Below are 65,424 nucleotides of genomic sequence, written 5' to 3' on the forward strand. Positions count from 1 at the left end.
CCTATAGGTTCTTCGTAGTGATTCTCTGGTTCAAGAAGTTTTTGTTGAGAATAACCTTAGTCATTGGGCTCTAGTTTATGCCCGATAGATATCGTGATAAGAGAGGTCGTTTCATTAGTAGAAAAACACATTTAAGTAATCTTTTAGCGAATCTCTCTTTGAGTGACACTATGGGTGAAAATCCAAACCAAGCCAGGGATGGAAATCAGCCTATGACCCTCAGGGATTACATGAATCCTACTAGAATGTGTCAACCGTCATGCATACAGATACCCCATTGCACGACTCACTTCGAGTTGAAGCCGAGCATTATTCAAATGCTCCCTGTTTTCCGTGGGGTGAGAACGAGAATCCCTACTACCATGTTAGGGATTTCGAAGAAATTTGTGGGACTATGAATTTCCCCAATATGCCTGACGAAATATTGAGACTTAATTTGTTCCCTTTCTCACTGAAAGAGAAAGCAAAATCTTGGTTGTATGCCTTACAACCCCATTCCATTACTACATGGGAAGAATTGAGCAGTTCATTCCTTCTGAAATTCTTCCCGAAACACAAAACTACCTCTTTAAGGCAAAATCTTAACAGTTTTGTGCAGCAAGAAGGAGAGTCTCTCTATAGATATCTTGAGAGATTTAAAGAAATCTTACTACAGTGTCCACACCATGGTTTTGAAAAAATGAGATTAGTCCAGATTCTCTATGACGGACTAGATTACCCAACTACATCCATGGTATAATCATTCTGTAGTGGCGGGTTTATCAGTAAAACCGCCGATGAGTGTATGGCATTTCTAGAAGAGTTGGCTGAGAAATCCCAGCAATGGGAAACTTCTAGAGGACCTCCTACTAGGGCTAATCTTACTCCGAATAAAGGTGGCATCTATAGAATTGATGAGTCGGATCTTAAACTCGCCGCCATGACGAGAAGGATAGAAGCCCTAGAACTTGGTCAGCCTAAAGCATTCAGGGAGGATCCCACTCAAGCCATGAGTGTTGGAAATGAATCCATCTATCTTATCCGTGCTCGCTCTGTGGAGACCCATCTCATACTGGAAATAAGTGTACCTTATTCTTTGTTTCTGACGAAAAAGAGCATGCTAATGCTCTTTATCAAAACTCTAGGCAAGATAACCGTCAGAAATATGACCCTTATTCGAACACTTATAATCCGGGTTGGAGAAATCACCCCAATTTTTCTTGGTCAAAGGGTCAGGGTCAGATTAGTATTTCAATGAACCCTCCTGGATTTAATGCATCTAAGAATCTTTATGCTCAAAACGAGGGTCAATCTAGTACCCAATATCCTTCTCAGAACAAGGAGTCTTCAGAGGAAACCATGAAGCAGCTAGCTAAGGCCCAAATGAAGTTTGCACAACAGACCAACCAGATTATATCTAGTCTACGAACCGAGGTAGGTCAACTTACAGAAGCCCTTAGGCAGAGAGAACAGGGTATATTTCCTAGTCAACCAGAGCCAAACCCGAAGGGTAAACAATCGATGGACCAGGCCAATGCAGTAACCACCCTTAGAAGTGGTAGGGAAATTGACAATAAGGTAGGAGTTCCAGAAGATAATGAACCAAACTCTGAACCACCAACCTTACCAACTAGTACCCCTAGTAAGGAGCCTGTGAAGGCTCCTGAGTTTGAAAACCTACCCATTGTGCCTGAGCCATATGTACCTAGAGCCCCTTATCCTCAGCGTTTGGTAGAACCTAAGAAGAAGTCTCAGTTTGAGGAGATAATGGAAATGTTCAAACAGGTTAGTATTAACATTCACTACAAAAATCAAGGTTATTACCGACGGCATAAAACCGTCGGCAACAAACAAAAACCGTCGGCAAAAGTGACTACTGACGGCTCAGAAAATGTCGGCTATATGAGAGTCGGGGATACTATTGCCGACGAATCTGCCGACGACAACCTACCGTCGGGAGTGGTAGTGCCGACGCTCTCCTGAATTCCCACTCCGTCGACAATATCCGGTTACTTTCCTAGGAATCACATTGTGATGACAATGCATTAGAAATAATTACCGCCGGCAATATTTATCAAAATTACAAAAAAAATATTTTTTGACCCGCTGTTGCCGTAGCTGGTGTTTAGGTGTTTAAACTGCAGCAGTATATTGAACAATAATAACCTTCTGTTTCATCATAACATTGACTTCGAAACAAATTTATAAAACATAAATCTATAGATAAATTTGTCAAATTTTGAACATTTTACAAACGTAAACTATATATTACTACCAACAACAACATCATTTGTATATAAATCTCCGCTCTTCAAAATTTATTTCTTTGTCAGCAATCTCAGTCCCTACAAAAGAAGATATAACACATGTCTTAGTTGTTGGAAGTTTATACTTGAATTCGATTTAAAGTCATTCCAATCAAAAAATTTAGAAGTTAAACCATACAAATGGGTTGAAGATTCATGAAGAAGAAAAAAAGCATGTTGATGTTGAAACCGTGACAAACAAGTGAATCTCCATATGTGATCGCAGATCTATATTACATGTGATCCAACACAAGCCATCAAGGGACAACGCATTAATTTTCATATACCATACTAGCCTAAACTGCAGAGGCTTCATTGGCCAAGGATTACCTTTTAAATCTCTATATCCTAGGGTGTCATATGTCATCAGTACATTTAATGGTGGGATTTAAGGGAGATAACATGCCATTATTATGACTTCCTAGTCATATGACTGAAAATTATATGTAGAAAATCAGTGTACAAGATTGTAGTCTACCTGAATTTTGAAGAATATGAAACCTGACGAGAAACGACACACGCTACAGCAAGCAAAATTAATAGCCTAGGAAACTTTGTAGTTGCTGATCTTAGACACCTCAGAAGCAAGGCTTGAAACCTGAAAAGAAAAATCATAAATAACTTAGAACCACTTACAAGAAAACCAAAGGAAAAGTGGAACCCGAAAAATCATAATGACTTCTCAAATTCAATTAGAAATTGACAAGTTTGGAATTTAGAATAAACAATAGGATGAGGATCAAAACCCATTGAAAAAGTTATAATTGTAGATAAAAGGCAACGATGAACGTTGAACAAAATAATTCCAAAGATATAGCTTGACACCAAGCCACGGTGACCACTTAAATCTTCAGAAATTGGCTCATACACCATGGAAGTATCCATCTCTTATGGCAAAGATTTGTAACAAATAACCGTACAACTTTGCAGACATCACTTTCTGCCAGACTAACATCAGAGCTTCTGTCTATAAATTATGAAGACTAAATGGAAATACACGAGAAGAAATGAATAATGACAAGCTACCAACACAAGAGAAGAAACAACGAAAGCTGAACAACTTTTTGTGTATTTAGGAGAGAAGTGACATAAAATTCAAAAACTCAACTCCATCTCCAACAAGACCCGCTTCTAATTAGACTCTAAAACATGAAGAAATTCAGAAAAAACAACAAAGAACAACCGAAACAAACAAAGGGCACATATCACTAACCTCCAAATAAGATGAAAACATCAAATTCAACCTTCAATTTGCACTATATCTCTTGGTAATGATGGGAACAAAATGTGTAAAACGATATTGTTATTTTGTAATCAAGCCATCTAACAATATATAGTAGAATAAGTACTCATGAATCCATGATATTCAATGAAGTTAGTACCATGTCTGAATAATACATGGTTATGCTAAAACATGATACATATTTCAAACACAGACCAAGCTAGTAAGTAAATGAAAAACAAACAAAGTTGGGAATATTACCTGTAAGATAAGCTATAGATTTTTGCAATTTCTTGATTTCCCCAAAAAACACAAACTCAGAAGCTCCCTCTCTAGCTTAACCAAAGAACAAAAACTGCCGATAAGTAATCCAAACAAAAATAATATGAGTAATTTTCTCAAAAACAACTATAGATTTTTGCAATTTTGAATCGATTGACATATGTGTAGGGAAATAACCTAGTGTATCTCATACACCTAATTGACTAGTGTTGGTAGCGGAATCTCAAACATCATATGTTTAACACTATTTCCAGGATCTATACATGAACATACCAATGAACTAGATTGGAAAGATGATTACCTCTTAATCGCTTTCCCACGAACTAAATTCCGATCAGTATTCGGAAGATAAGAGCTCCAAGTGTAGCTCCTCTACTTGAGACACCGAATAATGACTTGAACTTCCTCCTTTCAGTCAGCTAGGACCTTCTTGAAGGTTGAGATGAAGAACTCCTTCTTCTTGACTAGATACTTGAGAAAACTCCTTTTCTCTCTCTCTCTCTGAGATGTATATTCTGAAACTTTTTCAGACACTCAGTCTCTTGGGAATTTCTCTTCTGAAATTGCCTCTCTCTTTAGGTTGTATAATTAAGGTATATATAGAAATCCCTAGAAGAGGTATTAGACTCAGACTAGGATTCCATAAACCTAATTATTAGGCAACACCCAAAATACCCTCCATTGGGTCACTTAAGTTGGCCGGCCAACATAGCCCTTTATGGGCTTCCTTGGCCGGCCCACTTAGGGCCTAGCCGGCCATCACATGGCCGGCCTCCCTAAAGCCATTCCGGGCCTCCCTTTTGGGCCCGGACATGTTTATCTCTTCGGACTTCTCCGAATCTTTCAGGACTTACCAATAACGGATCCAATCCACTTATTTGCCATTATATATCTAGTCAATTCTCTCCGTTCAAATCATTACTCTGTTGTGTAACCCTTGTAGGATCCGGTCTATGTTAGCCGCGAATTAACTCTTGATTCGACGATTGTAGTTGGCTTCTAGCTAAGCATTACGACCCTTAATTGGACCGGACTAATGATCTTCCGAATAAGGTCATTAAGATCCTAATAGCCAAATTGCACGCATTGCATCCTTGGTCGAAGGACACTCCTTCGGAAGGATACCATTCCTTCAGACTTTAGGCATCATATCCTTCAGTCTCCCACTTGTACTTAGAACAAGTGCAATGCTCGATTCCCATGTTTTATCGTATCTCATCTGATCTGTCATATTCATCAGACTCTCTTGATCCCGAGAACAACTTCCAATCCAAACGATTAACTCTTAATCCGTTTGAGCACGGCCATGCATTTTTCAGTTGTTTCTCATCAAGTGGCCTGGAGATACTTTATCCTGATTTTACTCAGGAAAACATAATCCATTCTTGTACTCCCACTTAATTTCATGTCTATCCTGTCTCCCCCAGTATGCCGCTTTTATAACCACTTTTTACGGATGGCGTTTGACGGTACCAAAGTTCGACATTCCTTCCATAAACTGAGTGAGTACTCATGTTTTGAGGAATCTCTCCAATTTGCTTAAATGAGAGTTATGACATCTTGTAACTTCAACTCTTGAAGTACTCTCATTCGGCGGGTTTCCAGTGTATCAACTATACACCCATGAAGTTGACCTTTGAATACTCCTATTCCCATAGCCCAAGAAACAGCGCTATCTTGTCAATCACTCATGCTAGTCTTCCTAAGTCATTATTGTCCAACTAATGACCTGGACTAGGGATAGTAGGATGATGTGCTTCCATGTTCACTTAGTAGGGTTTCTTTCATTAGATCACGTATCTAATAAACCTACCTGGAACACTCCATCCTTTTGGACTGTCGTCTAAATTCTAAACCACAATTTAGATGACGAAATAAACCCAGTTTATTTCGGATAACAAGAGTCTGTAAAATTTGAGCACCTGCGTGAACTCCTTCACGTTCTCAATTTTACAAGTCTTCTTAGGATTCTCCTCCTGGATCCTAATTCCTTAGACTCGAGCATTTCATGATCGTTCTAAGGTGACAGTTTAGTTTCCTTTTCACTTCGCTTTGTTATTATCTTGCTTTCGAACTCTTCGTAAGCTGTTATGACAATATCAGTTTCCTCTCCCACTGAAATTAGTACTTCCCAAGTTCTAATTTTACTTTCTTATCTAGTAGAGTTAAGTAACGACTCCCAGCATGGAAAACTCTTTCCCATCTGTTAGCCCTTCCTAAAAGATTCCTATCTTTATTTTCGGAAGATTACTTTTATGACTTTCTTCAATCTTCTATCTTGTATGGGCGACGACATCCTTTCGTACTCCAAGTACTTATAGATGTTCGGGTAAACAACAATCATCTCATGATCGTTCTTATGTTTTCTAACATAAGTGTCTCTCCCGTGTTTATCACGGGAGTTGGGTAGAATTTCTCTCCAAGAGATCTTCTTATTCAGACCTGTTCAAAACTCCTTTTGAACGAGTCTTTATCATCATCTGGTTTATCTCCATAGACTTTTGATGCCCATTGTTAATTCACCCTCGTCTTATTGTCCTTTCTTGTATGTCTCCCACATACAGGACCTGAAACAACTCTTGTTTCACTCCCACTTACCTTCTTGTCTCACAAGATTTAACCATTCTTACTCTTATCTCTTTGGATTTCCCATCCAATTTCAGAGTGGTTTCTGCTATAGTTCTTTTGAATCTTCTAAAGATTCCTTGGGGTTTTTGAGCAACCTTCTTAACTCCTTAAGAAGTTTCCAGGCGATCGTCCCTTTGAACCATTCAAGTCGACATCCCTTGTCACGTAAGCTGAGTAACTCTTACTCTCTTTCGTTTTAAGCCGAGTAACTCTTACTCTCTTTTGTTTTGAGGCAAGTAACTCCTTACTTCCTCTTGTTGCTCTTTATCGAATCTCATTCGATTTTTCCTCCCACTTGTCTTCTTAGAAGGACCCTCCTTTTAATGAAGACACCATCGAGTGTTCCGATGATTGGCGAGAAAACCCCGTTCTTCTTCTTGAAGAACTTATGTCTAACACGCTTTAGACATTAGAATAATTGACAATTTTAGAACTCCTTCTAAATAATATCCATATCCAGATGGACTCAATTATTCACTATAGCTTTTTAGGTTTTTAGTGGTTTGGCAGATACGTATTAGACTTTGTGTTTTGGAAGACCGATGACTATCGAACTTATGATCTCATCATATTCTTTAGTCATCCAGACCCACTTCTCGATTTAGGATTTGTTTCCAAAACTTCTCCACAATCAAGTCTTACGTCCATTCTAATCACACTAATCGCAGACTTTCATGTCTAACATTATTTTCTACGATTAACTGAACTCTTGTACTCTTACAAGATTTAGAATGACTAAGTCGGATCATCCGTTAAAATTACTTAAAAGTTAGATAGGCTCTTTTAAGAACATCATAAAATATCTCATATTTTATTCATTCCCATAATCTCATTACAGAGTCATTGTTCTAAAAAGAAAAAGAAATACTAAAACTACTTTAAAGTATTGCCTATCGAGTCTATGATCCTTCTTGAGCTTTTCCAGCAACTCTTGCCTTCTCAGCTTTCGACAGGTTCATCTCCTCTTCAATAAATACTCAGCTCCCTCTTGCTCCTGTCATTCATAATGATAAGAGTCTTTTAGGTATCCCATACCTCGAGGAATGTGTATTTAATTGAATAACTTTTAATAATTTTTACCTTGACCGGAACTCCCAGCTCCGTTCTTTCTGTCTTCCAGGAATTTTGGACAGTTTCTTTTCCAATGGCCCGTGCCATCGCAATAGAAACACTTGGAATCAGAATGGGTACTTTTGTTCATGGCAACTTCTTTGCCTTTCACTTTACCCGTTTTCTTCCTTTTGAATTTCTGCTTCCCGTCCTTCTTAAATCCCCTTTCTTTATGAACCATTAGAACTTCTTTCTTAGGTTCAGCTATTACAATGTTCTCTTCGGCTGTTTGGAGCATAGCGTGTAGTTCTTCTAGAGATTTGTCCCAGCCATTCATATTATAGTGCATTCTAAATTGATTAAACCCACTATGAAGTGAATGCAAAATAATATCAGTGGCAAAATCTCGGCCATTGTCGACTCCCAGTCGATTTAGTTTTTCAAAAAGACTAATCATTTTGAAAACGTGTGGCCCTACAGGCTTTCCCTTTTCAAGACGCATATCCAATATCGTCCTTGAAATCTCATACCTCTCCATTCTTGACTTCTTTTGGAACAAATTCCTAAGTTGTCGAATCATGGTGTAGGCATCCATTTCTATGAACTTATCCTGAAGATTAGGTTCCATGGTTGCCAACATGAGGCATGTTATGGGTTCGGACCTCTTCCGAATGTTCCTTTCTTGCTCCCTTTCTTGTTCAGTCGAATCTTCATTGAGAACAGGAATAGGTGTGTCTAACACGTTTGCCTTATGTTCGGATCTTAGGACAAGTCCTAGATTCCTTTCCCATACCATAAAGTTGTCACCATTCAACTTTTCTTTTTCCAGAAGCCAGCGTATGCTGCTTGAGTCTTTTGTTGTCATAATTAAACTACATGTAAGAAATGCGAAAGTGATTAAACTTGTTATCCTGGCAATTTTCTTAATTTGCCTATATTATTCTACTTTTGTTGTCCCCTTAGAATAATATAATTCCAAGATCCCATTCCTTCGAAATTAAGCGTACTTTGGCACTGCCCTTAATTCGTCGTCCTGGGTGAGTAACTCCTTACTGATCATATCTCATATGACTCTTGGTTAACGATTTAAACATTAAATCGTCCTTTAGCCTCGAAGTCCAAAACCCTTTTGCTGACTCGTTTGAGAATAACCATTTAGACATGTAGACCTCTTCATAGATCTACCCGTATTGTCCCGAGGTAAAAGATGGCACCCTGCTTTGGCATGACCCACCATCGATGAACAAGGGCTCAACAGGTGTCTTAATCTGGGTAGGCTTTACTCAAAATTCTTTTTGGGACTTATTACGTAATTTATCAAGTTGCGTTACTGTGAACTCTTGCATAACCATTCATGATTTATTACGTAAAAGTTTATGTGGGTTTGCGTAATGATTTATTAAATCTTAGTATTACCCCTTAAAAGATCCCATCTTTTAAGTTTATTTCTTGTTCGCCTATGGTTCGATTGGATCCATATCCAAGAACCTCTATTGACTACTCCCACTTGAACCATGATCTCATCATTCAGTTCGTCAATAGATTCTAAGACCCTATACTCTAAGTATTATTTGGGCACAACTCCTTGCGCTTAGAACAAGAAACGATAATCCTATCTAAAGGTATACTATTCTACGCAATCACATACATCCATACATACAAAATATGACAATCATAATAAATAAAGTATGTATCCTAGATTCGTTTCTAGGTTTTGCTATCGTATAGCTATTCGTGGGAATTTGTGACATCTCTATGTCTTATGTTTCTAAAGTTTCGTATTCTCAATACTCAAACTAGAAGCACATTATGTTTCTTCCTTAATTGTTTCCAAAATCAATATAAGGAAAAACTCCGTTCGGGTTCTCTTCTAACCCGGGTCTATGTCGGAAAAATTATGCTCGGAACCGGGAGAAGAGTCTGAAAAACTCCCTTTCAGATCATGGCCCAAAAAGCCCTTGAGTCTCACTCAAAAAGATCTGAGTCATCCCTGGTCAAAGTCCCTTGACTGGTCTCGGGTCAACTCTTGACTCAGCCTGGTCAAGGTCCGGTCCTAGAGACAGCACCTTCCTGCCGTGCTTTGTCTCTCGGGCAGATGCGTCCTAGCCCAGCTAGACGCTTCTGTCCTAGGACAGACCATAGACATCTCGGGTGAGATGTCTAGGATGCGTCCTGGTCGCGTTCTGACCATCCGGTCGCCTGACATCCCTCTCGGGTGCTCAATCCGAGAGCTGTTGGAACTCCCAGACGCGTCCCAGACGTGTCTGGCCTTGGGACAGCACATGTGCCATCTCGGATGTTCGGTTCGAGATGCACCCGTCCGTGCTCCACAGTCGCGTCCCAGACGCTTCTGTGCACAGACGGCGAGGCCATCCTATCTGGGATGCCTTCTGGACGCGTCCAGACGCGTCCTAGACGCTTCTGGATGCTCCGGTCGCATCCCAGTTGCGTCTGGAAGCTTCCAGTCGCATCCGAGATGCTTCTGGTTGCTCCAGACACATCCTGGATGCGTCCGGACACTCGTCCAGTGTCTCGGTCCTAGACCGAGACTCTAAATAGGTTCCCTCGAGCGCGTCCCAGACGCGTCAGGGATATCCGAGACGCTCATGTCTCGGAATCCTATTCCGTCTCGGACTGGGATGTCCAAGACGCGTCTTCCACGCGCTGGGACGTCCGAGACCCGAGAGTCTCGGACTCCTAGTACGTGTTGGACTGGGATATCCCAGACGCGTCCTAGACGCTCTGGGATGTCCGAGACCCGAGAGTCTCGGACTCCTAGTCCGTGTTGGACTAGGATTCCCGGTCCTTCACGGACTGGGATTTCCAGTCCGTGTCCCTATCTGTCTCGGACTGTCTGTCCGAGACGTGCTGGTCCGGCCCGGACACGTCCTGGACGCGTCCTGGCCGGTCCGGCCAGTAGGGTTTCCAAACCTTTTGGAAATCCAAACGTTCCAACTGATTTTTCTTTTCTTTTTCTTTGTTCCAGCTGCTGTTAGGTAATGTTTTTGATCAATTCATCAACCAATCTTCATGGTTTTGATGATTTTTATCAAAATTCCAATACCCTAAAGCTTGTTTATGAAAACACTTTTCATAAAACAATGTTTCTAGTGTTTTTAGGTCATGAATCTCATCCAAAACCCTAATTTGATCTCATCAAACTTATGTTTAAATCTCTATTCAAACATCAAAACACTAATATCTAGTTGTTCAAGTATGAATCTAATTCGTCTAGTCAAAGATAGTTCATGCAAGCGGCTCGTGATGCCACTGTAGGGGAATAACCTAGTGTATCTCATACACCTAATTGACTTGTGTTGGTAGAGGAATCTCAAACATTATATGTTTAACACTATTTCCAGGATCTATACATGAACATACCAATGAACTAGATTGGAAAGATGATTACCTCTTAATCGCTTTCCCACGAACTAAATTCCGATCAGTATTCGGAAGATAAGAGCTCCAAGTGTAGCTCCTCTACTTGAGACACCGAATAATGACTTGAACTCCCTCCTTTCAGTCAGCTAGGACCTTCTTGAAGGTTGAGATGAAGAACTCCTTCTTCTTGACTAGATACTTGAGAAAACTCCTTTTCTCTCTCTCTCTCTGAGATGTATATTCTGAAACTCTTTCAGACACTCAGTCTCTTGGGAATTTCTCTTCTAAAATTGCCTCTCTCTTTAGGTTGTATAATTAGGTATATATAGAAATCCCTAGAAGAGGTATTAGACTCAGACTAGGATTCCATAAACCTAATTATTAGGCAACACCCAAAATACCCTCCATTGGGTCACTTAAGTTGGCCGGCCAACATAGCCCTTTATGGGCTTCCTTGGTCGGCCCACTTAGGGCCTAGCCGGCCATCACATGGCCGGCCTCCCTAAAGCCATTCCGGGCCACCCTTTTGGGCCCGGACATGTTTATCTCTTCGGACTTCTTCGAATCTTTCAGGACTTACCAATAACGGATCCAATCCACTTATTTGCCATTATCCATCTAGTCAATTCTCTCCATTCAAATCATTACTCTGTTGTGTAACCCTTGTAGGATCCGGTCTATGTTAGCCGCGAATCAACTCTTGATTCGACGATCGTAGTTGGCTTCTAGCTAAGCATTACGACCCCTAATTGGACCGGACTAATGATCTTCCGAATAAGGTCATTAAGATCCTAATAGCCAAATTGCACGCATTGCATCCTTGGTCGAAGGACACTCCTTCGGAAGGATACCATTCCTTCAGACTTTAGGCATCATATCCTTCAATATGGGTAGGCTATAGCACGACTAGAGTTTTCTCCCTATCAGGCCATCTCATAAATATATCGCGAATTTCGGATAAAGGAAAGAGAAAAAAAAAGGAGATGGGTATAAAATGTATAAACAACCATACCTTACAGATGAAAGCGTCCAAAAGAGCTCGATCGAGGATGTATAACTTTGTTTTCTTTGCTACCCAAACTCACAAACTAAAAATATAATCTCATCCAAATGGTAATCACAACACCTCCCATAAGTAACATATCTAAGAATAACTGCACTTAGTTATGTTAGATATGAATAGAAGATAAACGATGAAAAAACGAACAATTCGAGTCCTCCGACAAAATAAATACCTACAGCTAAGAAAAAATCCACACAAAAGAAAATGTTCTCATCAAAGATAAAAACTATAGTACCTCAAGAAAGCATAACATTGAACCTAACAACTGCGAGCAACGTGAAGAACCACCAGCCGACGAATCCCTGCAAGAAGAATTCAGAGAAAAATCGGATCATATTGTTCGCTTCTTTACTTTATTGTAATGTTTCCTGTGAACTCTGGTGATATTGAAGATAAAACCTAGAATTTTAGAGTATATAACCTCAGTATATAGAAAAGGAAACCCTAGAAATTGCATTGTTCTACTACCAACAGTTTCAAAACATAGAATTTCAAAATACACAAACTTCATTGAAAATGGTTGATGGAGAAAGAAGAGAGAGGGATCCTCTCTCAAGGGTAACCCTTGCTTGATGAACCACCACCATAAAGTTTGGAAGATGGAAGTCATCTTCTGTGTATGTTCCTCCAGCAATTCCTCCATTAAAGTGTTCAGAAATCTTCGATTTTTCTTCATCTCTATTATTTAACCTGTTAGCAAGTCAAAGAAAAAAATACACAAACTTAACTACTGACCTAATTCGAAGATAATCTGATGATGACGATGATCAAATATAACCTAAATCGAAGATAATCAAACCTAATGTAGATGAAGGAGATAAGTTCACAACCTAACTACACAAAAAAAAGTATAGAAAAAGGAAGATAAGATAATGTAAAACAAGAAGAAATTAGAACACGATTGATTCATCGTCGTCAATCTATTTACCTGATTGATTCATCGTCTTCAACATCAAGAAACTGGACGGTTTGTGATGGAGAGAGATTGAGGAAACAGGCGATGGAAGAAATAAGAAAACAAGAGATGAAAGAAAGTGGAAAGGCGAAATGTAAAAAAAAAGTTATGTCTAGGGCATAAGAGATCTTGCGCCGACGAAGAACAGAAATTCGTCGGCAGAGGTCTCAATTGAAAATAGAAACTGGGAAAATATTTCACACCCCCGACGGAAACTGAAATTCTTTCCGTCGGCACAATAAATTTCGCGGTATTATTTTCGCATTGCCGCGAAAATTTCTTCCCAAAAATTTTGGCGCCCATTTGTCGCCGACGGAAAGTAATAAACCGTCGTCTCAGGTTCAACTGCCTACGGTTTTTAGCTCCGTCGGCCCACCCGTAGGCGAAGCGAAAGACCAGGTTGTTACCGTGCTGGTATCTGCCGACGGTATTTTGGTAAGGCGTCGACATTTGTCTACTTCTCCCGACGGAATCCACTAAAAACCGTCGGCTATAACATTTGTTCTGACGGTTTTGGTTTAAGCCGTCGGCAATAAAGCCCATTTTTGTAGCGATTCCATTATTAGATGTTATTAAACAGATCCCAGCTTACGCTAAGTTCCTTAAAGACATATGTACTAGAAAGCGTAAGATGAACGTGCATAAGAAAGTCTTCTTGACTAATCAAGTGAGCTCTATTATCCAACAAACCCTTCCATCTAAGTACAAAGACCCAGGAAGTCCTATATTACCATGCACCATAGGGGAACATGAGATCGAACGAGCATTATTAGATCTAGGTGCTAGTGTTAACCTTCTTCCTTACTCGGTGTACTTATAGTTAGGTTTAGGAGAAATAAAACCCACTCCTGTAGCTCTCCAGTTGGTGGTTCGGTCTATTAGGCGACCACGTGGAATAGTGGAAGATGTTTTGATAAAAGTTGGTGAATTCATCTTTCCTGTAGATTTCATCATCTTGGATACCGACCCAGTTCGTGATACCTAAAGTCAAATTCCCGTCATTTTAGGACGACCATTCTTAGCTACATTTGATGCTGTCATATACTGTAGGAGTGGACTCTTAAGATTGTCTTTTGGAAACATGACTGTAGAGATGAACATCTATAAAGCTGGACTTTTTCCAGATGATGTTGATGATTTTAGCGAGTTGAATCTGATAGACATGTTCGTTCAGGATTCTTTACCTGAAACTTTATCCGAGGATCCCTTAGAAACACTGTTGGCTCATTTTGGCTTAGACTTTGATGAGGAGGGAAGTATCAATGAGGTAAATGCTTTGCTGGATTCTACCCCATTACTGGATACTGATAAGTGGAAAGCGAAAGTTGAACCCCTCATTTTGTCAAAGCCAATTGACTCGCCAACCTTAGAGACAAATCAACTATCATCTACCAATGAGTCCAGTGGTCCTATCCCAGAGTTGTCTACATCCACAGAAAAACCACCTTCCTTAGAATTGAAACCCTTGCTTGACAACTTAAAGTATTCGTTTCTAGTCCCGTCTAAAACTCTACCTGTCATTATTGCTTCTGAGTTAGAAAAAGAACAGGAGAGTAGACTGCTAGATGTCCTTAGAAACCACAAAGAGGCCTTAGGGTGGTCAATAGCTGATTTAAAGGGTATAAGTCCTTCTGTTTGCATGCACCATATCTACCTAGAGGAAGATGCTAAACCGTCAAGGGAAATGCAACGTAGACTTAACCCTCACATGAAGGAGGTTGTTAGAGCTGAAGTCCTGAAATTATTAGGCACGGGTATCATATACCCTATTTCAGATAGTACTTGGGTCAGTCATGTTCAAACTGTACCCAAAAAATCAGGCATTACTGTAGTCAAGAACGAGTCAAATGAGTTAATACCCACCAGGATGACCACTGGGTGGCGTGTTTGTGTTGACTACAGGAAATTGAACATGGTCACGAGGAAAGACCATTTTCCTCTTCCTTTCACTGATCAGATGTTAGAGAGACTAGCTGGGCATAGCTACTACTGTTTCTTAGATGGCTATTCTGGCTATAATCAGATCCATATAGCCCCTGAAGATCAAGAGAAAACCACTTTTACCTGTCCATTTGGAACTTATGCTTATCGTCGGATGCCTTTTGGGTTGTGTAATGCACCCGCCACTTTTCAACGATGTATGATGAGCATATTTTCAAATATGGTAGAAAGGTTTCTTGAGGTCTTTATGGATGATTTTTCAGTCTTTGGCTCATCATTCGATCAGTGTCTACATCACCTCACACTTGTGGTAGTTCGATGCAAAGAGAAGAACCTAGTTCTCAATTGGGAGAAATGTCACTTTATGGTTCGCTCAGGAATAGTCTTAGGGCATGTCATTTCTGAAAAGGGCATTGAAGTAAATAAAGCAAAAGTTGAGTTGATAAAAGCCTCCCAGTCCCTAAAACAGTCAAAGATATTCGATCGTTCTTAGGACATGCTGGATTTTATCGACGGTTTATTAAAGATTTCAGCAAGATATCTAGACCTCTTTGTAATCTTTTGGCAAAAGAGAACAAATTTGTCTTTGATGGTCCTTGCTTAGAAGCCTTTGAAAAACTTAAACTTATGCTTACTTCCGCCCCTATTGTTCAACCTCCCAACTGGAGTACTCCATTTGAGATCATGTGTGATGCATCTGATTATGCCATTGGAGTCGTGTTAGGTCAACGTGAGAATAAACTTCTTCACGTTATATACTATGCCAGTAAGACGTTGAACGATGCACAGCTAAACTACTCTACCACTGAAAAAGAGTTGTTAGCTATAGTGTATGCCCTAGAGAAGTTCAGATCATATCTCGTTGGGTCTAAGGTCATTATATTCTCTGATCATGCTGCATTAAAATATCTCCTTTCTAAAAAGGATGCAAAACCTAGGCTGATTAGATGGATACTGCTGCTACAGGAATTTGACATAGAAATTCGGGACAAAAAGGGTTCCAAAAATTTAGTAGCAGACCACTTGTCTAGATTTGTAGTCGAGTCTGTCAAAGACAAGTTACCCATGAGAGAGAGCTTTCCTGATGAGCAACTCTTTAGTGTCTCCCGATTACCTTGGTTTGCTGATATAGTAAACTATCTTGCTACTGGTCAAATACCCAAACACTGGACCAAGCAACATCGTGATAAATTTTTATCTGAGGTGAAACGGTTCTTCTAGGACGACCCATACTTATTTAAGTATTGTCCCGACCAGATCATTAGGAGATGTGTTCCTGATGAGGAACAATCGAAAATCATTTCCTTTTGTCATGATCATGCATGTGGAGGGCATTTTAGTAGTAAAAAGACGGCTGTCAAAATTCTACAATGTGGTTTTTACTGGCCGTCTATATTTAAAGATACCCATGCATATTGTTTGGCATGTGAACGATGCCAAAAGTTGGGAAGCATTTCACGTAGGAACATGATGCCCCATAATCCTATTTTGGTAGTTGAAGTCTTCGATGTGTGGGGCATCGATTTCATGGGTCCCTTCCCAAATTCATTTGGAAATCTGTACATCCTAGTGGCAGTTGACTATGTGTCTAAGTGGATAGAGGCGGTTGCTTGCAAAACGAATGATCACAAAGTTGTGATCACTTTCTTGAAGGAAAACATACTTTCACGTTTTGGTACACCGCGGGCAATTATTAGTGACGGGGGCACACACTTTTGTAATAGGCAATTTGAGCTTTTAATGAGTAAATATGGTATTACCCATAAAGTGTCTACCCCATATCATCCACAGACTAGTGGTCAAGTCGAGGTGTCGAATAGGGAGATTAAACGCATTCTGGAGAAACCGGTTAACACCAATAGGAAGGATTGGTCTTTACGACTAACCGATGCACTATGGGCCTACCGTACAGCGTTTAAGACCCCTATTGGAATGTCTCCATATAGACTAGTGTATGGCAGAGCATGCCACTTACCCGTTGAGTTAGAGCATAGAGCATATTGGGCTATCAAGCAATTGAATTTTTCACTTGACAAGGCGGGTAGAGAGAGAAAGTTGCAACTCAGTGAGTTGGAGGAGTTGAGAAATGATGCATATGAGAGTGCTAGGTTATATAAACATAAGATGAAAATGTTGCATGATAAAATTATTTAAGAAAAACATTTTCACCGGGTCAGAAAGTTTTATTATATAACACACGTTTGCATTTATTTCCTGGTAAACTCCGTTCTAGATGGTCGGGGCCTTTCACGGTCAAGTTTGTGTATCCTTATGGTGCAGTCGACATTGAAGACAGAAATGGTAGTGTGTCCAAAGTGAATGGACAACGACTAAAACCATTTTTAGAGATGTTGACCGATACAGAGGACGTTCCTATCGAAGATCGTGTCTATCCAAACTGATTCACTATGATCAGTTTCGTCTGGCTGAAGACGTTAAACTTAACGCTTTCTGGGAGGCAACCCATGCATAGGACTTCTGAATCTGGTAACATCTTTCCCTAATCCTGTTATTTTGCATAGTCTTCAGAATATTGAGGACAATGTTCGGTTTAAGTTTGGGGATGGGGATTGAATTTTTAGTCCTTATTTCAAAAATTCAAGGGTTCAAAATTTTTAATTTTTGGATTGGAAACGTGAGTCTAGTTGTTTTTGCTTGTTAATAGTTATAGAGTCTAGTTGGTTCTACTATGCTTTTGCTAAGGGTTTTTCCACGAATTTCGAGTCTTGAAGTTGTCTGTGCAGTAGCCATGTGAGTGTTAGATAGGTGAAGAGTTGACTTTTCTGAGAGAACTTAATCGATCATTAGTGGAGACTTAACCCATGTGAGATTCTGAGCCTTTCTTTTTGTTTTGAGTGATCTCTTCAAAGTTAATTCCGAGTAGAATGAAGAGCTACTCAATCTCGCAATATTCATTAGAACTCAGTTGATCTCTCGAGTTCAAATTTTACAACCACTAGAGATGTCATCAGGAATGCAAACCTTCTCTTGTAGTCTGAGAAACTTGAAAACAATGTCAACTATAGGAAGATAGGAACTTCATCATTTAGAACCCTGGGAATAAGGCATGAAGCAAAGTGAATAGAATTTTACCCATGGAAAGAATAATGTGAAGAAAGTATGTTATGTATTTTGAGTTTTATCACCAGAGTCAGTAACAAAAAAAAAAAAGAGAGAAAGAAAAATGAAAGAAAAAAGTGTTTGTGTAGTTTTGTTTGTGTAGTTTTATTTGAGTGTTTATCCCTTGAAGTGGTTCTTGAAGATTTGAAGACGTTGAGTTCTCAGGAGTTCTAGTCACATCATCATTAGTGTCTATCGACCTCTAGGAAGCATTATTAGATAGTAGATCAAATGAGAAGAGTTGGTTAGCTTCCCCATTCCATATTAGTGGTTGTTTCCTTCTTTGAGATCAGTCGTCCACAAAAGTATTGTCCTTCTTTTTCATGTGTTGAGTTTTTCTTCATATTCATACTAACACATAGAGTGGACCATTCTTGAGTGACTTTGATTTTTGAGTGTATGTCCGTGAGGCAGCAGTCGAAGCGAAATGTATCGAGACGGTAATCGAGGTCTTGTCTTTTCAGAACCGAAATGATACTTATATTGGCTGGTCACGTGCACTTCGAGTCTTGGTTACTAGTGAAAAGATTTTTAGCGTTTGTATGGTTTGATTTACTTGGATTTCATTTCTATTAACTTTCGGAAATCGACCGGATGAACATTTTTAGTCCATATTATATTTAGACCCTTCTGCATTTTTGTGTTGGGTTTTACACCCTTCTACTAGTGTTTATAGCGGAATTAAGACATCTAATGTCTACACTAGTATTCCCAGGATCACATGCATAAACCTATGATAATCATTAATTAAAACTAGAAAGATAAATACCTTGTTCGCTAGTTTTCCCTCGAACCTTTCCAATTGCTTATGAGAAGACCAAGAGCTTCAAGTGTAGCTCCTCTACTTGGGACACGAGCAATCAATTTGATCTCCCACCTTGTTGTATAGCTAGCACACCAATGGTGGTTGGAAAAGAAGAACTCCTTTCTTCTTGACTAGATAGATAGTTAATGGGAATTAGCTCACTTTCTCCTCTCTACTTGATGTGGTAGAGTAAGAAAGCTTAGAGAGAAATTCCACACCTTATTCTCTGCCCTAAGAGTGTTTATATAGAACCCTAATAAGAATCCACCTCCTTTTAGGTTTCCTAAAACACCCTTTAGAATAAGATTTAGGGAAATAGTCGAAAATAGCAACTATTGGTATTTTCTCAATTCCCTAAGTAGGAGGTGTCCAAACATCACGAAAATTGGCAGATATAATTTTTATTATATCAGCAACTAACCCTCCAAAATTCAGCCCAATCCGAGTCCTAGAAGTACCCGAACCGGTCTAGGCCCAAAAACCCTGTTTTTGGCCTTTTTGTACTATCTTTGCCTAATTCCTTTTTAGGCCTATGAGATATGTTTATGGGACACTCCCATGATTATATCTCACTCCCACTAGTCATATCCTAGATCAATTTGTCACTCTTATGTGTAACCCGTTGCAGGATCCGATCGAAGTTAGCCGCGAATTACTTCGTAATTCGACGATCGTAGTTGGTCTCTAGCTACAACTCTACGATCCCTAAATCAATCGGACTTGATGATCTTCCACATCAATTGTCCTATCCGACAAATTGTTCGCATTGTCACCTTGGTCGAAGGACATCTCCTTCAACTCCTTCAGACTCCCACTTGGACTTAGAACAAGTACAATGCTCGATTCCCATGTCACTTAGTATCCCATCTGATACGTCACGTCATTCAGACTTTCTTGATCTCGAGTACAACTGTCAAAACAAATGATTAACTTTTAATCCATTTGAGCACGGCCATGCATTTTCAGTTGTTGCTCGTCAAGTGGCCCGAGGACACTGTACCCTAACATGGTTAGGAGGACATAATCCATTCTTGCGCTCCCACTCAACTTCATGTCTATCCTGTCCTTCCCAGTATCCGCCTTTATAACCTCCTTTTACGGCGCGGCGTTTAACGGAACCAAAGTCAGACATTCCTTACATAAGATGAGCTGAGCACTCATGTTTTGAGGAATCTCTTCAATCTTGTCTTTGTGAGAAGTTTGACGATTTCATCATTCTTTGGATGAACTTCTCACGTTGAGGGTTATTCCAGTGTATAATCCCTATTATGCACTCACGTAGTCGAATCGAATACACTATTTCTATAGCCCATGAAACTGCGTTATCCCATCGACTCCCGTACTAGTCTTCGTGAGTCATTGTTGTCCATGCAATGACCTGGACTAGGGAATTGATAATGAATCACTCCAAGTTCACTTAGTAGGGTTTCATTCATCAGATCACGTATCTGACAAGCCTACTCGGAGCGTTTTCTTTATCGTGTGGACTGTCTCTTAAAATACCAAACCAAATTTTAAGGACAAAATAAAATTTCTTTTATTTTATTTATCGAATGTAAGTAATTAGGCACATAAACTCTATTATGAATCCAAATTACATTTGTTGCCATTCCCCAATGCGCTTTATACCAATGTCCCTCATGTGTGAATCATGTTTGGGCTGAGGTAACGGTTTGGTTAACGGATCTGCAACGTTATCATCCGTATGAACCTTGCAAATTACCACATCTTTTCTCTCTATGATTTCTCTAATCAAGTGGTACTTCCTTTGGATATGTTTGGATTTTTGGTGCGCTCTTGGTTCCTTGGCTTGGGCTATAGCTCCGTTGTTGTCACAATAGAGAGTCACGCCCTCTTCCATGCCAGGTACGACACCAAGTTCTATCATGAACTTCTTGATCCAGACTCCTTCCTTTGCAGCTTCCGAGGCCGCTAGGTATTCTGCTTCAGTGGTAGAGTCTGCAACTGTGCTCTGCTTGGAACTTTTCCAACATACCGCTCCTCCATTCAGACAGTAGACGAACCCAGCTTGTGATTTGAAGTCGTCTCTATCCGTTTGAAAGCTTGCATCCACATGGCCTACAACTTTTAGTGTATCTTCCCCGCCATATACCAGGAAATGATCCTTAGTCCTTTTCAGGTACTTTAGGATATTCTTGGCGGCGTGCCAGTGCGCTTGGCCTGGATTTGATTGGTAACGGCTACACATACCATGATTGATCCTATTGCTGAAGCATAGGGTACTTTCATCATGTGTGCTAGCTCATCAGGACTCTTAGGACACTGATCTTTGCTAAGCACCATACCATGTGACATGGGAAGGAATCCTCTTTTGGAGTTTGTCATCTCGAACCGTTGAAGAATCTTATCTATATAAGTTTTTTGACTAAGTCCGATCATCCTCCTTGATCTATCTCTATAGATCTTGATTCCCAATATGTATTCTGCTTCCCCTAAGTCCTTCATAGAGAAGCATTTCCGAAGCCAGTCTTTAACTGATTCCAACATCGGAATATTGTTTCCTATGATTAATATGTCATCGACATAAAGGACTAAGAAAACTAGGTCGCTCCCACTAACCTTCTTGTAAACACAAGATTCTTCTGCATTCTTGAGAAATCCAAATTCTTTGATTTTCTCGTCGAATCGAAGATTCCAACTCCGGCTTGCTTGCTTGAGTCCATAAATGGATTTCTTAAGCTTGCAAACTTTTCCAGCATTTTTGGAATTTACAAAACCTTCGGGTTGTGTCATGTACACATCCTCTTCCAAGTGTCCGTTCAGGAAGGCGGTTTTGACATCCATTTGCCAAATCTCATAATCATAATGAGCTGCAATTGCTAGAATGATCCGAATGGATTTAAGCATTGCGACAGGTGAAAAGGTTTCATCATAGTCTATGCCATGAATCTGTTTGTATCCTTTTGCCACGAGTCTAGCTTTGAAAACGCTAACGTTTCCATCCTTGTCAGTTTTTACTTTGAAAACCCATTTGCATCCGATTGGTTTTGCTCCATCGGGCAAATCGATCAAGTTCCATACTTGATTTTCTGACATGGAATCCATTTCCGATCTCATGGCTTTTAGCCATTTTTCGGAGTCGGGGCTCGTCATAGCTTGGTTGTAGGTACTCGGCTCATTATCTTCTAACAGTAGGATATCTGTTTTCTGAGATAATTCCTGGAGCCTTTGAGATCTACGAGGGGCCTGAGCAACTTTTGGAGTGTTCTCAACTAGTTGAGATGTCTCCTGCGAATTTGATTCGACTTGAGCGGGAGGTACTCTCTCGACCTCATTTTCCTCTTCCATACTTTGTGTATAGATAGGAGCCGCTAAACCTCTTGATATTTCTATATCTGTGTTTATTTGTTGCTCATATCGAATTTCATCGATATCTACATTTCTCCCACTTGTCTGTTTGGAAAGGAATTCCTTTTCAAGGAAGACACCATCTCGAGCAACAAACACTTTGTTCTCAGATTCGTGGTAGAAGTAGTAACCCCTTGTCTCTTTTGGATAGCCCACAAAGAGACATTTGTCTGATTTAGGTGCGAGTTTGTCTCCTTGTAAGCGTTTTACATAAACTTCGCATCCCCAGACTTTGAGAAAAGACAGCTTTGGAATCTTTCCAAACCATAACTCATATGGCGTCTTTTCTACAGCTTTTGACGGAGCTCGGTTAAGTGTGAAAGCAGCCTTTTCTAGAGCATACCCCCAGAACGTGTTTGGAAGATTTGCTAAGCTCATCATAGATCGAACCATGTCTAACAAGGTGCGATTTCTCCTTTCAGAAACACCATTCATCTGGAGTGTTCCTGGCGGAGTGAGTTGAGATACTATACCACAACTCCTAAGATGATCGTCAAATTCTTGACTCAAATATTCACCACCTCGATCGGATCGAATGGCTTTTATTTTCTTGCCAAGTTGATTCTCTACTTCGTTCTGAAATTGTTTGAACATGTCAAACGATTCGGACTTATGCCTCATCAAGTATATGTAACCATAACGAGTGAAGTCATCCGTGAACGTGATGAAGTAGCCATAGTTACCTCTCGCCGGAGTACTCATTGGTCCGCATACATCCGTATGTATGAGTTCCAAGGGTTCTTTGGCTCGGTCTCCTTTTCCTTTAAAAGAAGACCTCGTCATTTTACCCATTAAACATGATTCGCATGTGTCATATGATTCTAAATTATACGAACCTAGAAGTCCATGTTCATGGAGCTTCTTCATGCGTGTCATGTTAATGTGACCCAAACGACAACGCCAAAGGTAACTTGGATTTGAATCATCTGACCGTAGCCTATTGGTTTCTATGTTGAAGACTTCGTTCTCAATATTCGTAATATAGAGACCGTTGTATAGCTTAGCACTGGTATAAAACATTTCACCTTTGTATAAAGAACAACGCTGGTTTTTTATTAATAGGTGATATCCCTCTTTGTCTAATTCTGAGACTGAGATAATGTTTCTAGAAATAGAGGGTACATAATAGCAATTATGAAGTTCTAAAACTAGACCAGTTTCCAAAGGTAGACTGAAAGTTCTTACAGCTTTCGCAGCAACCGTTGCTCTATTTGCTACTCGTAGGACAAGCTCCCTTCCAGATAAATACTTGATTCCCTTAAGACCCTGCACATCATAAATGATATGAGCACCACATCCGGTATCGAATACCCAGGATTGAGAATCAAATGTATTTGCTAAGTTAACTTCGATAACATAGATACCTTGGTCGGAATCGTGAGTTCCTTCCTTTTTCCTTTTGTTCTTCTGAATCAGTTGAAGTTCTTTCTTTGATTCAGACATTCCAATGCCTCTCCGGATTGCCTTAGAAGTTCCGTACTTCCTCAACCGTGATTTGTTTCGGGACATGTCCCTTAATCGACGGATGATTGTGTGCGCATCCATTTTCCTAAATCTCTTTTGAAGATTAGGCTCCATGGTTGCCAACATAAGGCAAGTTACTGAAATTGATTTCATCCGGATACTTTTGGCCTGCTTTTGTTCCTCAATCTTTGAGTTCGCAGTTATTCTTGGAATAGGGGTATCCAGTACGCTTTCTTTGTTTGTAGATTTGAGAACACTTCTCAATCTCTTTTCCCAATCAAGGAAGTTATCCATGTTCAATTTGTCCTCATCAAGGATTGAACATAGGTTGAAAAGATTGATTTTTGCCATAGTAAAACTACATGAAACAGAAAAAAAGGACTTTGCTAAGTATTACATTCGATAATTTTTGCAAAAAGTCCTAAGTTTTTTGCCACATTATTCAAGATAAAACGTGTCCCTAGATGAATAATGCGATTCCGAGATCCCATCTCTCAAGGATTAAGCGGACTAGGGCCCTGCCCTTAATTCCCATTGATTTAGGTGAGTGAATACTTTCACTGATCATACCATATGATTCTCGGTTGATGGATTACATGTTTAGTGTAAAATCCATCCTTTTGCCTCGAGTATCCAAGACTCTCTTGCTGATCTCGTTGAGTAGAACCATTTAGACATGTAGGCCTCTTCTATAGGCCTACCCGCAATGTCCCAAGGTAGAGGAGGTACTCTGCGAAGGCCGACCCACCTTCCTCGAACAAGGGCGCAAGGAGTGTCTTAATTTGGATAGGCACTGTACTCAAAATTACTTTTAGGGACTTTTACGCTAGTCTGGCGTTCGTTTTAGTGAACTAATTAGCCTAACTAACATCCACGACATAAAGCGTAAATAAGTAAGTAAATGCGCGCGAGAAAGTAAATCAAGCACATATGGATCCTAGTATGGCCCCTAACCTAGAAGATCTAATCTCCTTTGGTTTGCTTCTTGTTTCGCCTTTTTAGTTCGTCTAGATCTCCGTCTTTGAACCTCCATTGATTTCTCCCACTCGCCTTTGAATTTCTTCCTTGAGTTTCATCAATGGACTCATAAACCCTAAACTCTAATTACAAGACTCAAACGATTCGCAGATCGTGTAAACTTGAAATTAAAATTATTACAAAACGTGCACCCATCCGTGCTCAAAACAAGAATAAGAAATAAATTCTATGGCCATACTAGTTTCCGCATTCACATCACATGCAATCATATAATATATTTCAAGGCTATCAATTATATATGCATGTATATCCGGGAGATACTTTTGTCGACATCCGTATGTCATGTACGCACCTTAAGTCTACATCAAAAGATTAGACTAATGGTGTGTCTTGGTTTGATTTTAAAACTTGATTTTAAAGAGAAATTCCGTTTGGGCCTTGAATGGCTCGGGTTAATTTCGGAAATATTTGGATTGGAATTTTGGGAGAAAATTTGGATAAAACTCCCACTCGAATAGTGGTCCCTTTTCGTGGTCCGAAAAGCCTTGAAAAGACCCGGGACAAGTCCTAGACAAGTCCCGGCCCAAACCCACAAAAGGGCTTGGACAAGGTCCGGATATGGCACGGCCCATAGGGCCGGCATGTCCGAGCCGAGGCCAATAGGCCTGATCTCGTCCTGGCCGGAGCCAGGACGCTAGTCCAAGCACCAGACGCGTCCTAGACGCATCTGGTGCTGGACCGGACCAGCACTAGGTGTCTCGGACTTAGTCCGAGACACCCAGGACCTCAGACGCGTCTCCAAGACGCGTCTGGTAGTAGCTATTGGACGCGTCTGGAAGACGCGTCCTGGTTAAGCTACTGGTCGCGTCTGGAAGACGCGACCTGGAGCAGCTGGACGCGTCCTCAGACGCATCCAACAGTAATCTGGGACGCGTCTACCAGACGCGTCCTCCAGGCTACTGGTCCGGCCAGGAAGCTTCCTGGCCGGACCTATTGAGTTTCTAAAAAACTCAATAGTTTCCTTTTTTTTTTTTGTGTAACAATTTTAAATTGCTTTTTCCAAAATTTGAAACACTTCTAAAATATTTCAAATTCTTTTTAGAACTATTCTAAATTTCCAAATTTTGTTTTTCACAAGTTTCCAAAAACTTAAAAACAACTCTTTTAATCAAACCAATTTGGATCAAAATTTTAGGTTTTGAAATTCTTTTCAAGAACAAATTTTGAAATCTTTTGACAAATACTTGAATCTTATTCAAAATTAATCAAAAATTTTGTGTTTTAAACACTTTTAAACACAATAATCTATCTAGAAAAGCATGGAATTGGTCCAAAACTTAGATAAGATAGGCTAATTGCAAGAGGCTCTGACGCCACTGTTGGGTTTTACACCCTTCTACTAGTGTTTGTAGCGGAATTAAGACATCTAATGTCTACACTAGTATTCCCAGGATCACATGCATAAACCTATGATAATCATTAATTAAAACTAGAAAGATAAATACCTTGTTCGCTAGTTTTCCCTCGAACCTTTCCAATTGCTTATGAGAAGACCAAGAGCTTCAAGTGCAGCTCCTCTACTTGGGACACGAGCAATCAATTTGATCTCCCACCTTGTTGTATAGCTAGCACACCAATGGTGGTTGGAAAAGAAGAACTCCTTTCTTCTTGACTAGATAGATAGTTAATGGGAATTAGCTCACTTTCTCCTCTCTACTTGATGTGGTAGAGTAAGAAAGCTTAGAGAGAAATTCCACACCTTATTCTCTGCCCTAAGAGTGTTTATATAGAACCCTAATAAGAATCCACCTCCTTTTAGGTTTCCTAAAACACCCTTTAGAATAAGATTTAGGGAAATAGTCGAAAATAGCAACTATTGGTATTTTCTCAATTCCCTAAGGAGGAGGTGTCCAAACACCACGAAAATTGGCAGATATAATGTTTATTATATCAGCAACTAACCCTCCAAAATTCAGCCCAATCCGAGTCCTAGAAGTACCCGAACCGGTCTAGGCCCAAAAACCCTGTTTTTGGCCTTTTTGTACTATCTTTGCCTAATTCCTTTTTAGGCCTATGAGATATGTTTATGGGACACTCCCATGATTATATCTCACTCCCACTAGTCATATCCTAGATCAATTTGTCACTCTTATGTGTAACCCGTTGTAGGATCCGATCGAAGTTAGCCGCGAATTACTTCGTAATTCGACGATCGTAGTTGGTCTCTAGCTACAATTCTACGATCCCTAAATCAATCGGACTTGATGATCTTCCACATCAATTGTCCTATCCGACAAATTGTTCGCATTGTCACCTTGGTCGAAGGACATCTCCTTCAACTCCTTCATTTTGATCTTTGAATTTTGTGGGTATATTCCCTGCAAACCCTCACGAGACAAAACTCGTCCTCCTGGGTAACCTAGAGGTTTAACGGCTTGTTGCACAGGCTAAGTGCAATCGTGATTCCCTACGAAAGTGGTGAATTAGTTTAGTTGTATTTTTCTGTTTTGCTCGAGGACTAGCAAAATCTAAGTTTGGATGTTTGATGAGACATGAAAATGTCCCATCTGAATCTCTTAACTCGGGTTAGTTAGTCCATTTCGAGCAGATACTCTCACGAATTACTTGTTTCTTTTGTCCAGGTGTCTTTTACAGAGTTCAGTGTGAAAGACGGATAAGATCGAGAGAAAGACATACTTGAGGGCATTTTGGTCATTTGTAGGTTATGGTGTTCTGGAATTTTTAGTACTCAGTTTAAAAGAAGAGTCCGAGACGAATCCAGTGGCGAAAACGGAAGTCAAATCGGGGTCCGGACGAGCAATTTAGGTGAAGTCAAAGTTTTAGTCAAAATCATTATACCAGGTCAACATAGAGTTCTCTGATACACGTGGCAGGCAGACGCGAAGAAGATCTAGCGGCCCAAATCGCTAGCGGGACATATTCTGTCACGGTGGGACGGTTTACAGGACTTCTAACGTCTTCGATACCGTGTTCCTGAAGCAGTGTAATTCCGTGAGCCCGAGTGCATCAAACGGATTGAGTTATTCTCGCTCACGCGATCTGAGCTGTTGCACCATGTTATACTACTTCGCGAAGCACCGGATTATCCAACCTTTCCATACAATTACGTAACTGCATGATTCTCCCTCCTTCCCTGATTTTCTCTATTGAAGCAGTTTAATTCAAATTAAAGAAGGGATTGAAGGAGGAGTCTGTTGGGTGGATAGAGAGAGATAACCGGATAAGCAGGAAAGGTTTATGTTGGAGAGAGAAGTCAAAACCGAGAGGATGAAGATTTGGTTTCTGTTAAATATTGGACCTGGAGAAGATTTGAAAGGAGAGAGATTTTCCGAGATTTGCTGGGCGACTAAGTCTATATAACAGAAGAGCTCTCGGCTAAAAAGGGGAGGAAGGTTTTTAGAAAACAAAAAAAGGAACAGTAGAGAGAGAAATAGAACCGAGAGCTGATCATTCTAAGTTTTTCTTAATTTTTGATTTTTGTTTCTCGTTTGTAATCTTTGTTTCTTAGTGAGAGAGAGAGAGAGATTACAAAGGAAGAGAGAGAGTTAGAGAGAGAGACACAGAGATATTGTAGAGAGAGAGAGAGACTCGGTTGTGATAAATTATTAGCTTCGTTTTATTTTTTATTTTTCTCTTTCTTTTTGTTTCCTGTTTCTTAGTGAAAGAGAAAGAGATTACATAGAGAGAGATTAAAATAAGAGATAAAGAAGGAGACAAGAGGTTAGAGAAAGAAAGAAAGTTGAAGAAGACGAGAAAACCAATTTCCCACGGAGAATCCATTTCCGGGAAGACGAGAAAATCGTTTTCCCAGAGGGTGCATTTGGCAGAATTCTTGGAAAAACAGAAGGAAATCACTTCCTTAAGGCTCTGTTTGGCTGCAAAATCAGTAAGAAACTCAATTTTTCTACTTTTCTCCCACATTCTATATAGTTAAAAACTTCCATCCTTTATCATGAGAAACTAATTTTCCCATCTAGGGTTTAGATGAAGTCCATAACGAGAATTTTATCAATTCAATTTATATGCAAGTCAATTAATTTTTAGATTAAATCTTCATATCTTTTAAAGTCCTTATTGCTTTTCATGACAACGTCTTCCGGATTCTAGAGCGTTCATGTGATAGAACCCGAGTAAAACAAAGAACTTAGTTGACTAAGGCAAATACATTGTCTTTAGGATTGTCACGTGGACGGATTCGAAAACCCTAGGTTCCCACCTTTTCTGAATATCAACTTATTTGTTTTCTTTTGAGTTTATTTGTTATTTTTATTTGCTTGAATCAAATTACCATTACTCAACTTTTGAAATCATCATAGTTTTAAGATTAGAATTGAGTTTGACTTAGTCTCTGAGGAACGAACCGGTCTTACCGAGAAATTACAACTTGACACCCGTGCACTTGCAGGTGTAGGCCTATTTAGGAAACTTTTTAGGCCCATCAAGTTTTTTGCGCCGCTGCCGGGGACTTAGTTTAAATTTAATCTAATTTTATTTCTATTTTTAGTAAGTTTTTATTTTTGGACACTTTTACTTGCTTTTCCGTTTTTGGACACTTTTAATCGACGGAAAAACAACCTCTCGTAATGCGAAAGTTGAATTTCACCTAGGTCAAGAAGGGGTTTCATGTTGTGATTCGTTCGTACCACTGCGCGAACCCTGTTAAACAAAATCAAGGAAACCTCCCCTGTCTCTAAAATATCTTTTACTTTGTCTTCCACGCCCCTCCAATCATCAATAATGTACGTTGCTTCCACCAAGATTGTGTCTTCCCAACTAATAGTACAGTTCGGAGAAACTGCCATGGCAGAAGGATAGCGGTTTGAACTGGTGCCCCTCCATTCTTTCTTACAAATGGCAAGGAAGAAGAGTCTTTGGATTTGGACTGAGTGGTACTGGGTTGGGAATGATGACCAGGGTTGGTGGGAGCTTTAACTGATGAGGAAGATGAAGTGAGTGGGTTTAAAGTAGTGGGTACCTGGGGTAGGTGCAGGGGTACCGACCTCCTCAAAGAGAGGTCTACCGGGATAAATTAAAGGTCGGGGTTATTACTCAGGCGCAGAAAGATTGACTTCGATTTACGGGGTAAGGGTAGGGTACGGTCTAACTGGTCAGCCACAATAGCCCAATAAACTCCATTATCCCCGGTTGGGAAGCAAAGTGAGCTCCGGGCGTTTTCTTTGCCCCCTGTTCGGTATACTCTGATGAAAGGTCCATTGTTATTCTCCCTCATCTCCCAAAATCAAACGAACCCGTTGTCTCTACACCTTCCTTTTGCCATCTTATCCTCCACTGGCGAGAACTTATGAGCTTTCGACCCTACGAAGCAGGCTAAATCAGAGATACCATCTGCCGGAATGATGCATTCCCATTCAATAGCGTTGCAAATCTCTCGGACCTTAGTGTATCTGTTGTTCAGTTTCTCGAACAAGTAAACCTTTCTCTCCACTTCCACCGAGAACGCTGCTACTCCTTCCATCTTAATTCTTTTTATTTTTCGTGGGACAAAATCAATGGTGGTTCTTTCAGGTAATTAAACTCTCTCTCTCTCTCTCTCTCTCTCTCTCTCTCTCTCTCTCTCTCTCTCCGTCTCTCTATCTCTCTCCGTCTCTCTATCCCTCTCCCTGTGTATTCTCCTTCACTGATTAATCGAATTCTGAATCTCTCATAGTCAAGCGTCTTGTATTTTATTTTCATTTCTTTTTGCAATGAAAATAAAAAGAAATGTAAAATTTAAGAAAAATTTTAAAACTTGTATTTTGATTATAAAGTTAATTGAATTATGAATTTAGAGTCTCATCTTGAAGATTTCTATAATAAATAATCTGAGGTCAGTGATTTACTCTTTTTTTTATCAAACCCATACTTTCTTTCATTAGTGAACATCACAATCTACATCGTAGAATTCTTATTCTTCTCCTCTGAAAATTTCATGAGAGTTACATACATTCAAATGTAAGGTGCCCCATGAAGGAAAAAGAATTAACTAGACACAGACACAAAGATCATATAGATCGAGAATTAAAAGACTATAAAGGTCGACAAAAAGATCCTATAGATCAAGAATTAAAGACCCTAAAGGTGGACAAAAAGAAAATTACAACAACAATATTAAACTAATAAAAGTAAAATCTTGATAGTTCTTTTCTCTTGACTTGTAATTTCATCTTCAATCTTCTTGAATTGTTTATCGTAGAATTCGGCGATATTGAATCTTTTTTTCTCACTGACATCTTTATCCATACTTCTTTTCCTTAAACATATAAAATAACCAACAAATTGATTGAATCCTTCATTGAATTTAATTTTTGTAACTTTAGGAAATGAATATGTGACCCATGTTAGAGAGAGAAGATCAAGAAAAAGAGGAAGAATCCAATAAGAAGAACTGTGTGGAATAAGATTTGATTCCATAGAATCTCTCTCCAAAACCTACACTCCAAGATCTTATTATAGATATAATATAAACAACAAAGAGGAAAATCTGGAGGAGGGATCCCTCCTCCAGAAAACACCAAGATCTGAAAAGTAGCTGAAGAGATAGAGAAAAAAGTGGAAACGATTATTTTCTCTTGAAACGAGAGAGCTTGTAAATATGTGACCTCCTGGGTGGATCAAAGTTGTATTACCGTGATTTACTCTTATATATCAGTGACATGTTTAATATTCATTTTGTTCTCATTTTTTATATTATGTAATGAGGAGTTGTTCATATGTTGATAAATATGAATATCTTTTTTTGTGAATTTTTAGATAACAATAAAGGTCAGTCGCTTCTGAGCATCGATAAAGTTCCAAATACATAAGTTTGTTAAAGGCACCTACTACGGAAAACATCGGGAGAAGCCAAGGTTCAATTGGATTGACCAAGTCAATCTCTTGATTCTGTACTTAGAGCAAGTCCAACGTTTAGGATCTGGGACTCCCACATTCAAATTTAAAAGCCCCTGACAGGAGCCCAAAAAGTGGGCTCCCAATGGAGATGTGAGCCCCACCCTCTCGAGCTCCCAACCCCAAAATTGGTCCTTAGTTGGGAACTCCCAATACCCATATGGGGGTGGATCTCATCCCCTATGTAAAGGGGATCCATCGCAATTCAATTTCCATTTCTCTTTCTCTCTTCAACTATCCCGCTATCTTATCAGGGTGGGAAACGGGTCGGGCTCAGGTACCCGTGGGTATCCCTACTCCGGGCTCGGGCGTTCCGGGTAGCTATACTTGTGAACTACATGACTTAGCGAGCGGGCTCGGGGCCGGGTAAATTTGAAAATTCTGTGCACAAAGCCCACCATGGGCACTAGCCCATTAATTCTCTGGCGGGATTTGGGCGGATCGGGCTCGGGCACAAACACTCCAAAAATTACAAATTCAATAAAATAAAATGGAATCATCACTAAATAAGAACTATCTTTCATATATAATAATTTAAGTTCCAACATTTTCCTTTCACTTACAAAAAAGACTTCAGAAACATATTGGCATTAGAACTTTTCAGCAAATCATCAACAATCTCATATAAAACAAGTTCTTCAAAGAGTCTGAAGTAAGCTCCTTCATCATTCTTCAAAAAAACGATCCTCCCACTCCTATCCTTCACAAACCCATCAACAAACTTTTGTACAAAAAATGGTGTTCACACTAAAAAGTGTAATAAAATATAAACACCATAACAATCCCACCCGCACTGCAAAACGAAAACCGAAAGAAAATGAGATTTAGAAGAAAACAATGAGATCACAGAGAAATAAAACAGAGAGATGTGAAAAAAATAATATAGGTAGTGAGAGACAGAAAATTAGTGATCGAAGAGTGGGTGGAGAAATTGACATACCTGAGACATTATGCATTATCGGGAACAAAATTACCAACTTCTTCTTCAATGTTTAAATCATTTAGAGGATCAAAAGAGAGAAGCAGGCCCTTAAATTCAACCTTCCAAACATCCTTCAAAAAGACAATACTTTCTAACATTTCTGGGGTCAAACTACTACGATGATCCCCTAGAACTCACTTTCCAAGTGAAAAGGCCGATTCCGATGCCGCAGTAGACACTGGAACAGCCAACAAGTCTCTAGAAATGGTAGATAGCACTGGAAACCGTTTTTCGTTCTCTTTCCACCATTCTAAAACATTGAACTTCTTGAACTCTTCAACAACAGGGTCTGGCTCGGATTGATAGCGAGATAACTCGCCAAGTGATGTAGAACCGGGTTCACGAGCAGCACGACCTAGAGTCTCCCAAAATGACCTACGGCTCGAACAAGAATCAACCGAAGAACCACTCCCTAAAGTAAAAATCAAGTTAGACGGATTATGCAGATGGGAAATGATAGAGTGACTTAAAAATTGGTAGTTAGAGGGTGACATATTTCCTCATTTAAAAACAAAAGCGGTCCCCACCATAGTCAAACTTTGAAAAAACCTTGTCTTTTAGTGATTCCACATCAGCTGGGCATTAAAATGCCCAAAAATCTGGGCACTCTAGCATCTCCCCATACAGATTAGTAGTAGTAGTAGTTCTACGAGCATTCAAACAAGCTGCATATTCATTATACAAATCCTCCATTTTCCTACTTGCAAGAACATTTTGGGAGACAGAACAATTGATTGATTGAGCGGACGATTCAAAACAGGACTCAAGTTCAGCAAGTACGAGGTCAAGTTTGGATCTAATTCTAGGATCAAGGATACATGCCATACTAAACAACAATGGAGTTTCAGCCCAATACTTAACAAATTTTAATTCCAGAACATTTATAATTTCAGAGAATAATGGAGCATGCCTATATTCTTTAAACACAGAACCTATTTCAACTAAGTATTCAAGAGAATAATGGACCATGGCTCTTTAGTCAATTTTTTTCAAGTTATCCCAACTTATTGAAATTATAAATGCACAACAAAATTGTAGAAATTAGATTGAAATAAAATAGAAAATTACATGAAAAAAGGTTGATAATTGGATCACTATAGATTAAGCACATCCCAACTAGGTTGGCACCCACTTAAACTATCAATCATTTCCAATTATCTTACATTAGAAAAAAAAAAATTAAAAATTCAATATTGGTAAAATAAGTAACTAATCATCTTCAACAATTACTTGATCTTCTTCTTGTTCTAATCATCAAATTCTTTTTGAAGCTCCTCCATGTAAGTGGTTGTCTAGTCTCAAAATCATCCCAATCCTTCACACATATAAGTGCTTCAAAAATATCGGAATTTAACCGACTTCTTCTATCACTTAAAATCCGTGAACATGCACTAAAAGCTGACTCCGATGCAACGGTTGATGCGGGGGAAGAAAGTATATCACGAGCCATTATTTGTAAAATTGGGAAACAAATCCCGTTGGTTCTCCACCATTGTAGAACATTGAAGTTTTCATCAAATATAGTTTTGCTATTGTCTAAAGCACCACCATGTAAATAACTATTCAACTCATAATATCCAACATTACTTGTATTACATTGAGTTTCTCTTTGGCTACGACCAACTACTAAGTGTCTCCATGCACTAGTAGAGGTACTAGATGAAGCAACATTTTCATCATCTTCAACACTTTGAGTACCATACTTTTGTTGATAAGAATCATATAAATCTTTAAATAAATTGAATACATGTTGATCAATATCATAATTAGGCATAGTTTGAAGGTCATCATAAATTTTATGCAATAGGAAAGTGGTGTTTTTTACCTTTAATCTAAGATCCAAGCATGAAACTAAAATGAATAATGAAGGAACTTCCTGCCAATATTTTTTAAACTTAGACTCCATTATACTAATTATATTATCATATATTTGATAATCTTTATCCTTAACAAAAGCTTGAGTCATATCATAAAGTGAACTCAAAACTTTATTTGTAGTAGGATAATAAATACCGGATAATAAATTGGTAGCTTTATAAAATACCGTTAGAAAATCTAAAAATGAATCACATTTTTGAAAATCAAGCGTACTCAAATTAAATTGATTTTCAAATCCAATAAAGTCAATAATTACTTCTTCATAACCTTTATATGATTTTAGCATTAAATATGTTGCATTCCAACGAGTAGGTTCGTCCATCATAAATTTTTTGGCTTTTAGGCCCCTCTCTACACACAATTTCGAGTATCGTTGCAATCTAGAATTTGAAGTAGAAATGTACACAATAGCATCAGAAATTTTTTCAATAAAATTAAGATCCGGATCACGTGCAATTGTTTTAATACCATCTTGAACAACTAAATTAATGATATGATATACGCATCTAACATGAGTAATTTTAGAACCGAAAAAAGTCATTAACATGTCGAGCTTGAAATAAAGACATTGCACTTGTATTAGCACTAGCATTATCAAAAGTAATACTAATACACTTGCTCATAATATCATATTCTCTAAATATGTTATATATGCTTTGATATATTTGACTACCATCATGAGGGTAAGTTCATAATCGAAGACCAATAATACGTTTACATAAAATCAAAGTCTCGGGATTAATATAATGTGCGGTTACAACTAGATAACCGAATTTGTTGATACCACTCCATATATCCGAAGTAAAGAAATTCCACCTTTTACATTTTGTAGTTCATTTATCACATGAATTTTTTTATTTTTAAAAAGTTTCATGATGTCTCTCCTAGTTGTGTGTCTACTAGTTTTACGATATAGGGGTTGTATGGATTTTTTAATCCAACGTTCTAACTTTTCATCTTCGGCAAATCGTAAGGGTTGTTCACGACATGCTATATATAAAGCTAATTATTCCCTCATTGTACGACTATTATATGTAAATAGTTGTTGGGTAGTAGTAGTACTTGGATTTATGGTTGTTTGTGTAGGAACACCTCTTTCGTGCTTAGGTCTACAAGTTTCTAAATGTCGTTTTAAAGTAGATGACCCTTTCGAAGGGTCTCCGACATAATCTCGTTTACAATATTTACAAACGGCCCTCATTTCTTTTTTCCCTTTGATCATTCTTTCTTCTATCGTAAAATAGTTCCATACATCCGATTTCAACCTTTTGTTCTTAGATGTTTGTGTTACACTCGGATTTTCACCCGGCGTAAGGATATTATCATCTCTCGAAGGACTACCAAAATCATAATCATTTACACTAATATTAACATCATCAAAGGTACTCATAACTAATGAGGGGGTAAGAGAAGAGAATTATTTCAAAAATATAAATAGCTAGATAAGAAAATAAATAACTTACTTGATATTAATAATTGAAGTCTTCACTTGATACTAATAATAGATAGTTCACTTGTAGAGTTGTAGTAGTAGTCTTGGCTCTTGAATAATTGTGAAGAATAAGAGTTAAATGATAAAGATTAGATAGCTTGAATATGAAATTTAGAGAGGATCATGAGATTGATGAAATGACTTAATTGTAGTAGAAATGAGTAGAGAGCTTGAGGAATGTGAAAATGAAATTGATATGATGGATTATTTATAGATAAAGAGAGGAATAGGAGATTGATGAAATGATTTAATTGTGGTAGAAATGAGTAAAAAGCTTGAGGAATGTAAAAATGAAATGATATGATGAATTATTTATAGACAAAACTCAAAAAGAGGGGAGTAGAAGATTGATTAAATGACCTAATATTCATATCATAATCATACCTTTGCTTTTATTTTTAATGCAGGAAATATAGACAACTCCTGATCAGGGAAAGTTTGCTTGATGCCCACCAGGAACCCTGAGAGAATTCCGTGGAAGCCTGAAATGGGTGTATATCTACCACAAAGGAAAAAAGGAAGATCACAATTATGAAGTTTTCTCTACCGTAGTATGACATAAATCAAGTCAAGATTGAAGGGATGATAACAGAAATCGGGGCAACCCTTCAAGAACTTGAACACTCTAAAACCAGCTGTTGTTAACCACTACAAATACAAACTAGTAATCGAGTTGGGACTTGTTTTTTACATGCTCTGTAGTAGTGAGTATTATATTTCTTGTGGGTACTTTCAGCCATACAAAATTAAAAACTCCAAGAATGGTGAAATATTGGAACATGTTAGCTGGTATCGGAAAGAGGTTAAATAACGAAAAAATAAGCTAAAAGGCACAAGAATAAATTAATAATAAATAGGCAGAGAAGTCCACCACCCTTTGGTGTAGTGGTAGGACAATAGGACATCCCTCTTAAGCCCATGAGGTCTAGGGATCGAGGCCCGGTGGAAGCAGTTTATCACCAAGATTTATCCCATGTAAGTTACGCACTAACTTAGGCGGTTATCGTGCTTATCACATCTCATTGATGTATCTGAAATTAGGAGAACTCAAGATACCCTGGTTAGGGTATTTGCCTTGTATTTATAATCTCATGAAAGTTTACAAAGTACTAAAATAGCCTTAAAAGAAATAAGAAAATACATGAGTGTAATTATACACTAATACCCCCCCTCAAGCCGAAAGCCCAGGAACTAATGAGAGCTTGAAACTGAGTTCTCTAAACCTAGGGCCTGGGAGCCCCTTAGTGAAAATATCCGAAAGTTGCAAATCACCCGAGATAAATTGAACTTTGATAGTACCACTTTTAACCAATTCTCGCACATAATGGAAATCAATCGCGACATGTTTAGTTCGAGAATGCAATATTGGATTCATAGTCAAGTAAGTTGTGCTAAGATTGTCACAAAAGATGACTGGGGTGGATGGCTGCCTATAGCCTAACTCAGATAGAAGATTCTTTAGCCATATTAACTCTGTGGTGGCATGGGCCACTGCTCTGTACTCGGCCTCGGTTGAAGAACGGGCAACGGTGGGCTGGGTTTTGGAGGCCCAAGCAATGAGGTTGGGCCCAAGAAAAATACTATAGCCAGACGTGGACCTTCTGTCGTCGGGTGACCCCGCCCAGTCAGCATCTGAGTAACCAATAAGAGGAAGTGATGTGGCTCGCCGGAAACATAGACCATGAGAGAGAGTACCTTTCAGATATCGGAAAATTCTTTTCGCCGCCGTCAAGTGAACAGTTGAGGGAGAAGCCATGAATTTCGAAACTTGATTAACTGCGTAGGAGATATCTGGTCTCGTAAGAGTCAGGTATTGGAGAGCACCTACAATGCTCCTGAACAATTGAGGATTCTGTAAAGGATCTCCATCTGATTTGGATAACTTACTGCCGGTGATGACTGCTGTCGGAACTGGTTTAGATTCCATTAGCCCAAATCTTTGTAACAAATCAGTTACATACTTTTGTTGAGTAAGAATTAATGAATCCTCAGTTCGAGTGGCTTCCATTCCTAAGAAGTATCCTAATTCACCAAGGTCTGTCATTTCAAAAGTCGACTTCAACCGAGAAATCAAGGAGTTGATTAACGAATTCGACGAACCAGTGACTAAATTTTCGTCAACATAAAGTAGTAAAATAAGAATATCATTTTTGATCCTGAAGTAGAACATAGATGGATCTGAAACTGACTGATGAAATCCAAATTGAAGAAGACAAGAAGAAAAGCGAGAATGCCATGCCCTAGGGGCTTGTTTGAGGCCATAGATGGCCTTATGAAGCTTGCAAACATAAGTAGGGAAGGATTTACTTTCAAAACCCTTAGGTTGAGTCATGTAAACAGACTCAACAAGATCACCATTCAAAAAAGCGTTCTTAACATCTAATTGATTGATTTTCCAATTACCTGTGACGGCGAGAGAGAGAACAGACCTAATTGTTGCCGGACGCACTACTGGACTATAGGTCTCATCATAATCCACCCCTTGTTCTTGAGTGAATCCCCTAGCAACTAGACGAGCCTTGTGTCGTTGAATTGATCCATCAGCTTTCCTTTTTACCTTATAAATCCATTTGCAATCCACAATGTTACCGTTGGGAGGAGGAGGGACAAGGGACCAAGTCTTGTTTTGGTGAAGAGCAGAGAGTTCCTCCTCCATGGCCTGTCTCCAATGCCTATGTTTCGACGCTTGATTGAAAGTCGAAGGTTCATCAAAAAACAGAGAAGACGTAGAAGGGGAAGTAGTAGAAAGTAATACTTTTGGTTTTCGTGTACCATCACGACTCCTAGTAACCATTGGATGTATAGAAGTTGAAGAATTATTGTTGGGGTTGAGAGGAATGGTCGGAGAAGAAGAAGGTACAATCGAAGAAGGTGGAATTGAAAAATTAGGGTTTGGTGGAGGAGGAGAGGGGTTTTCTGACGCGTGGTCTGACGTTGGGAAGGTGGGAGACATTATCTGATTTGTAGGGGACAGGTGGACTGAGTTGGTGTTAGTGGGATCAGAGGTAGGGTCAGAGAGTCGTGGTGATGCTGGACCACCAGCTAAAGGTGAAGGCAGCAGACGAGTGGGAGAGGTGGTCTGACGTGTCTCAGTGACGGGTACAACTGGACCAGGAGACGAAAGAGGAAAGATTGACTTTGGGTCCAACGTCCAATTTAGGGCAATTTTAAAATTAGGGTTTTCTTTATTAGAATTTGGGGAAGAAGAGAGAGGAAAGTGTTCTTCATCAAATAGAACATGGCGGGAAATGAAAATTCGAGAGGATGACTCATCGAGACATCGATATCCTTTGTGATTAGGACTGTAACCAAGGAAAATGCATGGTTTCGACTTAAAATCCAGTTTCGAAGAACGATAGGGAGATAATAGGGGATAACACCTACAACCGAAAGTACGAAGTTCTGTGAAATTAGGTTTGATGTTGAGGAGTTTTTCATAGGGAGATAGACCAAGAAGAGTATTGCTAGGGAGTCTATTAATGGTATAAATGGCAGTTTGAAAAGGCCTCTGGCCAATAGGTATGAGGAAGAGAAGACTGATGAAGAAGAGTGACAGAGGTTTCGACCAAGTGCCTAATTTTGCGCTCAGCCACACCATTCTGCTGTGGGGTGTGAGGACAAGAGCGTCGATGGTGAATGCCATTGGCAATTAAGAATTCAGAAAAGGCAGAGCTGACATACTCGCCACCACCATCAGACTGAAGCACTTTAATGGGTTTTGAAAACTGTTTTTCCACAAAACTTTTAAAATTTTTGAAATGTGTTTGTACTTCTGATTTGGATTTTAAAAAGTAAAGCCAAGTAAACCTTGTGTAATCATCAATCAGAAGTAAGACATAACGATGGCCAGAGGGTGAGATAATTGGAGAAGGACCCCAAAGGTCTGAATGCACAATTTCATTTGGAGAAGATGATGTATGAAGAACAGAATTAAATGGAATACAATGATGTTTGCCTGAAATGCAACTTGAACATTTAATAGATTTCATTACAGACTTTTTAATTGGTAGAACATTGTTTTTAACAACTAAATTGAAAACTTGAAAATGAGGATGAGCTAATCGGCGATGCCAAACTTCAGCTGTAGCAGAGGATGAAGATGATAGAGATGAAGCAAAAAGGATGGTTGGAGTTGAAGTGGCTTTCTTTGGGGAAATACGGAAGAGACCCTCATCAATTGTTCCTACGAGGAGAGTCTTCCCTGATGGGATGTCCTGAACATAGAATCCTTTCGATGGAGAACAACAAAACAATTAAAATCACGAAGGAGATGTGAAACAGAGACAAGGTTCTTTTTGAAGGAAGGAACAATTAGGACATTTTTGAGTTTGAAATTAGTAGAAGGAATAGAGATATTTTGTATACCTGAGACAGGGGTGACATTTCCAGTTCCTACCATAACATGATCAGGGATTGGAGCCTCTGATCGAGAAGAAGTAGAGGCAACATCAGAGGAGATAAGTATAGTGGCCCCTGAGTCTAAATACCAGTTGGGATCAGCAGTCACTGAGTCAATCCCCATTGAAGCAAATGAACGAGCCATATCATTGAGTTGGGGTAAGCTATAGCACTGTCGATCTGTGTGGCCAGCCTTCCCACAGTATTGACAAATAACAACTTGAGGATGAGGGCCAAGAAGAGATGAGGAGGGTCTTTGATATCCTCCTCTATTGGAATAGCCACCTCTATTAGATCCTCGATAGCCTCTGTTATTGTTATGACGACCTCTGCTATAGCGAGGAGAAGAGAAAGAAGAAGGTTTAGGAGCTGGAGGAGGTTGAGAAATTAGAGTTGCTGGTTGAATGTTCTGAGTACGAAGAAGATCAATGCGAAATTCTTGAGTGAGCAGAAGAGAGTGTAACTCAGAATAAGTTGGTGGAACCATTCGAGTAGTAATGGAGGTGACAAAACCTTCGAAGTCTGGACCAAGACCAGAGAGGGTCACAAGAACCAGCTCAGAATCAGAGATAGGATGACCTACAGCAGCTAGAGAATCAGAAATGGACTTGATTCGAAGAAGATACTCAGTAATGGAAAGATTCCCTTTCTTAGTTGTTTGAAGTTGGAGCTTAAGGTTCATTAACCTAGCAGAGTTAATGGAAGAAAAATTTCTTTCAAGAGAGTCCCATACAGCTTTAGAGGAAGTAAGTCCAAGAACATGACTCAAAATGGGTTCAGTGAGAGTGGCATTTAGCCAAGAGAGCAACATTTGATCGATTTTATACCAAAACACATAGTCAGGATTTGGTAAAGAAGAAGAGGAAGAAGATGACTCAGAAGCTGAAGGAAGAAATTCAGGGGGAGGAGGGTAAGAGCCATCAACAAACTTGAATAAATCTTGAGAATGAAGTATTGGGAGAAGTTGGCTTTTCCATAAAAGGTAATTTGAGTTATCCAACCGAATAGAAACCAGGTGTGAGATGTTGGAGAGGTTAGGGAAGGAAGAAGAAGGTGACAGAGAAGTATTGGTGGTGTTGGATAGTGAAGAAGGGGGATGAATAGTGGGAGAAGAGAGATGAACAGGGTTATCGGCCATTGAAGACAAGAAGAAGAAGAAGCAGGGAATAAGAAGATGGTAATGGCACTGAAAACCAAAAAGAAAAAAAAAAACTTTCTAAAGAGTGGCTCTTGATACCATGAAATTAGGAGAACTCAAGATACCCTGGTTAGGGTATTTGCCTTGTATTTATAATCTCATGAAAGTTTACAAAGTACTAAAATAGCCTTAAAAGAAATAAGAAAATACATGAGTGTAATTATACACTAATAGTATCAATGCCTTGTAACGACTAATGTAGATCGTAGTCGATTTCTCAAAAAAAATATGGGCAGAGAAAAGAAAAGCCAAAGATATACATAAAAGATCTAAAAACAAATGCTTATAAATCAGAATAAGACTTACAGGTAATTTTCCTTTGTAGTGATGTAGTAGAGAGCTATAGCTGTTACGAATACACAAACAGAAGTTAAGAAGTTAACCAGAAAGATGAACCTCAAGAACTCCCTGGAACCCCATACTGGTTCAAGCAGTTTTCCAAGGAAAAGAAGACCAAGAGTGCTCAAAATAACCTAAAGGAACAAGGGTATCATCAGAACATGCTTTCCGGCTAAAGTTTAGAGAAATCGACATTTCTGAAAAAAAAAAAAAAACACTAAAAAAATTTAAGCTGCATTTTTTCACAAGAGAGTGCATACCCCAACAACATTTTGCTCAATGTAACCAGCTGTTATAAGATTCCAAGCAAATGGAATCGTCCTACAAAAAATCAATTATGAACAGAGAATTACTCAACCATTACGTTTACATTGTAAGACATACAGCAGTCCTAAGAACTACTCATGGTTGTGATAATCCCACAATAGTTGTCGAAAAGGCAGGTGGTCAGTCATAAGTGGGTTAAAGCCTCAACATCTTGAGCTAGCTTCTAGGGTTAGTTAGATAGGCTCAAAACCACCCAACACTGGTATCAGAGTCCACAAAGCAACAAATCATAGCCAATAATATATTAAAGTCAAAACCAATGTATGGGCGGAAATTGTTGGGACATTGGTTGTGGAAGGGCCGTGTTGGGTAGTTCATAAGTGAGGTTAAGCCGCACACCTTGAGCTAGCTTTTGGGGTGAGAAGGCCCAAATCAACACTGACATCAGTGCCCGCGAAGCAACAAGTCTAAGTCCACTAATATGTGGATGTTAAAACCAAATAAATTTGTGCCCTTGTTTTATGGATTTGTAGATACATAAACAAACAGATACATATATGTTATAAGGGGAGAATTCAGACTCACTCCTGCGACTCCCTGAGAACTCATATTGGTATAATTAATTCTGATCGACGTTCTTCAATACGAGATCTCAGATCTGAGTCTGGTATTTGGAGTGATTAACGAAGGGAATTTTTGGTTGAAGAGAATGGCGTTATTTGGATGAATCCTGTAATTGTAGTGTTTGTTTTTGTTTCCAAAGTCAGATCTGAAATCAGAATCAACTCTGAATGGAGTCGAGACAGATTTATGACTGTTTGTATCTTACTAGTCTGAATGGGTAAACTAGTCCGATTCAGACAATCTGAAATATGAATCGACTCTGAATTGAGTAGTCAGATTTATGACAGTTTGCTTACTAGGCTGAATGGCTGAAATTGGTGCACTCGTTCAAACTAGTCTCGTTCAAACAATGAGAGGTAGAAACACCGCGTATAGAAACAAAAAGATTTATTGGCTTAACTTAAGTAGTTATCGTGCTTATCACATCTTGATGATGTATCAATGTCTTATAGTAATGACTAACATAGATCATAGTCGATTTCTCAAAAAAAAAAAAAACGGGAGGCCGACCAATTAGCGATTTCTAATACTATTTCTAGCACAAGCCCTCGCAATCCCACCCAAAGTGCACGAACATCGTAAAACACTAGCCACCAACCTATAATCCGGACTCTAGACACTCTCACAAGCTATTTAGAGTATGTATAATCCTAGAAAGTTTACGTGCCATGAAGGTTTTTGGATGGGTTTACCTGTGTAATGCTAGTTATCCTAAAACATAGCAATCCAAAGTAACTCATTTCTTTTATGCCCTCCCGGCTGTAAACATAACACAAAGTTACATAATATTCTGTTTTCAGCTAATGATGCTTCCACATAACGAAAGATCGTAAAAGAGACCATTCTACTGGGAGAAGAAATCTTTCGTAAACTAATTTTTGAAAAACTCACTGATCTTGAGTTGTACCATCAATGTTTCGGTTAAGAATCTGAGTGAAACTTGTAGCGACTGTGGTACTTCAGTTTCAAATGAATAAAAGAATAAAGCCAAATTTATAATAATAATAATAACAATATCCCCAAGAAGGAGTAAGGATTTCACACTGATTTGCTGATGGAACTTCCAAATGCACAACTCATACCACATTATTAAAGGAGTATGGGCCACATCTCATCTCTTTTAAGGGATATACACATCATACACTGACGGAAAATCGTCGAGGAGAATATGAAACAGGAGCAAAATAAGCCTCTGACCATGAAACCAGAAATCGATGACAGGCTACAGCTGAAGCTGATAGGAAAATCACGAACGAGACCCAACAACATTTGATCATCAATAATGGTTGTTGTCTTCTTGTTGAATCTAGTATCTTGAAGAAAATGAGTTTCAATCGACGATCTGTCAGGAAAGTCTGATATGCGTAGATAGAAGCCGACAGTCCCGAAGCGGAACCCACCATGTCTTTGTTGTTAAGTCCAATCGTCATCCTAGTTCGAGAATTGTGAACTTTCACGGCGTTACTTGGTCCACCAGCTTCAGTCATCCAATGATAGAGCAAATCTGCAAGAGCCATACTCACTTGTTTTCGGAAGAAATATGCTTCTTTTGAGACCATAGTTCTGAGAAGGGAAGCTCCATCCTGTTCATTTTCAGACAGTTTTAAGATGGCAATCCATAAAGTGTGAAATTCAGGTTATATCCATATTAAAGAAACGATTCGCCATTAAATTCTTCACTTGCGCACTCGGTCTTTGTTTATGCAAGTTTAGTTTATATAGGTTTAGTTCTGGTTGAATTCACACGGGCTAACTAGTGTAAATCCGAAAAATGAACCGATTGCGCCTAGGACCATCCTTACTCTATAGCCTTGTTTTATATGTACACCATTTAAGTCCATTATCTACCTTTCTACCCACCCTTCTACCTAATAGGAGGGTAGAAAAGCGCGTAAACTGTTCAGAAAAGACCCAACTGGTTGAACCACAAGGCCCACAAGAGACTTTTATTGCCAACAATCATCAGAGCAGAATCTTTAATGACTAATAGATAAGTTTTGATCTGACTAATAATATAAGGGTAGGTAAAGACATGATATTAAAATCGTAAACTAACATTTCTAGATGTAGATATCTAACATTAATAGAGAAGGCGAGAATATATTTCAAACTAGAGACACATACCGCAGTCATCAGAAGTCTTCTAAGCACAGCACCATCTTTTGATGGTAAGAGTCTCAGCACTAAGTTGGCCAAATTAAATACACCAGAGAGTCCATTTGTGGAGTACTCCTTTGAAGTATCAGAGTTTGATGTCGGAACCTTCTGTAAGCCATTTCTGGATCCATTGTATAAAATTAATAAAAATATTATAAAATCTTTGCTTTATATCAGAAGAAATAGTCAATTTGGGAACAAAAAGGCAGACATATCCTGTGTTTATAAATTATAATTAGTTTGGCAATGCCAATTGAACTAACCAGATGTCATGATCCCAGTGTAGAAGGTTAGAAAAGACGAAACAGTTCATAACACAATGTAACATGAAATGTCACATGATTTTCTCTAACCAAGAGCGAACCACGCAAACAGATGGTTAAACCTTGTCTTATGAAAAGTAGAGACATTTTATACTAAAGAAAGGCATATTCTGATAAATAGCAACTTAGAACGATATATGGCTTTTCTCATTTTCCAGCTCAAATTATAATTAGGAAACAGTTACCTAGATGCACCAACACGTAAGAAAAGGGCAAGCCTCTTCCACTCGAATTCTTTCCTTTTGTTGAGAACAACCTGAGCAGGTACAATGAATTTAGAAACATAATCTTCGAATAAGACAATAATTATGAAAACTATTGATCTGAGCCCCTACAAAAAGATTTTGGTTTAACAAGTAATGCAAATCTAGTCTCAATATAATATATCCTATTTGACACGAAATATGAACTGTATAGTGTCTAGGACCTAATGCAATGTTGAAATCAACCAAGTCGCTTACTTAGCTCATCTGAGCAGAATGCTGTATTGACAATCGTGAAATGTCAACCAAATTATTTTGTCCAACAACAAGATAGTTATAGACATTAAACAACAAGCTTATCTCTGCCCTATATCTTCTTCTCATTTTCCTTTTAATAAGAAGAAATAAGTCATCTGAGGTGTACTCTCGAAAAGATTGGTGAAGACAAATTCGAGTAATATGCAAAGTAAAATAAAGAACTTTTCCTAAGAGACCTATTATGTTTATGCCCTGTAGATAATCCTCTCCCTAGGTTGGCTTTTAAATGGTAGGGACTGAGGACCCAGCATTTTCTTGAGTTATCACTCTAATTCCTTTTACTAAACAATTAGAGACATCTCTCCTTTAAAAGTAGGACAACAGTGCTAATTATCGACTTTTTCGCCAAAAGAAGCTAACCGAGTGTAGAAGTCTTCGAGATGGAGCTGAATTATCTGTGAGAAGTTTCCAGACAACGTAAGGGTATGCCGACTCGAATGTTTTAAAATCTTGATCTGCGGCAAGCGCCAATCCTGGAAAATTAACAAGTGTACAACTTAGTCAAGTGCCTTATAAGTCCTAGGAAATAAAACAAGGAAATTTAAAACAAGTTTAAGTAGATTCAACAAGGAATTGAACAACCAGCATAAAGGATTTGCAGCAACAAATGGATTAGTAGAAATAAACATAGATGTTCCATAAGTCTTGTGGCTTCACAATCTAGCAGGTGTTCTATATTAGCAAGGAGCCGGATGTAGAGTCTTCAGATAGTCCATCAAGAACACTGGTGGTTTTATGAGTCAGGTCAATTTAGTAAATTCGCATAAGTGAAATTCTTTGGGACACAGAAATATCAGTTACGCAAGCCAAGCATTTCCGGATCCACCCTTTGGTCAAGTGAGTGCTTATACGGCGTTTGACATCAAAGGTTTCATAACACGATTGCGTGAAAGTCAATGAAAATGGCGGGCCTTCTAAAATAAGATAAGATGGAAAACTATCAGGTGCATATAATATGTGTATCTTACCTTCTAAGGAGGCTAGCGAACGTAAAACTAGCGTATAGTATGGAGGCATCCGGAAATGGTACTTGAGGGCAACTGACCAGATTTTACCGAGAACCTTCAAAACAGTTTTGGCAACAAATATAATTAAGCAACCAGAAGTATATAGTTATTGGCGATGTCATTAATAATAGGATAGAAACAATAAAGAAGTCTCGCTTTGGCCCAATAACTGGTAAATCAATGGTTTGGACACTGGGAAACGGGTTAACATCTGAACAACACAGTAGAAAAGACAGCCAGACAGGAACGTGCTCATCTGTTAGCTTTCTCTGCATGATGTCTCTGTATGAGATCCAACGAACAAATAATTTTGTCCTGGGAAATGATGTTAATGAAACATGAAAAAGACCGCTGGATTAGCATAAAGATATTATACTCACCTTACTGAACTTGATATCAGGAATCCCATCTTTGAATTCTACTTCTCCCAGAGAATCTTCAAGATCCTGGATCAATTTTTGAATTAGTTTGTTACTTGCTTTTCGCCGATTAACAAAAACGATTCACCATAAGATTAGAGTGCAAAAACTAAATCTATCATAAACTGGAAAAGGATGTCACCACCAAGAGCAACTATTATCATCTTCTTCTGATATCAAGTTGTGAAAGGAAAAAAAAAAATTGCAGAAGTAAAGATTTGTAGTGGTACCATGGTCACACGACGGAGATTAGTGCCAGGCCTTGCAATATCCATTTCAGTCAGATCATTAACAAGAGCAGCCCAGTCCCCATTAACTATGTGTACTATTGACGCTAACATGGCAAACTGGTGTTTCTTCTCCATCCGACAAATCAAACCAAAATCCATAAACCTAACCAGGAAATTGCAATAGAGATAACAATAAGTCAACAAGATAGAGCATAAAAAAAATCTAACTTCTCATCCCTCTGCAAATGAGCCAAAATATGGGACTCTCGACAGAAGAGGTAACATAAGTGAACCAACTGTTATTTTATAGAAAATATACTAGTTATTGTTTCCATGAGCTTCAAGGGACGCGATAGAATATGCGTTCAGGTTTAAGATGGTATATTATGAACGAAACAGAAGAGTGAGTGAGTGAGTGACTCAGTATAAAAGATCCAATATATGAATCATGTGAGTATTTCAGACTCGTACCAATTATTTTACTTGGGGTCCAATACATAACTGAACATGGACACTTCTCATATTAATAATACAACTCAAAACGTCATATGCCTTGGTCTCGGGACAGATGTTGAACCAAGGTCAGTTGCTGTCCCTAGCAAGTTTTCCCTTCCTTTCTCTACCATTTTCGTTAAATTTGTATTAATCACCGAAAAGAAAAAGAGGATAACTGAACATGCACTCTACCATACCCAATTTTCCCTGTATTCGTGTAACGCAAATTTCCAGGATGAGGATCAGCATGTAATATGCCTGTTTCGAGAAGTTGAACAAGTGATGCTTCAACTCCTTTGTTAACCTTCAATGAAAAGAAAATATTAGCTATGGATTATATAAACAAAAGATAGAGAAGAGATCAAGATGATCAAGACATTAAAATTGCATTCTATAGAGTATAGACAACTAAAAGAAATCTAACTTTTGCCGAATCGGCAACTAGACCCCGCTTTCATGACTACCTTCTCAAAATGATATTGATCATTGCATACCATGTCTAGAAGACGCTTTTTAGCCTCAACTTGTTGCTTCGCTGAATATTGAGATCCCTCACTGTTAGTGGTTCCAGTTGATACTAGGAGTAAATCATTTGGATTTTCCCCAGCCACCCACTCCATGGTTAAAACTCTCTGTCGCGTTAAATGCCTAAATACTCTTGGAACAAAAATAAACGGAAAGGATGAATGAGCTTCCTGTAGAAGAAAGAGATGCACAGTGAGTGAATAACTTGATTAATGTCATAACAAAAGTTAGCCTTTATCAGTAAACAATAAACAAACCATAGCATAAGTTTCACATATGCAACAATTTCGTACATGAAACACATATTATCTCTCCAAAGAACATGTAGGAAGCATAGAACACAGATAAGGACAAGCAGCAGAGCCAGACCAAGCTGAAACGGTACAATCTGCTGCTTGCGAGAACACAGATACAGAATAGGCATCTAGATGAAATATGTCTCTTCGACCAGATTCTTTTAGGACAAATTTATATCAGCTTAAAAGAAGAGTCAAAGTAAGAAAAAAGTTTGTGGCGGATACAACACTTCCTGGAGCATATAAAATTAATCCAAAGAACATACATAGACTAGAGAATGGATAATCGTCACTATGACTTAATCTATCTAGAATTTAAATCTTATCAAGGTTAAAACCATTAAATAAAAAAAATGAACCTCACTGAAAGAACTATACAGGTTACACATTTGAGGCCACCCAGGAAGTTATCTTTCAAAGACGCTCGCAATTGGGAGCTTTTTATCAGTTTATGTTAATTCCATAACACAATTCAACCCAGCAGGAGTTGCAGATGTCATACCTGGAACTCCAAAGCATTTGCTGCCTCTAAGGTGTAATCCAACTCTCCAACCAACCCCTTCCCAAGCTCATCAGCATAAAGGCGGAGATCACTCTTTCTTTTTGCAATTTTTTGATATATCCCGAGCTGAACTCATTAAACATTTCGCTAGTTTAGCACATAGTGCTTAGATATAGATAAAAACAAGTTATTAGAATAAATTATTTACAGAAAACACAAACCCCAAGGCGAAGAATATAGATATCCCGCACAACCACGTGATGCAAGTTAGGACGTTGAACTTTTACTGCAACATCATAACCATCAAAGGTACTCCCACGGTAGACCTGCAATGACAATAAAGAAACCACATGAATCGTGTGTGCATATATTTTCCTGCAAACAGTTCCGTTCAGGAAATATTGTTTTCCTTAACCCTGAAATTTTCAACTTCATCAAAAGATTGTCATTATAGATACATACAAAATAATGCATTCTGAGAAATCCAATTCGAGGATGACTTCAAATTTTGTGGTACAATCTCCATAGTAATTATATTAACCACCAAACATCAGTTCTAGAGTTAAGAATCACATTCTCAAAACCACGTATCAGTACAACTACTAACTACCTATATGAAACAGATAGGGCTGGAAACATGGAATCATTTAAAACTAATTTTTTCTTCTTCTTAATACAACCCACCCTAAAAAAGAAAAGAAACGTCATAGGATTCAGACCCACATTTTAGCAAGTTCAAGGACATATGTACCTGGCCAAATGAAGCAGCTGCTATAGGCTCCTCTGAGATGTATTTAAATATTGTATCTACGGAGCAGCCTAATTCTTCCTCAATGATCTGCATAGCCACTTCTTTGGAGAATGGAGGAATTTGGTCATGCAGTTCAGAGAGAGCCTGCAATAGTACAGAAATTATGTTGAATATCAGTCTAATTTCATTATAGCATGAGAAAAATCTTCAGTGGATTTACTGTCCCTCTTTTGAAGCACGGATAACTGTTGGGTGGTTTAATGTTTCCGTAACAACTGTAGCATTTCCTTGGAAGAAAGAGAAGTCTTGGGTTTTCTCCGTCTATGTGACGGGTTATCTACTTGCCTCATTGCATAAATATCGCTTCAGATTTCGGTCAATCTTAGTTCATGACTAGACCATTTAATTCTCTAAGATAGATAATACGAAGTACACTGCAGCTTCGCCTAAGAGTGCACCATTATTTATTACACAGAATTACAACCTAAAAAGTGTGTACGGGGCTAACCTTGGAAATCTCTGAACCAATTATATCTGGTCTTGTGGATAGGGACTGCCCAACTGCATAGCAAGCAAAGGCATGTAACTAGCATATTGTTATCTCGTGACTGCAGAAAAATGAGAAGGGGCGTAAAACTTATATAAGATAAATATTTTGTTATTGTGGGAACTAAAGCATATAAATAGTTTTCTGGTGCAAGTGCAAATTGTAAGCCGAACTTAGTACTACAAAAATTTCTGATTGGACTATCTCACATCCTGACTAACCTTTAATAAAAGTTGGACCCAGGTTCAGCATAGTTTCTTTCAGCAGCTTCCCGAAATAGTATTCTGAATTATTTCCATTCTTATCCACACCCAATTTATTTAACTTGAAAATCCTTGAGGTTCTCAACTTGATTGCAGCCAAAGCAAATGAAGCAAACACCTTGCGTTGTAGAATAATCAAATATATTAAGGTTTAAGAAAATTGATCCTCACTAAGTCCTAAAAGATAGGCTGTTCATATTGATCATGAATTGAATGGTGAAGAACAATTACTTAAATTCAAGGAACGAAATTTCGGTATCGGTGGGTCCAAAAGTAGAAACGTTTCGTAGAAACGTTTCGGTCAGTGTGGAAATCTTACAAATCTACATAAATGATAGAAATATGATGCAATTATGTATAACAAAGATTATTAAACCATAATGAAGCAAATAAATGATGTGTCTAACTGAATAACATTATCTATTAGTTGCAGGGAGTATTAACAATTACACAGTTACATCCGAGGTAAATTGAATAACTTTTTGGCTATAACACCGAAAGATAACATTCTTACTGATAATATTAATGGACTACTAGTTAACAAACTATGTTAGTTTGATAAGGTATCGCCAATTACAGTTATATCAGGGGTGTTACTAAGACAAAATCAATTTAGGCAGTTAAGTCAGGTACTAAGTCATTCAAATAGATTTAAAAAACATTAAAAGCAACATAAAAAAATCAAGAGATATCTTTGAGAAATGAAGATGAAAATGATGAAGGAAGAGATATGTTTCTAGTATTAGTTTCTCGGGTTTTTTTGCTAGATTGTCATTATGTCGGTCGAAAATTCGAAACTTCCAACAATTTCGGTGGAAATTTTGATCATGTCGGTGGAAATTATGCAGGAAATAGTTGCAAGTGTTATTTCGTGCCGGTAATCTAAATTTAGGAAACGTTTCGCGAAATTTCACCGAAATTCCTTGCTTAAATTAGATCAAAATTGCAACATGAATGAAATTGAACTAAAGGAAATGGACCATTACTTAAACGTTGAAATGACATTAAAGCGAAAAGACTTCACATGTCACTAGCGCGAAGATATAGAAGCAAACGTGTACAAAATGAGCACAAAAACCAATATATCTGTTTTCACGAGTCATGTAGTATTGTACTCTGCAGCGTGCAGGTAGTCATTGCCATAGTCGTAAGTGGTTCATCAACCAGACTAGGTTCCTAATGTCTCTACTCTCTTGAGTCTAGACATTACTAACGTCTTGGTGAAGGTGCTGGAGATATTACAACTTCCCTAGAAAAGTGTGTGAGATGAGCTGTGGTTACAATCATGTCTAAGTTAATAAGTTCTAACCCTTGTGATGATTGGAAAGAATATTATAGATGGGATGCAAATTCACTTGTATCAATTTTCTATGTATGATTTATTTAATCAGTAAATCATGCATGGGTCCTCGCCACCTTCATCGACACCCACTAACCCGTTATTCTAGCTGTTTAACTATTACAAATATTTCTTCTTGAACTACATAAGCAACTAATGTAGAAAAAGGGAAGTAACATGTTTCACAAACAGAGACAAGTGATATCCTTAATATAATGTTAGAAATAGGAATAAGACGTTTCAGATAGAATGTATGTGACAATATGGATGTGGAATCAATGTCATAGGATGACATTTCATTCATACTTCTCTTAATCTCTTTGTGTGCAACGGTGAACGGATCGAAACTTCAAAATCCAGTTACATGTCATCTTTCGACCCAATGAGAGACTAGAAATGAATTTGTTCCGATAAAGGTTAAAACAATGAAGCAATTGAAGATACCTCAACAAATCGAAGTGTCACTACATGAGGCCTGCAATTAAAATAGTCTTCAACTTCCTGTGGATCGTAAAACTCTGGGAGGGGCTTAGTTAACATTTTCGGGAGATACCGATAGTAACTAGCATAAGCCTCCAAAGCTTTGAGATCAGCCATCAACAAATCCATCCCAGTTAGCCCTGACATAAAAACCCATCCTCAAATATCAAAACAAGCAAGATGCCAAAACAAAAAGGTATCACAGTGTGAAGTAAATATACAAGAAACACAACATCGACTTAAAGGGAGTAGTTTTGTTGCTTCTGCTGAGCAGTAAGGACGGAAAACATATATGTATGTGTGTTTATCGCACAACAATCAGCATTCTCATTTTGGTTGTATAAGTTAATTTGATACAAACGTCAACACCAAAATAAGTATCGGATAGTACAAATTGCACCAATTCTACATGGACTGCTCGTTTTAGTTGGTAAACAGGACCACAAACACTAGTTGAAGCTAATTGAGTGGAAAACTATTGCCAAGACACTAAACCAACTGAATTCAATTTAAAACATTGGGAAATGAGTGGAGAAGAACCTAGATATTTTATTCTTGGTTACGAGAGTGTCCATTGTCCATGTGGGACTATTCTCACGCGCTCCCTCATGTGCGGCAATTTTTCGAGCCTAACACGTGTCGTTTTGTCAAGTGAGGTGGATCACATTTGGTCGTTGCTCCCGTCACGGGGCGTGTGGTGTGCCTAGGTCTGATACCATGTTGATTTTATGGACATCCAAACTCAAAACCTATCAAATGGTATGCTAAGAGAAAACTCTTTGGAATAGCTTCAAATGTTTTCAACTTGATTCACTCGGTCTTGCCCATTGTCTTTCCCATTTATTTGAGTTTGGGGAGCATAAATGGTTCTCCATTAACAACTAAAGAAGCAAAAGTAACAAATTTCAGTACAATTAAAGCTATAATTACCTGCTTCACTAGCTCATGAAAGTTAGAAAATTCACACAAGTGAGAGAGAGAGAAAGAGAGGGTTACCTGGATAGAAAGGTTGTGGCCATGATTGAGGTGACAAGTGAGAAGCTTGAGGGTCTTCGAAATTGCGAAGCCAAAGAAGTTCATCAAAAGTTTTAGATAGTTTAGGGAGATGAAGGGACTCACTTGCCCAACTGAAACCCTTTTTAAGAAAATCCATGTCCTTACGGATTACTTCACCGAAATGGCCCAAGTTACAGAAGATGCGATGTTGACTGTTTACTCTCATTTTAGAGTGAGAGTTAGTCGAACATAGAATTGAGAGAGGCAGAGATGATGATAATGATGATGCCATTACCATTTTTAGAGAGAGAGAGAGAGAGAGAGAGAGAGGTCCGATGTGAATCTTCAGTTTCCACAGAACAGAAATGAAGAAGTTGAGAGATGGAAACGACTGGTTGTCACGGCACCAGCGTGTGAACTTCTCTCTCTCTCTATCTCTCTTCAAGAATCGTTGGTGGTCCCTGCCTAATGCGCACTCAATGCAATGTTGATGAGGGAATAACATTTTTTTTTTTACCACCACAGTGCCACACTAACCGGTTATTCCTAAACCCGTTTCACCTTCATTCACTCCCATGTAACGATTTGGCTACTCTCAACAAAAAAAAAAAAAAAAAAAAAAAGGTCTGAAACACCCTAGCCTATGTAACACCTTCATTCACTCCCTAGCTAATGTAACGTTTTGGCTAGGGAGCCTGAAACCCAGTTCGAAACACCTAGGTCCGATAGGAAAAAGTTCCGCCCAAAGCCCGACGAGGGTAGTGCTTGCCCAGCCCGTCTCTAGATAATGGGTGGACTTAAGCTCCATTCGTAAAACCCCATCTGACTCTAAACCCATCTCCAAAGTCCGCCCCAAAAGCTCACATTTTATGTTGGTTCGAAAAGCCCCCTACAACAACCAGTTTCAAAGACCCAACGACCAAGAATCCATGATTGTTTTAATTTTGGCGGTTTGTTTTTAGTGTGGAAGAAGGGTCACTTGCCTATATATTGACATTAACCCTCGTCCATTTTCGTCAACCCAACAACTATTCCGCTTTGTTCTTCTTCAATCTTCCACCACCTCAGAGCCCTAGCTAAAACGCTTAGGTCTCCATCCTCCATCTTCAACAACCATTAAAGCTTGTTTACCATGTATTCAAAGTCGAATTAGTGACTAAGTCTTTGATCTTCTGTTTTTGCACTTTGCTTTGTGAGATCAAACATCTGATAGAGTCTTGTTTGTTAAATAATCGTACTTATGTTTGTCTTCAAATAGATGTAAGGTTTTGATACTTATTTTCTTCTAACCATATGCGACTTGTTTAAAGATCTATTATTTTTCAAAACTTAGATTCTGGAGTAAGTCGATAAGCACTAGACACGCTTCAAAACTCCCTACATGTTTCAGGATTGACGTATCCGGCCCGCTGACGATCTCCCTGTTGACTTCATACGCGTTGACACGTTGGTATTTTCTTGACCTATTGACCTCAGTCAACTGATTACCAATTTTTAGATCATCAATCTTAATTAAAAAATGCCTCTTTCACTGAAGGCTTATTAGTTGCACGAAATGTCTCGTTAATTACAATAATGAAGTCTTTAGCATTATCAATTTAAGGAAGAAATGTCTTTATGTTGCTCGCAATAGTCATTCGTGTTAACACCATACTTAAAATGTTCAACTTTTCTCGGAGACATCAGATTTATTCTTTTCATCAATGTTACTTGACACAGTTAGAGAAGCAGGTTTACCAGACACTAAGACACGATCCAAATCAAGGACATATAACGCGAACTTGATATGTTCGTTCCATTTTGAAAAATTTGAGCCGGTAAATACTAGAATAGACGCAGCTTGCGTGTGAAGTGAGATAGGCGCAGACACTGCAAACATAAACAAGGCATATATCAAAATATGCATAACATTGATCGTTTTATACATAACGACTCCATTAGTGCTCATATAATCTCAAAAATGTTTATGACTTTTGGGCAACACAAACTAACTTTAGATGACACCAAGCATTATTCTACAATTTTTTTAACTTGTAATTCATCTTTGAATAAATTATTCTCCAAAAAAAAATATAATGCAATTATCGGAACAGTTGTTGTTGCATAATAATATTACAATAAAGTGAGTCATCGTAGACGTGTATTTGTACTTCATAAGCCACCTTGGCAACATTCCTACGGGTTATACACACCACCAATAGGGGATAAAAAATTCAAGTATCCAAATATAAACTTGGTCGAGAACTTTAAAGATTCACGAAATAATTCAACTTCAAATTTTTTAATTTGAACCAAAACTGTAAACTGTAAACACCACCAAATGATTTACTTCTTTCTTCTAAAAATACCAAAACAAGCTCAACCCAAATAATAATGCTTCACCGAAGTTATACCAAAAATGTTTTAGCGACAACTTATTAAATGATAACAAACACACAAGAAATCCTTGTTAATGGTTTTGATTTATTTATATTTAACTAGTAACTTCTTGTGAAACTATAACCATTGCAACCAATAATTTCATGGAGTTGGCTTTTAATTACATAATTCAAAAAGGCCAGCGCTTTGCAGAAACCAAAATAATTTTCGGAATGTGAAGACTTGGTCAAAAATTGGTCAATTTTGTTTGACAATTTTATTTTGGAAAAAGCAAAATAACTTCTCCACCTCACTTCTCTCTCTCCACCTCACTTCTCTCTCTCCACCTCATCTTCTCTCTCCCCACCACTCTCTCTCTCTCATATCCGACAGGTTGCCAGCCGGAAAATTTTCTGGCTGGCGTTTCTAGAGAGAGAGAGTGAATTTTTTTATTTTTTCATGGTCGCCGCCCCGAAAATTTTCCCGCCGGCGACCTGTCGGAGAAGATAGAGAGGTGAGGTGGAGGGAGAGAGAGGTGAGGTGGAGAGAGAGAGAGAGAGAGAGAGAGAGAGTGAGGTGAGGTGGAGGGTTTTTTTTTATTTCCCCTTACAATTTATTTCCTCGGAAAATTTCTAAAATTCTACATATTCCCTTTAAAATTTTACACCCCGGAAAATATTTAGCTTTCCCCAATGCGCTGGCCTTCAAAAACTTGTCAAAGGACCTACCAAATTCACCTAAAAGATTTTTGGACAAACATGAAAACCTACACCCTAGAGTTCTTACACCACATGTAATTACATGGAGTTCATGAGACAAAACATATAACGGCAAAGTTTTCAATAATTATGAAAGAATCTAGGGATTCATGTTTATGACATACCAACAACAAACAATTTAACATCATATGGAAATCGGAAGCTCTTGATAGTGTACTTTTCTCCACGTGGAATTTAGATAATCAACTTCTTCGATTAGAAATGTATGAGTATATTCATTTTACTTCTCTTTTTAAAGTGTTTAGAGATGAAACTTCAACTAAAATGAGCAAAAACATATTTTCCATCTAAATCTATCTCCATTTTATACAAGTAGAAAATCATCTTCATCATTGTTATTATTGTCTTGCTTACCACAACTCATAGTTGTGTTCATATTAGATGTAAAGACAACAAGCCTCTATATTACATTTCAAGACAACAAATGTCCATTAAGTAATTAAGGAATGGGCAACAAAACAAAATGTGTCTATTTAAACACAACTTATTCTTGAATTCATATTAAATAGCTTATAAACTAGTTAGATTTGGTTAGAGTTTCTTGAGCCCAAAATTTAATGGGCTAATTGGATGTGACAAACTTATGGGCTTTGTACTTTCCTAATGGCCGCCTTATAGGCACAATCCCAAAGTTTACATGATTAAGAATGAGAAGTTCATGGGTACCTTTTCTGTTTTATGAGAATGAAAGATTTCTGTTTAGATTTTTCTAATACTTCACTAGCTTTTCATAATTCATATAACCTAGAGTCTCTTCACATGTTAATATTGTTAGATTCAATTTCACCAGTTTCCTTCATTGCCATTGACTGAGTTGCTATGTCTCCTAGTTGTGGAAGATAACCTTTTGAGATATGGGTGGAAGTGGCGAAGAACGATATATGAGGCCTTGTGTTTGCTCTTACGCATTATTTTGAAGGTATTTTACCTTTTGTTCAACCTATGGTTTTTGTTCCGAGTATGAACTGTTTGCTTTAAATTGGGAAGATAAGTATTGCACTTTGTATTCGTTTGTTGATCATAGATACATATTCATATCTATATATCCTTCAAGTTCAAGTATTGCTTATATTCAATCTTAAATGATACTTTCATGAACAATGTAAGGACACGTCGATCCATTCACTCAGCCGAACCCATGTTGAACCCAATGCACTAGGTGTTATTGTATAACTATGAATTTCTAGAGAATTTAATCTGAATTAGGAGAGTAGATTTTGTAGCATATGTATAAAAATAATATAATGTTATAAATATATATGGGAATTCAGGAAAAGTAAGCCGAGTTTCGGGTCCGCTAGGATCCTTGAGGAACGGATTGGCCCTTGTCCAACTCCACCCCAACTACAAACTCTTTACTCTTGCCACTTTAACTTTTGAGTGCTTAGGATTCCATCTCTATAGAACTAATCATTTAGCTAAATGTTGCTTACTTTGACATTTATTTTTCGTTGTAGTGTTCTTGCATATTAAATCTGAGGGTTCTACTGCACCAAAATGGCTTAGGGGAGATTGCCAAGAGATACCTTCGAGACCTACTATAAAGGCCTAGGTGATAACTTTAACTATATGATCCATGCCCACTACCCTTTTCATAGGGTAAAATCACACGACATATATAACAAGGTAACCCGATCGAGTACCGCTTTATATGAAAATCAACTTGTTTACGTTAAACCCAAATTGCTTCTCATTTTTGTGTTCAGTTTGTGTTATGGAAGGAAGAACATCTCCCTGGATTCTTATTTGTGGACAGGACCAGAAAACTCAAGCAGGAGCTCTAATGGGAACAAACACTATAATCAAATAAAAATGCCAAGGAAAATGAGAGAATAAAGAGCGCGCCGAATCTTGAAGATGACCCTGCCATCTCATCCTTGTCCAAACCAAGATTTGATTTTAGAGAGAACTTACATATATTTGATTTTGCTTGTCTGATTTGGAGACAAAACAGGAGATTATAGGATAGAATATCCCATCTGATTATGCATGTCTTGTGACTTCTTTGAATTCAAACTTCATACCTGTGTATTTGAGGTAACATTTAAGGTGTCCCACTAGCCTTATTCTCTAGCCTTTCTTGCTATATTTTTGTGCCAATAATCTCTTCCTTGGATTCGAAAGAACTTAATATTCGATTACTTTGGCATTGTTGCTATCAGTTGGTCAAGGTCACTTCGTTAACTCTCAGAGTCCTCGGGAAGTCAATAGATCGAAATTCTCTCACGATATCATTTGTTCTTACAATGTATATAACGGATCTCTTGTGTTGTGTGTTATTTTATTGCAATAAATTGGGGTAAACCCTATCAATATTTTTTAGAGCATCTCCAATGGGACACTCTAACAAACACTCTAAAAGTCTTAGTTGTCAAGGGCCAATAGAGATTCTCTTTCCTAAATGTCAATATAGACACACTCTAATTTTTGTTGATCTCCAATGGAGATCTCTAAAGTGTCTATACTTAATACACATGTCCTTCTTCAATTCAATAGATAAAAAGTAGTTGAAAGGCAAGATTTTCTATTGGTTGAAATTTAAAAGTAACACTTGAGAGTCTCAAGTAGACACTCTCATTTTAGAGTTTCTCTCTCTAGACACTTTATAATAAATGTGTCCACCTCATATTGGAGTGTCTAATAAAGTGTTCCATTGGAGATGATTTTTTAACAAAAACTCCAAAAAGTCTATGTGGCACTCTAAGTGTTAGAGATTGAGTGTCCCATTGGAGATGCTCTTATGGTAGTTAGTAAAAAATGTTTAATTTATTTTCCCAATCCTAAGCTTCGCAAATTTAGTCTTGATAAAAACAAGCTAGATAACGAGTCAAGATATTTCAAACCATTCGAAAGTCAATGTGCGGGTCAGGATTAAACTTAATCCAGAATAGTGCTAACCACGACAAGATGTGATATGTTCCCTATCAAGAGGTACTTCAAAGGAAAATGCTCCTTTGACATAAAAGCAAAAGGAAAAGATTTCATTCATAAAGGTGGGAGTGGGAAAGTACCACTACTACAAGAGATTAGAGAGTTTCTTCTTTATTCTCTTCTGTTGAGTTGATTGATTGCTCAACATATCGTTGCAAGAGAAATTGAGATATATACGGAGTTATCATAAGATTTTGTAATCACATATTTTATGAGTTAAATTTTGAGTCCAGTTATTGCAAACTAATTTGTTGTAGATTTTCGCTAGATATAGTTGAATCTCTAGCGCACCCATCTGTATTACATAAAAATTTGTACTATTATAAGAAATTCCATAGAAGCCACAATTACGGAATTCGCACTTTGCAAATCTGAATTTGTTTTAATAAGTAAATAAATAGCGATAGTCCAAGTAGGTCTCAGTTCAAATATGATTCCCATGTCTCGTTAGCCCATACTGCTCGTGTAAAAACACCTACCGGTTACAAGAACATCGAAATCTAAGTGATGAGAGGTTATAGTTCTTAGTGGTTTTTATGGTCCATTTGAAACTAATTACTTATATGGAACTAGAACGGCTGTATTAGGTTGTGGTTGAAAAACCATTTGGAAAACCCTAGGTGGAGTAGGAGGGGGAGAATGAGCAAAGCAACCTAAGACCTGGTCAAAGATGAGAAACAACAACAATGATGATGAAAAGTTAAAAAACAAGAACAATCTGACTTGGGTTTGATTCTAGTTGTCGTTTGAAGGCAGGAAGCAAGTTCTGTGGTGTAGAATTCATCATTCGGCACACTTTTTGAGACTCAAATACCTAGACAATGTACTACTCTTTGAGCTAGAGAATAATATTATCTCTTCTCCCTTCTACCCTACTTCCTACTAACTAGGCTTACACTCATTTCAAATTTCCATGTATGTGGAATGTCTAATGGGTTAGTCTAGGTCAGGTACAGGCCGTGCCTGAGAATTTAGGGGCCCAGTGCCAATTTCAAACGGGCCCTTTCGTATGACAGATTTTTTTTTTTTTTTGAAATAACCAAATGTTAGTTAGATAGATTTAACTATCATCCTCTCACCTCAACAAAAAAAAAAGGGTTATTTCTCATATGGCCCCCTACTTTGTGACCAGCTTCCCGCCTGGCCCCCTACTTTACAAGAAATACCCATATGGCCCCCTAAAACCGTTAACTTTAACTTTCCGTCACTCTCTCTCCTCCATCTCTTTTTCTCTCTCTGCCATGTCACGCCACCTCATCTGTTAGGCCACCTCATCACCATCTCCGGCAGAGGTCGCCGGCCGGCCAAATTTCCGGCCGGCGACCTTCAAACTAAAAAAAAAAAAAATTTCTCTCTTCCTCTCTCTCTCTAAAATTACTCCGGCGAAGGGAGACCTTCACCGGAGTAATTTTAGAGAGAGAGAGAGGAAGAGAGAAAAAAAAAAAAAAAAATTTTTTTTTTTTAGTTTGAAGGTCGCCGGCCGGAAATTTGGCCGGCCGGCGACCTCTGCCGGAGAAGGTGATGAGGTGGCCTAACAGATGAGGTGGCGTGACATGGCAGAGAGAGAAAAAGAGATGGAGGAGAGAGAGTGACGGAAAGTTAAAGTTAACGGTTTTAGGGGGCCATATGGGTATTTCTTGTAAAGTAAGGGGCCAGGCGGGAAGCTGGTCACAAAGTAGGGGGCCATATGGGAAATAAAAAAAAAAAAAACTATCATCCTCTCAATGCGTGACTCTCCAAAATTATGATTTTAACTTGGAATGAATTTGAAAGACAGACGACATCCAAGAAAAAAAACAAGACAAGTTTTGGAAAGAAATATGCGCTAGAGTGGACAGGGGCATGTGATTTGCCGTCTTTAATTGTTATTTGATGTGCAAATACTATAGAAATCAAAATTTAAGGTATTAAAATCAAACTAAAATTAGTTCAACAAAAAAAAATCAAACTAAAATTTAATATGGCCCATTTAGCTAGCAAGGAGTAACTATTATGCTCTAAAAAAACAAAAGTAAATTGTTATTTGATTGGAAGTAGAATAGAAATGAAAATTTAAGGTAGTAAAATCAAACTATAAAATTTAATAGGTAGCAAGGAATAAGTAACATGGCTCAGAAAAAGATGAAGGCGAATTGTCAATACTTGGTTTCGAACTCGGGACCTCCCGTACACGACTTAACTAAACTCACCACCAGTAGAGCTAGAACATCTCTAGTGATTGTGTTCTAATTTTATTTACACTTAATGTTCTACAACCTTAGGAGATAGAAATTGGAGCCCCGTGTGGTGGGGGGCCCTGTGCTGGCGCACGGCCCGTACCCCTCACCACACGGCCCTACTCAGGTACCCGACGTTTTCGACAAATGGGTGGGTCGACAAATGGGTGGGTTTGAGTAGATGAATGATCTTGCAAGTTGACCAAGAGGCGAACAAGATCCGTATTTGATATATTTTTCTTTGAATGAGATCTCAATTCTAACTACGGATTTCTTAGGTATTCTTGATAGCCAAAAAGATCATTTAGTGTATGTCAAACACGAATTGCTGAAGAATTTTTTGTAAAGAACTCGCCCAACCGGACTTACACGCTTAATTTGAGTTATAATTGTAATATTTTGCCCAACTATTAGGCTTGCTCAAATGTAACTAACTTACGTGGTACGTGCAGGATTTAAAGAGAAATATGTATATATTTTTCCTTCTATAAATTTTGTCTATCCATGTAAGGGAGCCAAAATTCTGGTGGCCCAAGGTCAGAGGGCCTAGAGGCAGATTAACAATTTTGTTGGAGTTAAACCTTCAAGAGAGAGAAGGACCTGGACGGAAAATTGCATTGTTGTTTTGTATTATAAAATGAATTGTTGAAAGAGAGAGAGAGAAGAATAAAGTATGAAAGAGTAGTGCAGAATCTGACTCACATTCGTCCAACCAAACACCAAAGGCATGAGGAATAGTGCAGAAATCTGACTCACATTCGTCCAACCAAACACAAAGGGAGTGGTATAGGTCATCTGACTCATCTCTGATTATCTGACATATGGATTCCCTCAATTGTTCCTTTCCAAACCAATAAACGTTAAGAAAATTTAATTAAAAAAAAAACCCTCTTTCCTCTTATCTTTTTTAAATTTCTTTCTTCTTCTTCTTTTACCATTTTCAGTCTCTTACTCTTTTACTATCTTCTGCAACTAAAGGAACCCCATTTCTGCACCCCTTCCCCATTTATCCTTTTCTTTTTCAACCCACATTGAATCCATCACCTTCCATCTATTATACTCCTTGTAACATCACTAGTCATATATACATGCATTTCTCTCTCTCCATCACTTGTGGTTACATTGGTTATGATATATGCCAAAAAAAATGTAGTATGATATTAGACAAAATTTAAAATCCTAAAAGTATTAGGTTAACTCGACTAATAGGCCAACAACCTACATAGGAGAAATCTGTCTGCACAGACGAAGTGGTCGTCTCACTGTTGCACATACAATCTTCTTACATGAGAGAGTAGCTTGTAAATTGTCAGCAGATTAAACCTGTGGACTATACCCACAACTCGTATGTACAATTGTGTCCCACACCTGTCTATACCCACAACTAGTGAGATGACACTTATCTAATTAATATGTCTATATTTTTGTGAAAAGAAAAAGAAATCTTTTTATCCTTTTTCTTTTTTATAGACATCTTAATAATGATAGTGCATGCTATCACCTAAAGTATAAAGCTATCTCCTTTATGTTTCTTTGACCAAAAATGGCCTTCCCACAATCCCACTAGAGCAAAATTGAAATGCCTTTTTTATATATATTTTTTAATAGTTTCATGTGTAAAGATACTTCATGTGCAATTAAAAGGTAATATGAAAACAAATGAGTCAAGAAGAATGATGAAAGTAAAATAGGGTAGGCTGAAAAAGAACCTCCCAAAAAGCAAAAAAGAAAAAAAAAAGACACATGGACAAAAAAATGAATGAATAAAATGGGGTACCACCATGAGTAGACAGAAGTGCAGATTTAATAAGAATAAAAAGTCATAAAAGTAGTTCTATAGATTATACATTAAGGTCAGGATTATATTGAAAACCCATTAAGGTTAAAAAAAAAAATTATAATTAATTAAGCACTTATTATCCATTAATAATAAAAAAAAAATATGAATTAGAGAAACATATAAATGGGTAAAGGAAAATATTGAGATCAGACACATGATCTGATGAAAGAGAAAGATAGTAATAAGTTGGTGTGTTTTTATTAATTTACTAGGTATAGTGAGAAAGTGATATAAGATTAGAGGAATCTAATATCTTCCAAACACTTGGAGACAAATTAGGTTCAGAGATGAGTGAAGCAAATTCTGCTTTTATCACTTAGAATAAGAGATTTCAAAATCTTAACTTTGCCCTTAAAGAAATTGCTTGGCAACTTAGTTCTCTCTCAATCTCTATCTCTCTCTCTTCACTTTATCTTTGTATATAATGGTGGGGTGGTTGGTGAAACTTCAACCCCACAACTTTTTTTTTGCTTCATATATTCTTATGAACCCATACAAGATTTTATGATGAAGAGGTTAAACATAGTTTAAAATGAAGGGGTCTCCCCACCAAAAGTAGAAAGATGATGAGACTAATGGAGGTTGAGGTGGGAATGGTTTCCTTTTTTCCTTTTTCTTTTATCTTTTCTTTACACCACCACCTCAAAAGCCGGTTGGTTCCCCTCAAGTTAGTTTAATGGTTGTGGACCAAGGGTACAATTCATGAGTATAGAGAGAGAAAGACATCTAGAGTCTAGAGAGAGAGAGAGAGATGATTATGTCCTCACTTCATCTAGCTAGCTATATAAATAAACACCAACCCATTCATTCTTTTCTTCACTACTAGCTATTTTTCTTAGTCTTCTCCACCAAGTAGTTTGGTCAACTCTTCTCTCTCTCTCTTTCTTCTATCTATGTTGCATGGATGATAGAAAGAAACTAGCTAGAAGTGTTGGTGACTATGCATATATACATACATGAGAGAAGAAGGTAATGTATGATGATACATGTGGTGACAATGATGATGATAATACGTGTATGCCTGGCTCCCTGTATGCCATTGGCAGAGAGTCCATCCTACTGTTTTGATGGGTCTTCGTGGATGGCGTGCGAGGAGCCAAGCATATATACATACATATGTCACGTATTCTTCGATCTATACCATACATGTCATTAGCATTCATCCTTCTATCTCTAGCAAGAAATTTCATTGGTATAGGACATTGTGGTCAAGATATATATACAATATGGTGTTCTTATTGATACTATGAATGGCTATAGTTATATGATTGCATGAGATGGTAATTTAAATGTTTGGACATCATGTCAAACTATTAGTCAATGGTAAAGATCCATACATGCTTAACTCTATTCTTGCTCAATGCTCACTAACTAATCTCTCTCTCTCTCTCTATAAAGTTAAACAGAGTGGAGTTGGTAAAGTCTAGTTGGACTAAATATTGGTCAATAAGAATAGGGTAAAGTCTTAACTATCATCAATTCCAACCCTCTACCCCATTGGGCTCTTCCTATATTTTCTTTATTTTTATTTATTTATTAGTTATTTTTATTTTTCCAATTGTCAATAGAGGGGGGGGGGGGGGGGGGGTATTTATTTTTCCAAGAGGGTGGTAGCATTGAGCTTTTTCCTATTTTGTTTGAATCTCAAGATGAAGATATGTTGGGGAATTTTGGTGTCAGCAAGAAAATTATTTGAGTTTGGTGAGGTAGTAGTGATGATTTGTTGGGTGTATCTCAAGTGTAACTTTCTCTTTTTTCTTCCTCCCTTTTTTCCTTTCTCATGATAAGAAAGGAGATTCCTTCTTCAGAGAATAATAAA

The 65,424-nt window shown here is 38.2% G+C and overlaps 1 protein-coding gene and 1 long non-coding RNA gene across 4 annotated transcripts; both read right to left on the minus strand.

Moving 5' to 3' along the window:
* Positions 1 to 2,180: 2,180 nt before the first annotated feature.
* LOC147558298 (uncharacterized) lies at positions 2,181 to 13,136 on the minus strand. 3 transcript variants are annotated; one of them, XR_015234340.1, is made up of 7 exons: positions 12,840 to 13,136; positions 12,333 to 12,601; positions 12,147 to 12,213; positions 11,861 to 12,002; positions 3,769 to 3,862; positions 2,764 to 2,883; positions 2,181 to 2,324 (listed from the first exon to the last, which is right to left on the minus strand). It is a non-coding gene; the product is annotated as an uncharacterized LOC147558298 (long non-coding RNA). The 3 variants fall into 3 exon arrangements; XR_015234339.1 differs by having other exon boundaries at positions 3,769 to 3,839; positions 12,147 to 12,601; XR_015234338.1 differs by having other exon boundaries at positions 12,147 to 12,601.
* Positions 13,137 to 43,600: 30,464 nt separating this feature from the next.
* On the minus strand, positions 43,601 to 53,953 carry ATATH8 (Protein kinase superfamily protein). Its single transcript, XM_086659925.1, has 16 exons — positions 53,482 to 53,953; positions 52,450 to 52,625; positions 50,625 to 50,784; positions 50,365 to 50,417; positions 49,857 to 50,000; positions 49,327 to 49,431; positions 49,106 to 49,231; positions 48,277 to 48,477; positions 47,980 to 48,086; positions 47,288 to 47,450; positions 47,019 to 47,084; positions 46,600 to 46,693; positions 45,992 to 46,104; positions 45,296 to 45,366; positions 44,755 to 44,908; positions 43,601 to 44,213 (listed from the first exon to the last, which is right to left on the minus strand). The coding sequence occupies exons 1-16, from the start codon at positions 53,777 to 53,779 to the stop codon at positions 43,767 to 43,769; spliced, it is 2,478 nt and encodes an 825-aa protein (XP_086516051.1). The 5' UTR covers positions 53,780 to 53,953; the 3' UTR covers positions 43,601 to 43,766.
* Positions 53,954 to 65,424: the final 11,471 nt, after the last annotated feature.

The sequence above is a fragment of the Eschscholzia californica genome, unplaced genomic scaffold, assembly GCF_041429995.1.
Source record: "Eschscholzia californica isolate CP2 unplaced genomic scaffold, dmEscCali1.0.p SCAF_2, whole genome shotgun sequence".
Lineage (NCBI taxonomy): Eukaryota > Viridiplantae > Streptophyta > Magnoliopsida > Ranunculales > Papaveraceae > Eschscholzia > Eschscholzia californica.

Coding starts and splice junctions, on each gene's coding strand:
- ATATH8 (XM_086659925.1), bottom strand. CDS start 53,779: ATGGTAATGGCATCATCATTATCATCATCTCTGCCTCTCTCAATTCTA. Junction 50,785..52,449: donor TGACACTTCGATTTGTTGAG/GTATCTTCAATT, acceptor CTACAACGCAAG/GTGTTTGCTTCATTTGCTTT. Junction 49,432..49,856: donor CAGCTGCTTCATTTGGCCAG/GTACATATGTCC, acceptor TTGTCATTGCAG/GTCTACCGTGGGAGTACCTT.